We start from the raw sequence: 60,948 nt of genomic DNA, 5'->3' as shown, positions 1-60,948 counted from the left end.
TGCAGCATTCAAGGTGTGGTCTCATGAAAGCAGAGACACAAAATCACCTTACTGGGATATGATGTTCTGGGCTGTGAGTGCCATGGCCAGGTCAGGTCCAGCCTCTCATCTACCAGCACCCCAACTCCTTCTTGGCAGGGCTGCTCTTGGTTAGCTCACACCTATGAAAAGGACATATCAGGGCAGCAAAACCAAGGTAGTTTTAGTAGCTACTGAAGAATTAGAAAGTAATGCAGTGGTTCAAAAAGCCTGGAGCAGAGCAGTAAACCAAACATTCTGTTCTGAGCATACCCCAATTTCTCTCTTTGAGTCTCCTAACTGAGAATGAAAGCAAAAGGCTTTTCCTGTGTACTAGAGGAACACCTGAGACAGACAGATCTTTCTGATCGCTATACCAGTCCAGACCTGACAGCATCAGCCTTTGCCCAGCACCTCCTAACAGTGAAACCTCGACAGTTCCTTAGGCAATTTTTCTACAAATAAAGACATTCAATACTCAACCCTTGCAGATTTTGTTCAAAGGAAAGGCACCACCAATCACACACAGTGAACAAAGCGTGTATCAAGGTAGGTAAAATAAGGGTATGCTGCTTTCACTGGGTGAATGAGGTGAAAAACAACCAACACAAATCACAGAATCACCGAGGCTGGAAAAGGTCCCCAAAACCCATCATGTCCAACCTGTGACTGATCCCCATTTCCTCACCCAGACTAGAGCACCTGAGCACTGCAAGTTAGTTCTTGAAGACCTCCAAGGGATGGTGACTCCACCACATCCCTGGACAGCCCCTTCCCATGCTTAACAACCTTTTCTATGAGGAAACATCCTCCACTAAAGAAATTCTTCCTGGGATCCAACCTGAACTTCTCCGGGCACAATCTGAGGCCGCTCCCTCTCCTCCTGTCCCTGTTCCCTGGAGCACAGCCCGACCCCCCGGCTGTCCCCTCCTGTCAGGAGCTGTGCAGAGCCACAAGGGCCCCCCTGAGCCTCCTTTGCTCCAGGCTCAGCCCCTTCCCAGCTCCCTCAGCTGCTCCTCACAGGACTTCCAAATGTGCATCAGGGGCTAACTGCACCTTGGTTTTTCTTGTTCTGTAAAAGTATCAGACTTCTACCTCCTCTTCTCAGCTGACAACATTTTACTCATCTGCACTTCAAACTGATTTACTTATCTGTACCTTTTATTGCTGTTTAATATAACTTCTGATTTTAGCCTGGGAAAATTCTCTATTGTTACATGCCTTTTTGTGATTCACATCTACTTTCTTGTCCACATATATCCATGGCAGCATACAGCTCTGAGGGATTTATCTCAAGAAAATGCAGTCCCCAGATCAACATTACAACCCTGGAGAAGAGCAAAAATAATAATTCATAACCAAAGTCATGAAGTTAGTATCTGCTCTTGATATTGTTAAGCTGTATCCCATGATACCGAAAGGAAAATTGAGGCTAGAATACTGTTTATTTGCCCCACAAATCAGTGTACAGAGTCACTTCAGATGCAGGCTTGCAGAGGTTTCCCTCTTCAAGTATGAGCTTTCATTCACACAATCCTAAAGGCTATTTCATTGAGAGGGTATTATGGAGATGCAATCAATATGGCAAGTGATACTGTGAAATACTTGTTTCCATAAAAACAGTTGTGTTTTCTGAGCCATGTAGAATATTTACAGCATCTGTCAGAGAAAATTCATGGTTATCCCTGAGGTTGTCTGCAAGACTAAATTAAATATCACAGTCACCATACGGCACCCTTAGCTGGTTAGAAAAAAGAGCTGTAACAGCCATGATATTGTTTTGCAATGATACTTTTTCACCCACAATTTCTAAAGAAAACAGTTTTAATGTGTATCATTGTGCATTTTGGATTTTGCCTCTTAGATTTTGTGCTTCTTTTTCTTGGGTTTTTTTTGGTTTGTTTTTTTTTTTTTTTTTAGAACTAGAGCCTTTCATAACACAATATTTCTTACATGGAAGAAAGACAGGGACCTCTTTGCAACATTAACTTATATTGCAAGCAATCTGTTCTAGTTTAAGCCACAATCCAAAATGCTATGACTCAGAACTCCTGCACATGACTGCTACCTCAGCCCTGTGTGTGAGCTCTGCCCCAGTGAAGCTGTTTTCAGTAGCACAGCACTTACCTGTCACCCAGTGGGATCCAACATTCCTGCACGTTTCACTTAAACCCAAATTCCACGCCTCAACATCCACTTACAAAAATGCAAAACCACCTCTTCTTAGAGCTCAGTCACCTATAAAAATCCTTCTTGAGAGACTGTCCAAAGAGGGAGAAAGAGATTCAGTAATGAGTGAAATTTCCTTGGTCAGAATGAGAGGAGGCTGAGCATTTTCCAGTCAGACCGAACCTGTTCTTTACTGACCTAAGAGCATGTTGCTGTCAGAAAGATTCACAGCAAGAAATCCCACAGGATCTCCAGGGTGAATGACATGCTGCTTTTTTAAAGAGAAGCAGTTACACAGTTACAAAAACTCTAAAATATGTGGGAGTTACATGGCTGGGGCTGCTGCAGCTTCAGGAGGAGTGAATAGTGAGGGTGGGCACTGGCACATGCCAGAAACTGGTGAGATTTTCAGTGTCCAGGGATGGACACAGGAGACAGCCTGGGTCTGGAGCAGCAGGGTGTTCATAGAGAAGAAAAGGAGGGTGGGAGATGCTGGAGACACCATCCTCATGGGAAGGGATGCCCAATCTGCCAACCTGCCCTGGTGATATCTTGAGAAGTCTGGTCCTTGCAATGAGACTCAGGTTGTAGCCAAAGTTTTTCCAGCCCTTGGAGTATTGCAGCTCTTCCATCTGGGTGTGAACAGTACTGCCAGGGTTTATCCAGAGCATGTCAAGGGTGACTGCAGAGCACTGGGGGTAGGGTGAGGTGTGAGGGCCTGGGTGCTGCAGCTGAGACTGAAGGGCTCAAGCAGAATTCAACAGACCTTTCAGGACAACACCTGATTCTGTTGCTGGTGGTGCAACCAGAGGATTCACACTTGTGACTGAAGGATGGTCTCTGGTTGTATAAGGAAGAATACAATGGCAAAACTGGTGTAACAATGCAGGCATAGTAAAGCATTTAACTTCTTTCATTTCCCTTTTTACTGACTTTGGTCCTTTGGTTCTATCTAACTATGATATTCTTCCATGCTGCAACTGTAAACAGCACTACAGTGCTGCTTCCAGACCAAAGTTGTGTTGCAGCAATTGTTCAGTTGTGGAGGGTTAAAAATATGGAAAAAGCCTGTGAGAACTGGGTAGGACTTTCTGAATTAAGGTAATTGCTCAGGAGTCACCATCAGCAAAGCAAATAAGTGTCAGTGCCAGTTACAGCAGCTGCAATAGTGCTGTGAGTTGTTCAGCTCCTCCATGAGACATCATGAATATAGCAGCTTACACAGACCCTATTTGAATCTTGTTTTAGGAATAAAAAAAAGTGTTGTGTATGGCCATCTGTGGTTATGTATTTTTACCATGTGTTAAGTATGTTTTTGTCCATGATGCCATAAAATACAATGGGCTTCCAGAATAGTGTTAGACCCTGGGGATTTGTCCTGTAAAGAGCACATCTGCAAGGGCTCTCTCAGTGGTCTGTTGCAGCAATTTGAGCTACAAATAGCAATCAGAACATTAGCTGTGAGACTCCCCTCGAGGCTCATCTGCATTGTATTTGATCAAAAAATAAAGGCATTCTTGATCTCTATCCTGAAGAAGTGGGGCTGGAATGTGAACCATGTGAATCACCATTGTCTTAGGAGAACAGTACAATGTAAGGAAGAGAAAAGAACTGCCTGCATGGGATGGGGTAGAGCAGCCTTACACTTGATACCTATCTCCTGGGGACAGGAGATTTGTCAGAGAGAATATACTAGCTTATAACTGCAGAAGATGTTGTATTTTATGCATCTGGCTAGTGAATCCTGCAATTGATTTCTGCTACAAGTATCAGAGAATCATTCCAGGTGACTCACAATGGGAGTCATTAAATGGCACCATGTATCCCAGCTGCAGCTCTCTTCTTCTTTCTGGGTTTCTGTTTCTGTGCCAGTAAATACTTTGATAATCTTAGAGAGCACTACAGCAAAGTTTGTATTTGGGTATAGCACTTAAATGAATGTTTTCTCTGCCTCAACTTCCAAACTCACCTGATAAGCTGGAGCCTGACATGACTTCCTTGTCTACGAGGAAGTAGTACAGCCTAAATGGCCGGGGTAAATAACAACTAGAATGACAGTAGGATAATTTGACTTCAAGATTTCTCCTTCTACCTAATATATTAGAATTCATTCTTGTTTGCTTCTGTAAATCTGTCCCTACAAGACTCACATCTTCCGTCATGGGCCGTGTTTCTGGCTCTAGACTGAGTGCAGAGTACAATTCAGGACTCATATTCAGCAAGCATCTGGGAATGAAGAACATGTGATGTGCCTGGGAAGTATTTGTCAGAACAAATCTAATCCACCTCTTTGAGACGAGGAAGATTTTGTAAATAAAATGCTTTCTGATAGAAGCATGAAAGAGTAGACCATGAACACAAACAATAGCAGAAATCTTTGGGGGAAAAAAAGGATACATAGGTGGGATAATAGGTGGGATGGGATGAACAAAAGCAGCAGTTTATTCTTGTCTTACACACATGGCACAACATACAGAACCAGCACAAATAACTTACAAAGTCTCATACACCATGCTTTCTCTTGAATAGCTTCTATTAAGTTACAACACCATAACGAATCAGGAATTTAGTTACGACAGATCTCCAGACATGGATAGTCTCCCATTCAAGGAGTTATTATTTTTGTAAGCTACTTAGACAAACATCATTTTTTTTACATGTTTAATACAGTACAGTATCCTTAACAGAGTTCAAGATATTCACAATGAGAATTGAACACTTTATAAAACAGCAGAATCACCTCAGTACAGGCCTACATTCGCTCTCCTGCCTCTTCCTGGTTTAAAATGTGTTACAAGTCGTCTTTACTCAACTTTTCAAACTGAGAATTCCTTTAAATGAAAAAAAAAAAATCTATTTACAGGGTTTCTTTAGATTTAATAAAAATGTCTTTGCTTCCCTTTCCAATTCCAACTCCCCTACCCCCGCAAAAATTGCCATTTAGCAATTTTAGAAATATTGACCCTCAAGCTGCTATAAAAACTAAAAAAAACCAAAAAAACAAAAACAAAACCCCAAAAAAATTAGTGACGACTTGTTGGATGCAAAATGAAAGATGATCATCACAGCCCAGCATTAATTCAAAAAGATGAATTGTTATCCCCTAATGTCATACATTGTGTTCATTGGAGACAGATGATGCCTGTCATCTGATTTTTAGAGATAAGGAACTACTTATGGGCCAGCGTACAAAACCTCCATCTTTTTTATTTGCAAGATGCCCCACTCATTTTGATGCAATCATTTCCAGCTCAGTTCTTTCCTTTTCAGAAATTGTAACAACTCTGTGTCATACTGACCTAAACTCTCCCAGTCTCCATTGGATAAAAAAAATGTTTCCCCATATCCATGGTCCCAGTGACATTTCTGGGTTGACTCAGGAGAGTTTTGCTATCTGACTGCACTTCCCACTCAAGCCTGTGGGCATCTTGCATTTGGTGGCTTTGGATTAGCTCTGCTTGAATGTGGCTGGTAAACTCTAGCCCTTAAGCAGTTAATCAGCTTTCTAAAGAAATAATCAAAAAAGATTCCTCTCCTTTATACATACAATACGGAATATTTTTACATTTAGCATTATCATAAAAAGCATGTTTATGTTATTTTGAAAATGTATTTTTACAGAAATCTATAAACACTGTTGTATCAAACACATTCTCAAAAACTGGAGAAAATACTGACACAAAACCTGGAAGAGCCTCAATGGAATTCTTCCAGTACTATTTGTCTACTTGCATATTTCATATTTCAGTGTCCTTTCCTGCAAACATAATTTGGCCATATGAGAACAGGTAAAGTAGACAACAAATCCCCAACAGTTTTAAGTAGGACCAAGGTCTGTTGTTTAATGAAAGTAGATTGACATTCAATGTATGTTTGGTTTGTTCTAACTGGCATGCCCATTTTGCTACCTTTACTCACAATGAGCAGTGCCTTAATTCCCAAGTAGTCTTGTTCACTTAAATGGGATTACACGTGACAAATGACGTATGCAAAAATACTGAAAATGGTTTTCCACGTTTTTTAACCCTTCTTATGTCAACAACGAACATCACTATCTTCTTCTTTATATATATTGTACTTGAAAATGAAGTAGGACTAATACTTGCAAACAATTCCGTATCAGAAGTTAGTGCACAAACTTTAGGAAATAATCTGATATAGTTGTGCTATAGTTCTGACAGCCTAAAAACCTATCTGGCTTGACCAAGACTAAATTTCACAGGTCTAAATGCTTTATTTGTACACTTGCTATTGTTACACTTGATATTTCCTCAGCCTGACACAATTTAATTTTAAATAGACATGTGTCACGCTGACATTAAATCAGGATGCTATTTTCCTTTACCACCACCATTTTCAGTACAGTCAGTAATGTACATTAATTCATATAACCAAAGTACTTTCCAAGTACTTTGTCTATAGAATATTGGAGAAAATATGAAGTGAATTTGGTTTCTTCTCCTGCAAAATTTAAAAAATGCGCTGGAGTTTGTATATTGGTACTGACTGTAATGGCTTCTGTTACAGTCCAGGAGGTTAAACACAGAAAGTTAAACAGCAGAATAAGGTTTTCTTCTTTGTCTCACTATTTGTTTATTCTTTAATGAAACAAAAAAAAAAAATTAAAAAAAGCGTCAGCTTCTTTTTAGTACTAATGAAACATTGAAATATAATTGGTGAAAATTAATTGATTGTAATATCCTGTATGTTACCTCATCTCAACAGAAATTCTTTTGTATGGCTTGAAATGTTTTACATGTAATCCTACCTAGAGGAAAAAAAATGCAAGCCATATCTAACCCCAAATTCTAGCTATACTGTAACGTGTACAGTCACCCGTAAAGGAGCCCTTTTAACAAAAAAAAGTATGCCAACTTTCATTAGTTTGAAGTACGGATCTATTTTGGTCACTGTAATAAATTATATGTATAAACTTACTAAAAAAGTCCAAGTGCAATTAATTATATAATATTTTGCTACTTAAAAAAAATAGTTTTACACAATGTGATATGTAAAGCAAAATACTGAAAACATGTTAATTCTTTGGGATGATCAAAGTATAAGTAACCAAAACTTACAAATAATGACTAATTTTTCATAAAAGAAGGTTTTTGGTGGAGGCGCAGAAGGAATTTCCCCCCTTACTCACCCTCAATCCCCATGGCTTTTATAGATCCATCCCCTTCCCTAATAAGCCACAGGTGGGGTTTTTTTGGATGTATTGTAGTAAGGTTATTGTCTTCTATATATGAGTCACTAATAAGTGACTCTTTCAAAACATAGTTTGTTCTTCTTGAGGTTTACAGTGCTTCAGAATTTACAGGCCACTTAAACTCTTAAAGAATATTAATCTGAACTAATTATGTTAAAGTTTAATGAAATAGAAATTCCATTATTTACTGTGAAAATTAAGTTACCTTCTGTTCTGATAATTCAATTCAAGCTTAGTTCAAACCCCCCACCCTCCTTGAAAAAAAAAAAAAAAGGAAAAATTTTTGTAGCTAAAAGCTTGTAATTATACATAGCAAAGAAAAAAAACCTGCTCCTTGCCTATGGAAATATATATAGTTTTTTAAGATCCAACCCCTCTCTAACCTGCTAACCATCACACAACATATGCCATTTGGCAATTTGTCTCCTAGGATATTCACAAATTTCTTTCCAGTGCTCTCCACCTGTTCCTTCTGCTGAAGATCCCAAGGTCAACCGGCCAATGACCTCATTCCTTGACCCCCTATCTGAATCTAAAACCAGAAATTCAATGCTGATGTCATCAAGGCCCTCACAAGGAATGTCAAAGACAAACAATTCATTGAACACTGCATTGGGGGTGCACTTCTTCACATGGGTTTTCTTTTTAGAAATTCTCTTCTTGGCATGGTACAGGTTCACTTTGACATAAGGGTCTGCAATGAAAAGAAAGAGCACAGATCAGCAATTGAACAGTGTTTAAAAATTCCTTGATGTAATTTATGGTAAATTCTGCAATTATCCAGTATATTTACATCACAATGAGTAGTTGCATCAAGTTATTAATGTTGATTCCTCTCATCCAATCTTTAATTTTTTTTCTATACATCTGAATTAGCCCCTTTAATTTCCCTTTGTGGTCACCAAAATTGTGTTAAAGGCAGGCAGTGAAGTTTAGACTGCGACCAAATACAGGTGTTTCTTTCATGAGATAAATCCTGTCCTGCAGCCCATGAAACCATCAACACCTCTACCACATTCAAAGATAGTCTGGAAGTGCACAAAATTCTAAAGGTCTCTGAGAAATATGTAATGTTACGCATTTAAGTGTAACAGAAATTTACTTTTCACACATTCTGCTGGGGTATAATCATCAGCACCAATCAAACCCATGGAAAGAAAATTTTCAGAAAGGAGTGAATAAACTTTGGCTGAGAGAACGCACGTGATATTTCTGTCTTGTAGAAGTCAATTCACCTGACTAAATTGAGGCCACCAATTGTTACTGAACAAATTCGACACTAAACTCTAGATGTAAGAGTATGTTTGCTGTTGGAATGTGTATCTGTCATTACACTGGGGCTGTGCTACTTTTGAATATGGGAAGGGAAAATGTCCATATTTTTAGTTGCCAACCAACTTTGAATGTTTGCATTCATCACAATTATTTAATTGTCGTGAGGTTCCCTTGCTATTGCCTTCAATAATGGCCATATTTATTCTTTCAGAGAGGAGACATTTTAAAAGTCAACCCTTTCAATTACCTTGGCATTTATTCAGTGAAATTGTGGGCCTGTTTCCAGGTTCTCATGGTGCAGTGATGTAGTACAAAGTCTCCTCTACTGAACCAAGTCAAACATGATAGTTTATGTAAACAATTAACCAAGTTAATCATCAAGAACTCCTGGATACTTTTTTAAAAGAAGTAATACTAAAACTGAACAATATTAACCCATTTTATGTCACAGCTATCAGTCTGCAAGGGTTGCATGAGTAAAAGTTATGTTTTCCCTTGAACTGACAATAGCCTACCATAAGTGGGGTGTAATGGGGCATCTCTTCACTTTCCTATTCTATTACCATAATGAACATCTCAAAACCAGGGCTTAATAAAAACACTCACTGGCTTTGAAATTATTGTATGCCATGCAACCATTAGAAATATCAAAATCAATATCAATCAGCGGTTTCCATTTCTTTTAAGAGGAAGTTTTCTGTTACTTTTGAGCAGATACTAGATAAGGCTAGAGAGTTCCACTTGAATTTATTAGGCTAACAAAGGTCACAGCGCCAGCGACCAAGGAAATCAAGGAGATTTGGAAAACAGAAGAGTTTATGAGTATAAAAATTTCTCTCTTCTCAAGGAGGTTGAATTGTGGAATTGTTTATTTTATCCCAAAGAAACACCAACACCACTTCACCCTCCTCCTTTTCCAAGATTAATGTTGGGATGAGGGGAAAGTCACAGAGGAAATTTTGACTGTCCTGAGTGCAGTATGCTACTGACATCCAAATATCTGTTGCACCTGGCCTTATTGACAAACAGAAAATAATGGAAAACTGTTTAAATGGAGTAGGAGTCCGGGTGCAACATGGCTGCCAGCAGAAATACTGCATTCCCATTATAGTCAGCAAGGCTCTCCCAGGGGATGCAGGAAATGCAAACAAATTTTAAAGCTTTACTTGTAAGAGCTGCAGTAAAAAAAAGGGTTTTCTATAGGGTCCAGGTAGATGCTGTGACTAGAAGGGCTTTTTTTACCATGTTATTTCCCATCTGCAAGTCTGTTGAGATCAGCTGGTTGCCATGCTGTCTTCATGAAGCCACCACTATCTCCTGTGACTTGGGGGTTGATTTTTAAAAGTACATATCCTCTCTTTTAGTCAAGTAAATTGTTGGGCTCAAGATATATCTTTTCTCCTTCTGATATGTGAACAAAATTTAGATCAAAAGGAAGATTTAAATGGAACTTGATGAGAGTTGCCCATAGGTTTGTTGCATTGGATTCAGGATAGGCTAACTTTCCAGGTGAGTTGCAGTATGAAAAATAGAAAAATTGTATTATTGGCTGCAGTGATAATTATTCAATGTTTTCCAAAACTACTTCATCTATTTCTTCTTTCATAATATTGAGTGAAATGAAAGACTAAAAGTTCTATAAAGAAGCAGCAGCAGATGTGGTACTATAGCCCTTTTTTGTGTACTGTTGTTTTTGTGTGGCATTCTTATATACAAGACATTAAATTTTATACTGTTATTATGTTATATGGCCTAAATGTGTCTTCTCTGTGCAATTCAAGAATTGGCTTCAGAGGAGGTTTCACTGAATGAGAAATGGCAGCAGACAAGGAGAAGAGAGGATAAAACCTGGTCCCTCTTAATGCACCCCAAGTCTGGCTCACGATAAAGCACGTGTGTCATGCTGCATCATCCTCCCAGCACTGGCACAGCTCATCTTCTCACCTTGCCAAAAAAATGTTAGAGCTCAAATTCAACACAGAGGTAAGATGCTGCTTTTCTTCTGAGAGAAATTATATGATGATCTCACTCAATACCAGTCTTCTACAAATAAACTCATTTTTTGTGATAAATAAAAGCTTTTGGTATCTGCAAACAACATCCCACGCTTATGGCAGATGGGTTCTGTTCAAGACAATCATAAAACTCATTGGTTTCCACTGCTAACAGATGTCACCTTTTTTTGATGTGATTGAAGAACAAATTTGTAAAATACATACCCTGGAAATAAAGCACTGACCTAGATATGAATGAAATGAATAGGCTGTAAATAATAGAAACACCATTTCTGCATGTATGGAATATTTTCAGTCTTTGAAATGCCGCGTTTCAGCTGTCTTTTGTCATTCTGTTTTATATTCTTAGGGCATATTCATTATTAAAACCATTACCTGATAATCCTGACACATCAGATTTAGGTAGATGCCTGGCTTTTAGAACAACGACAGTGAGTGTGTTTGTTGTAGATTGATAACAGAGAGAGACCAGTAATTCTCCACGACCAGATGATTTCTGAGGAAATTAAAGGAAAAAAAAAAGTAATAAAACTGTTTATAAGCATTTATATTGACCAAGCTTTAAACCAGAGTTAAAAAGGTTTATGAAATGTCACAGAAGTGTATGAAGCTGTCTAAAAGGACATACCATATATAGCTATTCTGATTTACATAGTGATTATAATTTCCCTCTATATAAGTTATATAACTTTTCCTATGATTATCAGACTGAATAAAATTAAAAAATAAATGGGCAGTATAAGTTGACATGACATCACGATCTTTGGAGAGTAGGAATGAAATCCTCAGGAGAAAAAATCTCAGCTAAAAAAAGAAACTTATCTTAAGCAAAGCAAAATTCCATGAAGATATAAAGGGGAGAAAAAATCTAGTGCAAGAAAAAACATTTGGTAAAGTATTTTAAACAGGAAGGATTCAAACTGTCAGTGAAATCTTATCCTTTGACACTCTCTAAAGCAGTATAACATACATGAAATAAAGGTGAGATGAAAGATTTTCTCTATCATTATTTGATTTGAATTTGCAGGAGTAGTTTATTTCAAATGGAGAAGGAAGGCAAGGGAGACAAGAGATGATAGTAACTTATATACCAGAAAATCCAATAAATTATCAACAAAAGATCAGTGATATATGAATATTTGTTGCCATATAGTGATAGAATTGCGAAATAACAATGTTAGCTATAGGTGTGGTGCCTAGTAGACATTTATTTTATTTGCCAGTATTCTTGCCATTTGAAACCAATCACGGTGAACGTCAATACACATTCCACTTCCTTAGCAGAGATTTATAAGTGTGTGTGTGTGTGTGTGATGCCTGTGCATTTCTGTGGTTCAGCTGGGATGGTTGTAAAGGACCCTTGCATTCTGAACTGAGACAACACAGCATTAAATATTTTTGTCCCAGAAAAGTCAGGAAGTTTTGCTGGTAACTCCAGCCTACGGCTTCACCCTTACTACCTTTAGTAAAGATGCAGCCTCTCTCAATTCATGAGGGACAAGGTGTTGACAGCAACAACATGCAGGAACATGCTACAACATCAATAATATGGTCTCTAGCAGGTCCCACTTCCCTAACTAAAGACCATGTATATTCATTAAAAATGTGCTGTGCAATCCATGCAGTTGATATTTCCATTGACTTCAGTAAGATTTAAGAAAGAATGATGTCAAATATAAAAGGGGAAATAGGAGAAAGGGAATAATACATAAATCAGTGGGGTTTGAGTCAGCTTGAGCTAACTGGAATTGGTCCACTCAAACCTGCTGAACCAGATGAATAAGAAATTAGAGCTTAGGGCATTAGCAATTTCTTTCAACATGCTTCTTGTAATTTTTTTTTTCTATTGCATTTGTGTAATGGCTTCCTCACACTGCCATTAGGAAAGCATCTCAGGAATTGCATGGTGAGCTTTTTGGCTTTTCTGTCCAAGATGGCAGCAGCATTACACAAGAATCATAGCTAACCATATCACAACATTTTCAAACTTTGAATAAAAAAGATGTTACCCTAACATTTCTTTTGATGATCTCTCTGTCCATTAGCAGCCTTCCTTCTGAGAGTTCAATTCCAGCGAGGGGGATGAGGACTTCTCCAATGACATCATCTCTGGAAAATCTGTCAAAGCTCAAGATCATGAAATGAAGTGTTAAGTCTTGAATTTGGCTGTAGGGGATCCCATAAAATGTGAAAGTCTCATCAAAAGCTGGATCTAAGGTTTTTCTCAGCACTCTGGTTTTCACCTTGTGCTTTTTCTCAGGCAGGATTGTCATTTTGATGTAGGGATCAGAAGTCATTGACTGTTCATCCATTGCTGGCAGCCCACGAGCTTCTTTGATGTTCACTACAAATGCTTTTTTCTCAAAGTTGTACTCTAAGGAGAAAAAGAGAGTTCCTAGCTTGTCTTGTTTATCTTCAGATGACAGAGAAGTGATGGATTTTAAGCTATCAGGAGATACTGAATCTTTCTTCCTTTCTGCAAAATGCTTAGGAGATGAATTTTCAAGATCTGGAGAGCCCTGATTTTTTGTGGTTGTTTTGGGGAAATTGCCATTTAGATCTCTCTTCTCCAGGTCAAGATGGAGAGAGTTCTTTGGCATTGCTGATTTGTTCTTTGCTTCACTTTTATCATCTGCTCCAAACTTCTTCTTGCTGTTGAGATTCTCAGGGTAGATATCGACCCCCTTCAGAACATGGACAAACTTGTATGGAGGGGTCTTATTGGACTTGGAAGATTTGCGTTGGCAGCAGATCCAAGCAAAGAGGGAGACAGAGAAGACAAGGCCAAATGCACTAAAGATCCCAACCACTGCAGGAATTTCATCTGCAAATTAAATAAATAGCAACAAGCACATAAGCAGCAGTACCTTGAATTCTGCATGATATTTAATAAAGCAATAATTTTGGTAAAACAAGCTGATAGGAGACGGTGATATCAGCAGGACTGACAGACTGGAAGTGTTCTGCATTGTACACATTGCCCGCCACCTGCAGGCACCAGTGTGCAGTCCCACTCCAAGGCACGCTTGTTATGCTAGTATTTTTCCATACACGCAGAGTTAGGGAGGAAAATACTATTTCCATCCTAATAATAATCACTGTTCGTAATTTCTATACTGCCTCAACCCTCTGTGTGTAGTTTCTGAGCTTATATGTCTGTGAATACTACCAGCTCTCAGCTGTTATCAGCTTTGAGTTTATGGAGGTTTGTTGGTTAGCTCTGAAATATTTATTACTTATAGATACATCATCTGCTTTCCATAGTGTTTCCTAGAATACTTTGTGCACTCAATTAGCTATTTTTTATGGTCTGTTCCCATAATTGCCTGTAGGTATCTCTTGAAAGAAGTGAGTTTAATTGGAGGTTATAGCACTCAACAGTTTCACAGGGATTTTCAATACTTTGCAGGAGGAAGTCTATCAAGAAAATTTAGAATAATTATGTAGCAAGTGTCTTTTCCAGATGGATGTGATATTAGGTAGCACATGTGAGTTCAAAGCTGAAAAAATCATGTTAAGTTTATCAATGTTAACCACCAAGCTTTACATTTAAGACACTGAAGCAAAGCTTGTGGGGAGTTTACAGAAAGGGTCAGTACTTAGGCGTATATAAGAAAAGACACTAAAACATAATTTTCTACAGTTTAATTTTTATTCTATACTTAAACTGAATAAAGAGAAACCTGGGTAAGTGTTACAACCTCCTTTGCCAAGTGGATATATTATTTACATATGGAGTATCATTAGCCCTTCAAAGCACACATCGAAGGGTAAATGAGCACAACTAATTAGAAATCCAATTTTGCCCATAAGTAACATTACTAAGAGAGTTTAAACCTCCCACAATGTAACAATCAGAGCTTAACCTTTATTCCCTGCAACAGTGGACATACAATGGAATATTAATGTTGTGACATTGTTTATGCATAAAGGCAATTATATAACAGTTCTGTTTCTCTCTGGTCATTCTCAGGGAGTCAAGAGGAACTATCCCCCTGTATTACTAAATCAGCTTCATGTGGTCAAAAGCTGAGCAGATAAATGTGCTGCCAATACACCTTTGCTTTTTAGTGTCACGATTCAGAAAAAAAAATCCACAACAATACTATCAGAGCAAAGTAGGACATAATGTTCCAGCTCAGAAAGGATCAGCCCTGGCCATTAATTTTTTATGACAACTTTCCTGATGCCTACAAGCTGTACTAGTCTATACACTTAATTGCAGGAACTTAATGAAATTACTGACAACCATACATGTAACCAAAAAGTATTTTTCCTAACTTAAGCACATGGTTTTGAGTTTCAAGAATTCCCTTGGCTGCAGAAATTTAAATACACAGGATATAAATATAAAGCTAAAAGTATTTGAAAACTAATCAGAATACTTAAATATCTTTTCAGAATGGTTTGTACATTTACAATACTTTTTAATGAGATAATATACTTTTAATAGTAATGGATATTGTAATATACTTTAATTCTACAACTACTGAAAGTAGTGATAGAATCAATTTGATGTTTAAAATATTAATTATCTTTCTTAAATAAGTAATTAGACAAGCATGATGTCACAAGTGTGGTTAGAAACCTCAAGTGGGTGGAATAGGAAAGAAGATGAAATGGTAACTAAAATGGCTTTATATTTACAACTAATTGTGTCACAAAATAAATTTCTTGCTTTTGTCATAATCAATTGGTTAACATTCAAGGCAGTGTATTAATAGAAAACATCACCTACCGATTCTGGGAGAAGCTATTATTTCAGTTATGTGATATAAATCTGGAGTCTCTTCACTAAGTCAGTGGAATGATGCTTGAATCAAACCACTGCTAAAGCAAGCCTAATGTAGTTTAGAGTCAATATTAGTAAAGCAGAGTTCAGAAATGTTCCCTCTTACTGCTTTTCTCACTAAAGAAACTTATGTATGCGTTTTATAAGCGCACATACAAGACTGCTTCTGAAACTTCTGATACCTCACTACATCCAGGGCATAGAAATGACAAAACTGAAAAGTTCATTGTCATCTTTGTTATTCTCATTGAAACGGGGTTGGTTAAGATGCAGCTGTTCAGCTAAAAACACTGAAATCCTGTATTTTCATCTTTCTAGCAATGTCCTTTCACTTTAACTAACGGTTGACCTACAATAAGAATAAAAGGAATTTCAATAATGACTTGAACAAATATTTTCTCTGTGGCATTTACATCATGTAACTCTTGATGCACATTACTTTAACAGAGACGCAGAAAACAGCACCAAACCTCTCTCATCCAAAACCGCACCTACAAAAATCTCTTTATCTCTTCTGGTACTTTACCAGGGAGGAGGAACGGGGAGGGAGGAAGGAAGAGAGATTAGGGGAAGAAAGCAAATTCACACAACTTCTGAGACCTGAAGAGAGCTGGGGGGAAAACCAGGTCCCTCCCAACAAGCTGCGCGCTGGGAGGCACCGGGAGGCTCAGCAGAGGCTGCTCTTCTCCCGGGGAGGGGAGCATCGCCCGGCCCCGAGTGCGGGGAGCCGGGACGCGCTTACCGAACTGCTGGCGGCTGTCCGCTATCGGAGCCATGTTGGTGGCGAGCGATGTCCGCGGGGCAGGAGCCTCTGACCGGCGCTGGAGCCGCTGTCCGCGGTGCTGGAGCCGCTGTCCGCGGTGCTGGAGCCGCTGTCCGCGGTGCTGGAGCCGCTGTCCGGGATGCGGGGGCCGCTTCCCCGGATGCCGAGCAACCCGCCCGGGGCACTGAGCTGACTGCACTGCTGTCCCCCCCGGCTCTCCGCTCTCACGGCGCCTGGGTAACAGTCTTTGCCAGCGCAGTTAAAAAAAAAAAAAAATTACAAAGGTAGGAAAAAAAGAAACAACAACAAAAACCACCCAAAACCCGGAGACACGAGCAGTGGGGACAGTGGAGGAGGAGGCTGCGACGGGACTGGAGGAAAGGGGGGAGGGGAACCTTCGGTCCTCCCCTTTGCACACTGATTTGCAACCCCCTTCCTGTTTTGGCTCTTCTGAGTAGCTCCGCTCTGAGACTGAGTACGTGGTTGAAACCCAAATTGACGCAATCCTGACGCTACAGGGCTGAAATCAGCACCTTTCCCGCCTCCCTCCCCCCCTTCCTAGCCACCACACCCTCCCTCCTTTCCTCTCTGTCTCTCTCTCTTCCTACACCCTCCTCCTCCCCCTCTCCCCGTCCCTGTCTTGGGATTGAACACGCACTCATCGATTATTTTAACTGCCTTGCTGCAGGTTATGAGCTCCCCCACACACCCCTCAACTGGACACAGACAGTGAAATGGCAATGTCTGTGATTCAGTGCACCCTCTGAAAGACATGGGTGTGCCTCTTTTGCCAGGGTAAGATGTATTCATTTGCTTAATTAACTATCAGCTGTGCATGGTACAACAACAACGTGAAAGAGTTGCCAGCCTGAGGGAGTCCAGACACCTCGGCTCCAGCTGCAGGGCACACGATTTTCCTATGACTGACGTGATACATTTACTGAATTTGAGTCACGAAAACTCCGGATGTGACTTGTCCCTGTGCCTCCTCCCTGCTTCCTCCCAGCATCCACCCCCACATAAACATTCAGCCCCCAGTTTGGAAATCCTCTTGATCTTCCTGCAGGTCTGGGAAAGAGATGACTTTACTTCTAGATTTTACTGGTTTAGATGCCTTGTCTCCCAGTGTGAACTGAGAATGTGGTGGGGAGACAGGGAAAGTGTGGCAGGGAGGAGGAATGTGGGAGGAACAGGGCAAGAAAGCAGGGCTGCCTGTAACTAGAATGTCTTCAGTGTATAATAAACCAAGCTAACTCCTTGTCAAACAGAGCTGCAAAAGCCAGCACCTGGCATCTGACTCCTCCTGGATTCAAATGGAAGTATAGCAGCCAGGTTTGGAGCTAATTCTTCTGCATAAATGGGAAACAGGTGTTGTTGCTTCTCTAAATAACAAAATCCAGATGCAGACATTGTCTGGCATGACCTTACTCCATGGTCAGCCACTTGGAAGCTAGTATGTCTTGCCCCATTTAAAAGCACATTCTTCCTTCTCACTGAAGCTCCTGAGATTTTAGAAGAAGTAAAGTGGGAAGATAATGGAATCTTAGAATATCTTAAGTTTGAAGGGACCTGTAAAGATCATCAAAGTCTGACTCCTGGCCCTGAGCAGAACACCCCAAGAATGCCACTATGCGCCTGAAAGCATTGTCAAAATGCTTCTTGAACTCTGCCAGGTTTGGTTCTGTGACTACTGCCCTAAGGAGCCTGTTGCAGTGCCTAACCACTATTTGGGGGAAGAGCCTTTTCCAAACATCCAGTGCAAACTTCCATGACTGAGCTTCAGGCCATTCTGTCCTGTCCTGCTCACCACAGAGAAGAAATCAGTGCCAGCCCCTCTGCTGCTTCTCATGAGAAACATACATAATATATTTACAGTTGTGTACAGTGATGATGTTCCCCCTCAGCCTCGCCTTTTCCAGCTGAACAGACCAAGGGTTCTCAACCACTTCTCATACTGATTCATCTCTGGATCTTCCACCATCCTCACAGCTCTCCTTGGACACCCTATAACACCTTTGTCTCTTCCCTATATTGTGGCCAAAACCGCTCACAGCATTCAAGGTGAGGCAGCCCCAGCCCCGAGCAGAGTGGGACAATCCCCTCCCCTACCCAGCTGGGGATGCTGGGCCTGATGTCCCCAGGACAGGGATGTCCCTCCTGGCTGCCAGGGCACTTCTGACTCAAGTTCCACTTGCCACTGACCAGGGCCCCCAGGTCCCTCTCCATGGCACTGCCTTCCAGGATCTCATCCCCACCCTCTCCATACACCCAGGGCTGCCCTATCACGGGTGCAAGTCTGGCACTTTCCCTTGTTGAACTTCATACAGTTGGTGATTTTCCATCTCTGTCATTTGTCAAGGTCTCTCTTCAGGGCCTCTCTGCCCTTGAGGGAGCCAACAGCTCCTCCCAGCTTAGTATCACTGGCAAACTTAGCCTCCCTTCAAGTCAACATGGCAAGCTGATGTAAAAACACAGCCGAATTAAGTGCCTGGCATATCCTGGGTCTTGAGAATCCATTGGTAGTATTTTTATTGTTTATCTGCTTCTGCTATACCTTCGGCAACTGGGCCTCACTATACAGATTCAAAACTCTTTCAGGAACAACTGGACCCACTACACTAATCATCAGAAGATCCCAATCCTTTTAATAAAGTGCAGAGTATAGCTTGCCACCACTGTTCCTCCTACAAACACCTGGAGTACAATGAATTTGGGTATAAGAAGACTGAAGAAACTGTTGAAAAGCTCTTTTTTTGGTTTGCTTTGGCAGCACAATTTGATTTGGAATCTTTGGATTCACGTGTTGGCACAAATCCAAGCAAACCTGGCTCAGTTTCTTTATGCTTTCTGGCAATCCTCATTCCCCTATCCCTGCTATCCACTTCTCTTTCCCTGTCCAAAATCTAGACTTGCTCAATATGTGCCGACACTGAAAGCAATCACATTTGATTTTAGACTACATTCCAAGTATATGAAACTCCAGACCTGACTGAAATAAACAGAATCCTAAAAAAAATTTGGAGTTAAACATATATAACTGAATTTTTGGATTATTGTAAATTACTATGTCTGGACTTTAAAAACAAAGGACTGACAATCAATATATAGTATACCTGGGTAGTGCATTTATCCTACTTGAGCTGGGATAGGCTGATCATAAATACTATGTTGGCACTTGAATTATTGTCAGTAATTATTGAATCTTTTTATTTTTCCTTTTTTTTTCTTTAACAAACCCCAAGACTTCCTTTGTTGAAATATGCATCATTTAGAGACCACACGGAATTATAAAAATGATTGATTCTGGTTTTCTTCTGTTTAGTTTCTCATACGTCCTAGGGATATATAAAAAGCTTTTACACAATATGTACTTTATTTTAATAATTCACAGGGATAATTCCCTTTAGCATTCAGTGTTTTATTTTTTTATTTTCTTTTTCTTTTCTGGGACAATGCTGATGAAATGGGTAAGATACATGTCCATTTTTTTTTCCTTCTTTTCAGAAATTTGTGACAACTTGTGGTAGGTTTTAGATACCGGTTAAGACACAAGTGGTGTTATGTGCTGTATAAACATAGCCTTTCCTTTCATCTCAGTTTTATGCATGTGTATAACTTTAATAAAGGTAACATTAAAAAGCTTTCACGACAGCAAGCCTCTTCTTTAGAAAGTTGGAGCTGCTGACTGTGTGTATACAGAAGCACATGTAAACATATCTATAGGTATGAAAAAAAGGTAAATTTATCTCTTTATTGATTTGGTCAGTGAAATAGCAAATAAATATTTTTTTTACATCACACATTAACCTTCTGTATTTAATACCAGACTCCACTTAATGGAACTGAGTGTTCAACACGGAAAATACTTGAGGGGGAGATGGAGCACTGAGCTGCTGACACATCTCGAGACAGACACACGTTTGCTGCCTGCGTTGTGCAAGCACCATCTAGTGTACGTCTCAGAGCCATCAGCAATGGATGACAAACCTGCAGCCCTGTAGGTACTACAAGCACAAGGATACGTAACCAGCCCACTGCTGATTCATTGCACTTCTGACAAGTGTCCAGAGGGAAAATCACGTGAGCCCTGTGTGTCTCTTAATCAATTAATTGCTGGCCTTTCTGTCCTGCAGAACAGTAATGACTCCTCATTTCTGCAGCTGTAAGTTCTTCACATTTCCCTCTGTTCTAAGGCAGTGTTGTGTATATTCCCTGCACACAATTTGCAACAGGCTCTTCAGTACAAACTCTGGCTAGGAACTCACTGCCCAGGTAATATTCCCTTCCTTTTCCCTGCAAACAGTGATCTCAAACATTTCAAGCTCAGAGACAGAACATTAAAAGGAGCTGAATGGGATTTTGCCTGCACTGAATCAAAATGGATTGATCATCTGGAAAATATCACAGTATGTGATCTGGCTGGCTGTATCACAACAGGACCTTCTGTGGTCTGAAAACCAGATTACTGGTGCACATGCATGCGCAGAGCATCCTCCTGCTACTCCAAGAAGAGGGAGTGTGGTTGCTAAGTGACAGAGAATGTACACTTCCCAAAGCAGAGAGTCCCCAAACACACACATAGGGCTGGAAAAGGTGCCCCCCCCCACCCCACACCTGCAAATTAATTGTCACTGTTTTTCAGATCCCCACACCTATGTGTGAAGAAAACATAGTAATTTCAATTTAAGAAAAAAAAAACCCAGCAAGTTATTTTAAACAAGTGTCCCCCCCAATCCTTCTCACTCCCCCCAAAGTCAGCAAACACCTAAAAATAAAACTCAGAGATTTATGTGTATGAGGTGAAGCTGGGAAATAGCCCTTTTCCATCTCTGTAGAATGTTTCCCTGGAGCTTAAAGACGGTTTCTCATTTTCAAAAATAGAACTCAAATAATTTTGAGTTCTGCAGTTGCCAGGTGCCAAATTACAGACATTAATTAATACTGTTCAGCACCTATGAAAATCAAGCACTCTAGCCATGCTTACAAAATAAAACTCCAGCAAGAATACGAGTATCAGTCCCTGGTTTTGGGAAGTGAAGAACATTCAACACTCTGAAAGTCAAACAACTTCAAAGGGACCTACAAAGGATTTAGATAGTCATACTCTGCTTAATTTCTACTTCAGTTAGCTCCACAATTAGACAGTAGAAAGGGGCCAGAACCCCTCCCTGTGTCATGTCTCAGCCTTTGACGCTTCTTAATTGCCTAAAGGCAACTTTTTGAGCGCCACACACACAACCCTGCACTTATCACCTGAAGACTCACCTTGCTGCCTATTTGGCCTTATGACATATTTCCCTAGGTTGTAACTGAATTCATTTTCATGCATTTTTATGTTCAGTGCTGCAGTGAAATACTTGTGCATGGTTCCAGTCTCTGCTGCAGAATGGTGTACTTTTCCTGGGTTGTATTTACCAGTCCCATATGCCTACACCAGACACCACAGAGCTTCTGAAATGGCACAAGAGGTATGGCTTGTGATAACTGAATCATCCTCTAGCATGTCCACTGAATTTCAGACCTACAAATATAGATATAAACTTCCCTATAAAGTCCCTCTCTGTGACTTGGTTGAATTGCTTCTGAACATGTATCGAGAGTCAACTAAAAGCCCTAAGATTTCACAGAGCACCAGTGAATACAAGGATAAGAAGGACACCTCTACAGGCCTGGAGAAGCAGCAGAGGGTGGGGTAGAAGTGCCTGCTACAATGGTTGGTCTAGACAACCTGCCTCAAATTTCATTAAACTGTGTCCTTTAAGCAGCTGAGGCAATCCTCTAGCTCATCTACAGATGTGTAGAAGGGTACATTAACGCTTTCAACATCAGATTCAGTCATGCCTCTGGGATCACTGGAGCAGATAGCCCGGAGAAGTCGTGGATACCCCAAACCTGGAAGTCTTCAATGCCTGTTGTATGGAGTTTGATATGATAGTTTTAGGTCTGACCTCCATTCCTAAGGCTATGTGAGGAGTCTACAGTGGCATTTTCTCATTAGAAAGAAAACAAACCAATTTTCTTCCCTGTAATGGCACTCTGTAGACCAGTGTTTTGATAGAATTGTAAGACTGAGTGAAGGATATAATTTCCATCATTTAGCAGTGATTTTTATACTGAGGAAGTAACATTGTTTATTTGATTGGTGACAAGGTTCTTCCATGGAAAAGCAGTATTTCCAAGCCTTCAGAATTGGGATAGCTTGCACAATGTTTTGCTGAGCATACAATAAAATTTATTTTGTTTTCCTTTTTTTCATTTTAAGATATCTCTACACTTCTACATGGTGGATGAATAAAGGGAAAAAGAAAAGCACTTACTGGTGCCATTAGGTTTTTTTCACGTTGATTTCAATCCATACATACTGGAACTCACAGTCTTTCCAATGTGCCTCAAAATCAGGCACTCTGGGGGTTAGTGGCACATTTGTGCTACAAGGTGTCAAGAGGCAGACCTTGGTTTTGGAGGCAGCAGCTACTAATAATTCCTATGACATTTCTTACTGTTTTTTTTTACTATTTTTAAGATACATTTCTCCAGGAAATATGTCAATTGACAGTTTCACTTTGTTAACAGCTAGATTCTGCTGGTTTTAATGTGTTAAGGTTCATGTGTGAGCTGGTAAAACTACTGTGCCTGTATCTATTTTATAGGCTCTGCAGTCTAGGTGAGTCAGAAAAACTCTCACACTTTCAGCCAGGTCTATAAATACCTCAGCAGATAGAAAACTCTTTCATATTAGTAACCTCTGCCTGTAGAGGAAAAGAAAATTTCATTTCCTCTTCAAGTAAAGGTTTTGATAACAACAGTGCTGAAAATAGGAGGCAGAATCAGAATCTTATTTTTGTCATGGATCCCTTTTGCCTGTTACTTAATAGTTGAAGTATAACTCAAATAAAGAAAAAAGGTTTTATTAGAGAAGGACAGGCTGAGATTTTAGAGAAGTATTATGGTATTAGAGGCCTCAAATTAATTTTAAATTCTTACTTAATTCATTCAGATTTCTTTAGAAAATTCATCCTTCAGGACTTTAATGGTTTTTATCTAATTAATAAATATAAGGACTGAAAACTATGCAAACACAAGTGTATAAGGCTTAAATCTCACCTAACTCCTGTTTTATGAACTTTAAGATGAAATTCAAACCTTCAGGTCTCTGATGGACTTATGTTTTAGACTGTGAGCCTCTTGAAAAACCTTAGAATAATAATAAGGACTTCCTGTAAGATGTTTTCTTTTGTGGCTATGCTCAAAAATGCTTGCCCTGCTAAGTGAAGAAGTGAGGCAATTCGTACCTTTCTTAGCACTTGTTTTGTATCCATCCCTCCAACATGACTGATGGAGCTGGTACCAGAAAAAAAGCATCTAGAGAGCCCCATTTCCTTCTAGGACATCAGAGATTGGAGCATTCCGCCATGACCAGGTTCAAATCTTTCATCTGCTCCTATTTCTTCTGTAAATATCCTGAACAACACTCTTTAAAGTTAGAAATGTACCTTATGATATTTTCCAATGTAATAATATTCTGGGTCAGAAAATAAATATTCAGCATGAACACAGGGCTTAGATCAATCCTCTAAGGATGGAGATGCATTTTCTCATCTTCATTCCAAGCAGTTCTCTGTCATAGCACCAATGGCAGCTGAATATTGCATGTGCAAATGCTTCTCTCTGGCAGAAGGTTCAATTTTTAAAAGCTCAAACATTGGAGAAATTCTCTGAAACTCAGACTAAAGGCTCTGCACTACAGAGGGGATTTAGCAAGGACAACTAATGCAATTTATACCACTTTTACTCCTAAGACTGCTCTTTGTCTCGGCTTCAAGGATTACATGGTACAGTTCAGCAAAGGTATTGCTGTAAACATTTACAGAGTTTAATTGTGGAAATGCTGCAACACTTGCTATTCTGCACAGATGAAACACTCACAAGACACAGGAAACTGGAGTCATGGCAAAAAAAAAAAAAAAAGAGAGGAAGGGAAGAAGAAAGAAGGGTTTTATCTTTAAAAAAACCTGTAAAAATCCGTATCTACAAGTAAATATTTGATCCCAAATATTCTGCACCTAGTGTGTGTCTTCATCAGGTGTGAAAGCTCTGGCTGAAGTTCTTAAAGCTAACATACCTCCATTTAAGAAAACAAATTAATATTACAATGTGTGGAGCTTAGTTTTTAAAGATCAAGTACTCCCCAAATTCATTGAAAATCTGATACTATACTGTTACATATTGCTCTCTATTCCAAATGATGTTCCTCTGACACAGTGTGTGCTCTTTGGGGAAGAGAAACACGTCAAGTAAAAAATTGAAAAACAGTGTCAGTAAAATCTAAATTTTTTAAGGTGGGGTGGGGTTTCTGAAACCACTACAGAAATAAATGGAAATTGTCGATGAAAACAAAGTGCACCATCCAGATGAAAGCATTTATGAGAAGTACTTTTATTTAACTAAATATAGCATTAGGATTTCTGAGCCAAATTATTTCTACATCGGCGCTGTGAAGATTGAAGTATATGAGCTCGAGTGATCATCTTGGAGCTCTTTGTTTTTAATCCATATGAATCTGCCAAATGACTAGAGGTTCAATTCTTCATTGCTGGAAGAAAGTGAAAGAGAAAGAAAGAAAGAAAAAGAGAAAGAGAGAAAGAGAGAAAGAAAGAGAGAAAGAGAGAAAGAAAGAGAGAAAGAAAGAGAGAAAGAGAGAAAGAGAGAAAGAGAGAGAGAGAGAGAGAGAGAAAGAAAGAAAGAAAGAAAGAAAGAAAGAAAGAAAGAAAGAAAGAAAGAAAGAAAGAAAGAAAGAAAGAAAGAAAGAAAGAAAGAAAGAAAGAAAGAAAGAAAGAAAGAAAGAAAAAGAAAGAAAGAAAGAAAAGAAACCTCCCTCCCTTATGTCTATGTTTCTTCCCACTATACATCCTGTAGACTGATGGGTCCAAATCATTCACATATTAGCCAGTAACAGATAGAAATGAGGATTTTCTCTTCAATACATCTGTAGAATTCTCTGAAATGTGACTATGATAAAATCTGAAGCCTGCAATTGGACAAATTTCAGTGCAAACTAATTCAAAAGCAGAACACAAGGAGGAGGGAGGGAGAAGGAGAGAAAGGAGGAAAAGAGGTTGTTCAGCTCTGTAGCACAGCAAGGATGAAAAAATTAATAATGTAGTGATGCAAGCAACTGACAATCCAAGAGAGGAATCTACGACTACAATTCTGCTCCGCTGAGTTTCTGCTTAATATGGTATGCATCACATCTTAAGAGCTGCTTTTGTTAGGGATTCTTGAGAACATGAAGAGTGCTTGATACATCTTTCACATCAGGAGGATAAGTTTAAAGGAGCCAACTGCTGTAATATTAAAAAAAGAAAAAAAGAAAAGATGAAGACAGATAAAATAGGAAAGCAACACTCCGCAGATTTTATGCTACAATCTAGACAGAGTTTGAATTGCTGAAAATTATAATCAAAGTTATTTTCTAATATTTTCTCACAAGATTTTGGGTTAAGAAAGTAATTATCTCAAATACAAAGACATATTGTTAGAAAAAAGAACAATATATTTCATTTAATTAAATAAGAAGTAGCAGAAATAAGTATACATTTTTTGTATACAAAAGTATGCATTTTTTGGTTGTTTTATATTTTCATAGGTAGCAGATTAAAAATATCTTCTACTGTTATGCTTTCAAATGATGCCCAGTGTTTCAGTGGGCCATCTACTTTATGATTCTGACAGTTACTAACATCCTGATTAGACAGTTTTAAACTCTCCTAAATTTTTCAGTATTAAAGATAACAGTTCAAATAATATTTTTGAATTTTCTCATTAGAATTGGAAATTCTAATGAGAAAATCATAAGAATTGAAAATATACATAGGCTCACCCAGGTTCCCCGAATTCTTTCCAAGGATTAATACAAGGAGATCCTATATTGATGGAATTTAGTGAGGAAAAATTTTAATACTCCTCTTGGACTTTAACTAGTATGTACACAAAAATCTCGTAGAAAATCTTGCTCATTACTGTACCCAATATTCAGACATGTTGGACTCTAGATTATCTATGTGGTGGATTTGCTTGTTTTGTGCATGTTTATACCAAAATACTTTATGAAATTACATCAACCTACAGGAACTTCAGCTCATTCTAGGTGATGCAAGATGTCCCACAAATTGAAAACTTTAGGAAAAGACCAAGATTTCAATGGAATGAACTAGCTGAAAAAACACAATGGACATTTTGATTACAGGCACAAAATATGATGATACAAACCACAATGATCAAAAGCTGTAATTAAGTATATGACACATATTGAGGATTACACATCAGTACAGATCAACTTTGGCCATCCAGCCTCATCTTACTTGCTTGGCTCTTTCATGGAAAGCTTCACTTTCCAATTAAAGTAATGGAAGCTTGTTCTCTGCCTAATTGGCCATCTGTATATGAATTCAGCTTGGCATGGTTTCCCTAAGGAAATTCAATAGAAACTGGGTTGTCTCTATTTTTCTGGAAAGCATTGTGACACAAAAAATGTACTTCCTGTTGCTCATAATGGAAGTCTTTCCCTCAGTGATATCCTCTTTCCAATGGCAATCCAGTTAAACAAATGAAAAATGACAGCACAATTGTCTAATGTAAAATCTGTTTACAGAGATGGATATGACAGCAGCATGCACTATTTGAACACCCACAGGAAACTTGAAACAAAAAGTATTCTTAGAATAAACTAAATGCAAGCATGTGACCATGGGTTGTTACTCCTGGATGATATAAATACTAACAGGACAGAATTAACTTTACAGAGGTCACAGGAGTGAAAATCATGACAAGGAACATGAGGAAGACAGAGGAGTGAAACTGTGCTTAGAATTTGGCTGTATGATGTGGTAAGAACAGAAAGGATGTAGTTGTGAGTTTTACACCAGCAGATAGTCACAATCTGCAGCTGGTACCATTGTGGCTGACTGTGATACTGCTGACACCATTTCCATCCCACCACCAAACTATGGAATGGTTTTCTTTGAGGACTAGTTAAGTACTTTTTTTTGAGAAATCACTGGAGCCTAAAAAGCAAAGCACATGTTCAGAACCTGCTAATTCCTAATGTCTTACTAAGGATGGCCACTTCACCAAGGTAGCAAGTAGTTAAAAGTAAACATGTTTTTTCAGAACTGTCTTCCTACACCTCTGCTTTGAAATTTCACCCAAATGCCACTTCAAGAACCCAAATGTTGTCTTAAATGCTTGCAAGAAAAATTCAGGCCATGAGTCTGCCTTTGTTCAGTGTCCCCCAGCAGTCCCAGAGGGCTCATGTTTTCAGAGTTCTTAGTACTATATTGTAGTTTATGTGTTTTTAAAGCACATGCACTAGTTACTTCAGCCTGACTCAGCCAGAGCTCAGCTCCACTGCATTTTGTGTTTGAAATCATACTTAGATGATTGAAGTGATGTGCCCACCATCAGATAAGAAAACTGTGGCAGATTCAGCGAGGAAATTCTCTGGGGCAGCAATCAAATTTCTTAATACTAAAAGTGTCCAGCATTTTAGTCTGATTTCCTAGGGGGGCAAACCCGATGTCATGGCATCACTTCTGTCTCTGTGACTGATTCTTTCTGTCGGTCCTCTTTCTCACAATAACTCTGGATCCCTCTGGCTAATATCCGCCAAACTGGAGAGAGGAGAAGAAATCTTAAATATTTTAAAGTCTGCACAGCTGAGATGTACAAAAATACAGCCTAAGGATTACATATGCCTGCTGAACAATTCACATTCTGCCTAACCAACTCGGTTGAGAGGCAAATAAGCAATCACCCCATTCACTGCACTCCCTGTAGAGCCTCTTGTCCAACAGACAGGCCAAAAAGAAACAGGAACTTGGAGAATTCTAGGGAAGGGTTTGCGAAAGGAGGTAGATGAGCTCTGGCAAGAAGGATGCACAGGGAAGAAATGACAAAGGTTTTGTGACCGAGGAGACAAAAGTTCTGCCTTGCATTCTGAAGGAGAAATCTTTATTAGCTTGTCATATCTTTTCACTCATAAGAATGGAGCTCCAGAATGAGCTGCCACAGAGAGGTAGTAGGGCAGGCAGAAGATCTCTGTGAGGAAAAAACTGGATAATAAACTTACCCATTTTCAGAAATCACAAAATTCACCTGTATGCTCTCACTAGAGATGTCCTAAGCAGAGGCAGAGTAGTGGAACAGATTTTGTGCTTCATTGCACATTAGGAAAAGGATTTGCCCCCAAGTGGACTTTTTCTCACTGAGAGTATGTCCAATATGCATGAAATCTGTTTATCAAAGCTTTCATGGTATCTATTCCTCCTGTTTTTCTACAAACATGTGAGTTCACTTTACAACTTTCAATAATTCTGTTTAGAAGATCACTAGTCATCAGTCTATCCATCCATTGCAAACAGGACTTCATTTAAGTTATCAGATTGTATTTTTTCCTTCCCAATCTACTACTTTGTTTGCTATTTATTCCCCTTTCAGCTTTTGAGGTGGAATCCTACAAACAGCAGTCTGCATTATTCCATGACACTGATCCCTAGGATACATCAGCTTCTTGGGACAGATAGGGAACCCATGTACATAATTCCACCATTAAGTAATGCCCAGGGAGGGACTGAATTTAAGTGGCTCAGTTGGTTTGCTGAGGCCACATCCCTGCCAAATGCACAGCCTGTATTATAACACACAGATGTGAAAAGAAAATGATTGCATTATTATGGTTTTAACTGTGAGTTTTCTGGGGAAAAACCAGAATATTATTTCTCTAAGTTGCTTATAATAGGAGGTATGTGAGCTGTTTTGGCTCACAAACATCAACAATATTTTGAGTGGTCTAGTTATGTGTTCAGTCTGTGCACAAAGCACCATATGTACATAAAGTTTTTTTGTCCTCAGAATTACAGGCTTGTAAAGTTGTGAGCAGCTGTAAACAAGGTCTTAAAATAAGTAATGTCAACTGAACTTTTTAGCAGATTGCTAAGCTGTTCTGGACAATAATATCAGTTTATTAGAAAATGTAGCAATTAATTTGGCAAATTTTTTCTGGTAATATTTTGTTTGTTTTTTTGCATAGTAGAGCTATTGCAAAGCAATACAAAAATTCAAGCTAACAGCAAACAACATCTGATTGAAGATTTCTAGTTTGATTAACTTTGTGATGACACATGCTACACTTTGGGCACTTTCCTTTTCCAAGTACTTTGTGAACATTAAGCTTGGACTCTACCAGCAATACATAAAGATGTGTCAATGAGTCAGCTTTCTTCAACATAAATGCCATTTTCAACATCCTAGAAATCTGAGATGTGCATGACACAGCACTTAGGAGTGACCTCAGCTTTTTTGCAGTGAAGCTGGGGGTATAGGTACATAAACCTCCAGTATATCTAGAATAACAAATGACAATTTGACAATTACGGTTAAGTACCTACATTGTGTCAAGCAATAAAGTTAAATTATCTCGTTTCCTGAGCAACAGCAGCTCCTTTCAGAAATGCATTTGACTGTAGAAACAACTGCTGATTTGCACTGGTCATCTTAGGAGCTGAAATGATTTTTTTTTAAAAAAAGACAGTTTCTGTTCTGATTAAAAAAAACTGTGGAAGACAGCCTAAGTGATTGGAAGTGTCAGTTGAGTAAAAGAACTTTAAGTGATGTATTTTTTGTAATGTTTTTTTGCCAATGTCTCAGACTGAAAGTCACCTTCTGATTTCCACAGTGTACAGTGGTGAAGCGTCTATAAAATGTCATGACTCACACTATACTTCAGGCACACTATTTTTCCAAATACTTCCCTAGAGCTTACACTTCTGGGACTCTATTAGCAACAGATAAACTAGTTTTAAGAGCTGTTCTCAAAACAGAATGGGGCCTTTCAAAGCCTAATGAAACTCATTCTCTTTCAGTAACCTCTGTCTAGCAAGACTCTCTTCCCGATTTGTGCCTACTCAGAACTGTTCAGTGGCAGCTTATCAAAGCAAAAAAAAAAAAAAAAGCTAGTATGAATTTGAAAGTAACTCACTTCTAGATGCAGATTTCAAAAAAACCAACAAAGCTTATACTTGCAAATGAAATAAATAGCCAAGGAATATTTGAGTGGTTTGAAATCTTCTCATGCTGCCCAGTAGTCACAGAAAAAAAGCTCATGGGATTCTGGAAACACAGTAAAACAGTCCCAAAGGCCTGGAACAAACAGATGAATAATGCCTGAACAGGGGCATCAGAGGATCTGCACTTTGAAAACATGATATTTTTGGTCATACTACAATGACCTCAGGGCTGGAAAGAGTGAATCACCAGAGATGGCTCACCACCATCATCATCATCATCATCATCATCATCATCATCATCATCATCATCATCATCATCATCATCATCATACCTCTGTTTGAGAGTGTGCCAAACCTTTGTGCAGGACAGCAGCATGACTAATAGCAATCATCATAAGAAAATATGTCATCACCTTGTACAGCCTGCCAAAGGGTAAACACAGCTTCAAAGAGCACTTTTTCCCCCCTCTACTCTTCCTGAAGATTGTATTCTATTTAAAGAGAGTGAGAATGACCTTGGGGACACAGTTTTGGAAAACATTGTGCCTACCACAGACTGATTAACAAGTATAAGCTCCACTTGAATTCAAACTTGAGTTTTCAAGTGGCTCTCACACAAACTTTGGTGTACCCCACTGTTTTCATTTGATGTTTTCCAACTGGATGGAAATTATTTTGTGTTCTGTTCAGGTCAGTTGGGAAATGTCATCTTTTTGCTCAATGTGCAACATAATATATCATATATAAATGAACATAAGCTACTTTCTGTTAGTCATCTGAAATGAAAATGTTCCTTCTATTTACTAGGAATCTTATTTGTTCTGGGTATCCGTTGATATTTATGGAATCAATATGTAATTTGGTATCAGTGTATTTAATCATAATCAGCCTGAGTGCACTGTTTAGCTGAACATATAAAATGTACTATAATGACTTTAAAATGTTTAATTTAAGAATCTCTGCCTCTGTGCATATGAATCAGAGACCTGTGTTTAATTATTGATAGCAATTAGAGCACAGAAGCAGACAAACAGCATCTGGTGACAGGAATAATTTCACAGCCTAGCCCGTATCCAGAGTCTCGTTTGGAACCAATGTAAATGCATCACAGATTGATTCCTTGCAATCTATGAATTCATACTGTGGTTTCTAAACAACCCTTTGGAACCTGTCTCTCGTTTTAGAAGTCCTAATAGGTTTATACATCTATGTGTGGAACAGATGTGGCACAGGGGTACGGTTGGTCAGGTTTCTTAATGTAATCAGAATCAGAAAATTATACCTAACTACTTCTCTATTTTCACTCATGCTGTCTTGTGAATGCTAAAACTTTAATTATGTATAAGAATTTGAGTCTCAGATTTAGGGAATTAAAGCACAAAACCATTCTGGTAAATGCTAAATGTGAGTTTTTTAAGACAAAATTGCCAAATACTGCAAACTAAGTTACAAATTATTTTAAGAGAAAAGATTTTGATTCTGTAAGTACTGAAAACTTAAGAAATCTCTTAAATAAAGAACTTACATCATAGCTAAAGTGCCTATGATTCACAGGGTCACATTGCCTGTCAACCATGAATAACCCAAAAAAAGTCACCCTTTTTAAAAGATGTCATGAAACTGAAAATTTCAGATCATTAAGTACAGATATAATTCACCTACATTGGCTAGAATGTAATAAATGAAAGAAGTGGCCATCAAATTTTTATGACTGTTTGTCAATCCTCAAATATTCTCAGGGAGGCCCAGACCCCTTGAAAGTGAACAAAAAGTTATCTGCTCTTTCCATCTGTTGAGCAGCTCTTAGAAAGGTGCCTTGAGTTTTCATGGCCAACAGGCCAAGAAACCCCACTAGAACCAAGAAAATAGATCATGTATTTTTCCACTAGTGCTAAGGAGCTTCTTTTGGTCAGTCTGAAATGGAGGTAATTTCCCCCATATCAGCCCTCCCAGTGCTGTGCATTGGTAACTGGAAAGGTCTTGATGACATGGAATTGCTTTGGCCGCTCTGAGGAGTGCTGGCACAGCCCCAGTGATGTCTCTCCAACATTCTCCCTCTACCACTAGGCTGGAGGTGGGTAAGGTCCTGGGAGAAGATACAGCCAGGAATGCTGACCCAACAGACCCCTTGGTTTCAGCTCTGCAATAGAAGTTTATTCTCTTAAAAGAGGATAAGGATGCATCCCTTATTACAGCATTTGTTGTCTGGAGCACCTGCCAGGCACGCTGAATCCTGGGAAGCTGCTGGACATTCCCTGCTGAAGACAAGCAGAGAATAAATCTTTTGTCTTCCTTTGCTTTCACATGTAGCTTCTGTTTTATTAAACTGCCTTTAACTTGGCTCATATATTTTTTTCCAGTGTATTTTCTCTCTCTGGACAGATGAGGAAGGGAGTGATGGAGTGGCTGGTTGGGTACTCCATCCAGGGCCAAGCCACCAGAGAAATAACCAGGTAAAAATCTACTGTGTCTTTCAAGGAGAGTCTAGGTCCCCACATAATGGGTCTGCATTATACAGAAATACTTATCACATAAGAATTTTCATCACACAGAAGTTGTCTTGAGAGTCTTGGCAAGGTTTTGAAGTGGTTGTTAAAATTCATCAAAACCATTAGGGCTTACACCAAAGTGTTTCTTCTCCCTCAAACATGCTGAGACACACTGTCACCTGTGCTGGTTTTACTAATCATCTTGCTTAATCTCCCTGAACATTGGTTCAGAGGTCAGGCTTGAGAAGCTGTCATTCTATATCACTCTACTTTGTAGGCAAGCAAGTAGAAAGGAAAAACAGGAACTTATTATTTTAAGTAAAACTGCACAGAAAGCAAGAACAGCACAGAATTTTTTTCCATTAAACAAGATGGAAAGAGATAAAGAATCGTGACTCATGGACTGGCACTGCCTTCCAGTCAGAGCTAAGAAAAATTATTAGTCTGATTCAAAAAATATAAATATTAATGTGACGTCAAAGGGGTGATCAAAAGGCTGGATCAGCTCTCTTATTAAGAAAGGCTGAGAAGGTTTGGGTTGTTGAGCCAGGAGAAAAGGATGCACCAGGGAAATCTTCTGGTGGTCTTCCAGTACCTCGAGGGGCTAGAGAAAAGATGGGGAGGGATTTTTCATAAGGGTATGTAGCGATAGAATAAGGGGTGATGGGTTTAAACTGGCAGAGACTGTGTTGAGATTAAATACTAAGAAGAAATTCTTCCTTGTGAGGGTAGTGAGGCCCTGGCAGAGGTTGCTCAGAGCAGTTGTGGCTGCCCCATCTCTGGAAGTGTCCCAGGCTGGGCTTGGAACAACCTGGGATAGTGGAAGGTGTCCCTGCCCCAGGCAGGGGGTGGAACTGGAGGATCCATAGAGTCCCTTTTAACCCCAACAGTTTTATGATTTTACAAAATATGTATTTTTCCTGTTGAAACCATGGTTGTCCTACTTTACCAGAAGAAATATAAATGAAATTACTCTGGTTTTGAAAGCACTGGTTTTCACTCTTATGGGGAGGTGAATGGAGAGAGAAGATGAAGTTATCCTTGCAACATCTTTAGAAGAAATATCACACGTTCTAAAGGACCCATTTATGTGGTGGCAAACACAGCAGTGGGGTTCTTCTCTCTGTAGAAGGGAGACAATTCTTAGTGTCACTGTGCATTGAGTCACCACCAAAAAACTGAGGTGTCCTGATTCTCTGTGGAGGGTTTAAACAAAAATTAAATTTGTCTAATATTTTAATGACTTAGAGGAGGAGGAGAGAAAGGACAGGAATATTCTTCTCTCAAGATAAAGGAGATGCAACTTTGTTGATTTGCGTGGTAAGCAGTGTTGTGTCAGATAAAGATGTAGTTCACATAAATGGATAAATGGGTTTATTTGGAAAGAAATAAAAGAAATGGTGGACAGGTGATTTGAGGAAACACCCTTTTTTTTCAATATTTGGTAGCAAAAACCTTCTTGCCCTAAACTTACACCTACCAAACAATATTGCCCTAAAATGTAAGGCAATGCCCTCACTGAGCAATCTGTACTTCATATTGCTTTCTCTCTCTGTGATGGCTGAATAATATAATAATGCTTATTTCACATTACAATAGCTTACATAAGATAGATATAGTGAAAATAATGCTGGTATTTCTGTGCTGAGACGAGAAAAGTAAAAAAAGTTGCAGTGACCACATATGAAAGGTTGAGAAATGCACCCTGGGAAATCAGCATGTGGGACAAGTGATTTCCAGTATTCTGCACATTTTAGACATGCTGTTTTAAAAGATATGTGTCAAAGACTGGCAAACACCTTAATTTAAAAAAAAAAACAAAACCAAGCAAAACCTAACAGAACCATCTTCATTAACATACTAGTAGAATTTCAAGTTTTTTCTTGCAGTATATGATTCTCATACTGTGCTATTTCCTGCAGTGGCATTAATGTGCTATAGGGTATTTTTTGTCTTTTATGTACATTCCATGAAAAACACTTATTATTTTTTGAACAATTAAATAAAAATGGAATCCATACTTGTGCTGCTTCCACATATAAAGATTTTCCTTGAATTCTTTTATCTAAAATAGATATTTTCTGAATGCTGCTAAATGACATAATTTGGAAAATTCACCTTTCAGAAATAGCCCACAATAAAATGATTTGTATACTTACTACAAGAGACTTTTTTTGAATTGTTACTTTATTTAATATTCTTTCTTGTTTTGGTTAAATTTACACTGTGGTAAATTTACACTTCTCTAACTAATCATAACCAGCTCCTTCTGCTGTTAGATTATAAGCAAATAATGTATCTTCAGCTAAAAAACATCCTGGCCAACCAGCACCTATATCTTCAGACCTGGCTTTTTACCTCAAGCTGTGACACAGAGTATAGTCAGCTGGTTCACCAAAAGATTTTTGTTTTGCTTTTTGAATTCATGAAGAAGATATTTGCTCTACCTACCTACTCAACAGCTGCATTTCTTGGGATCTTCAACCCCACTTGAAAGTCACCCTTGGCCCAAGCTCTGGGTTTCCGCTGGCAGGAGATATAAGGACCTGTGAAGCACACTTGAACTTCTGGAACTTCCCTCTGAACTTCTAGACACTCTCCCCACCTCACTGTCCTTCCTCCTTACATTGCTGGAGATCCTAAAAAGTGAAAGAGAAATGCTGCTGGGAAGCTTCCCTCACATTCTGTGACCCATAACAGGTAATCTGTAATCTCTCTTCCATTACTTACCTATCCAAGTAACTTTTTCCCACTTGGCACCTTTGCATATTCTTTTCCTTCACAACCATTCCTACTTAGTGTAATTACTATAAACAGCAAGTACATTAGGATAACCTTGCTTCCTTCCTCCTCTTCCACCTTGTCAAATCAATCTTTTCCACAATCTTTCTACACAATATTTCACGTTTTTCTTTCTTTCCTACATTTCTACTTTCTTGTATTTTTCAGGAGTAAAATTCAGGGTCGATTTTAGCAATGCACCAACAGTTGTTCTCTGATGATGCTTTTTCTCTTTCCTTGAAGATGTGTGAAATGTGCAGGATTGGCACATGTGCTGCCTGCCTGTAGTAAACACAAACCACGTGTGTTACTACACTACCTGGAAAACAGTAAAACTCACTAATTAGACCTTCATCCCACTCAAAGTAATAATAGTCAATATCTTTGACTTTTGGCAGGACTTTGTTTCAGAAACCTTTACCTTAAAATATTTTGTTGGATCTCTACCAAAGGAAACAAGTTTTAAACAATCCTGCCATTCACCCAGATTGTAAAATACTTCCAAAGTTCCTAGAAGACAGAAATTCTTCAGCCTAACTTTAGGAAGTCTATTAACCACTGCCCCACGATATAAAATTAATCACAAAACACTGCTTTTTCCATACTGACATTGCCAGCATTGAAAAAGGGACTTTTAAAAAGAAGGATGAAAGCGCAGGGCTCTCCACATCCATCTGCAGTTTAGGAGGTTCACAGAAGTGTGAAGTGACCAATTTGTCTCCATGAAATGTTCCCAGCTGAATGAGAAAACAGCATGGAGATGAATCTAGTGTGAAGCAGCAGCTTTTAAATGCTTGAACCATTTCAGTCACTGGAGCAGGTTCTATTATTGCTGCCTCAGAAGAATCAATGCCCCTGCTCCAAGGATGTGCATCTTGCATTTGCCCTCCTCATTCTGCCCCACTTAGAGTTTGAGATCCTTCATGGAGTACATTTCAGTCCAGAGAAGTGAGTTTTCTCCTCTGCCTCTGGGAGAGAACGGGGAGAAGCAGATTCCTTTCAGAGGGGAAAGCTTCCCCAGAACCATTTGGAAATTGGTACTGTGGGGCAGTGCAGAAAATAGGGAAATTTGACATCTTCAGAAACAGAAAAATTCCCTAACTCATGCTTCACGTAAGAGTTAAAACTTAAAGAATTGTGCATGCAGTGACTGGTTCATATTGATGCCTAATATGCCTAATTTAAACCTCACCATCAAAGTCTTTCTCCCTTTCCTTTTCCTATCCCTTCTCCTTCCTCCAATCTGACTGTAAATTCTTTATTTTCTCCCCAAATACTTTATTCTTTCATATTCCTACTTGCCCAGCACACTTCTATAGCTACATGGGGAATTTCTGAAGAACAACCTGTAATACTCCTAATATATTCTCATCACAAACACAAGCTATACAGAATCAGTCACAAATAAGTTATTCTTCTAACATTTATGCTGGAAGTAGACATTGAAATCATCACCCATGACCCTACAGGAATAATACTTGTCTCGTCATTCCAGAAATCTCAAATTTGAACAGACTATTAGCCATAAATTCTACTTTAGGGAACTTAAGTCTATACAGTATATTGAATATCTGAGACAAATACATCAAAAAGCCACCAGTTTTTCTTCTGAACAGTATTTTCAAGGTTCCCTCCAGAAATGAATAATTGTTTCTTCACTTTGGCTTGGTTAAATATTGAGTCTGGAAAAAAATCAGATCATTATTTTAACCTCCAAGGGAATTAGAGAAAAATCTTACAATTTTCTAAAATTATAATAAAATGGTATATTAATTAAAAAAAAACCAAAACACAACAGCAAAAAAGATACCTCAGGGACTTCTTGCAAAAGTAAGAGAAAATCTGAAGCAGAAGCCATCCTTTACCAATGCAAAAGGAAAACAACTTTTAGAAGTGTACAGGTAGTCTTTTTTATTCTAAAGATAAGAGGAGAGACAACCTTTAGAAACGGCTCTTCAGCTTCACCCCAAACAGGGTTAGTTCACTTCAGCATCATCTCTTTTGTGGAGATATCCAAGACTGCGAACAAACCAGGGAACTTAAGAAGAGAAGGCAAGCACATCCTTTTGAGCCCCTGAATTTCTAATGAAATATTGAACAGCTGAAAGGAGTCAAGAGGAAAGCAAGCAGAATTTCAGAAAACATTTGCTAGGAGATTGAACAGCTTGCAAATGCTTTGCTGGGGGAGTAACAGCAGAGTGAGCTGGTAGCAATTTTCAACTACAGAGACTCCTGCAAAATGAAAGAAATTACTTATTCACAGTGTCAGAGTTCATTTAAGGCAATATTTTTGAAATCTAGGCAAAGATTAGTTTGGAGTGAGAGATACCTTCCTGACTAGAGACCTCTGGAAATAGATTACACAGAAAGAAACATGACATATAATCTTGCTTGTGTAAAATTGCTGAACTTGATAATAAATTAAGATTTGTTCCTTCTCTTATTTAAGTTCATACAGTGAGGATGAAAAAGCAAACATTACAATAAAGTGAAGGGCTTCATAAAAGCAGAAAGGAAATGGATTCTCAAAATGTGTCTGGTTTATACATTTCATAATTTAAAGCTACAAGGTGGGAGAAAGAATAGAGCAATCACTCAAAAATGTGGTAAGAGAGGAAATTTGGAAATTTCTGCTGCACACATTACTGCTGATGTCCTGGAAAAAGTGAAAAAAGAGTGTTCTACAGGCAGCTACCAGAAATGTGAAGGAATGATTGCTGCACCATGATGTTGGTAGATCCAGACATTCTCCACATGCTCCGTGTACAGAAGAAAGGCATCAGTTACTCAGAAACTTCCACGTGCTCCACGGGACCAACATCCCATTTCCCTCCATGTGATTTGTGTTGCTAGCCTCAGTTCCCTGTCAAGCAGCAATATTAGAATGGCAAAATGCAGGAGACGTTGAGCTATCCCAAAAGTCCATTTTTATATTTTTTTGCTTCGTGCACTTAGAGTGACATTCCTGTACCTCAGCATACCCTACTACTGCTGAGTTTTTCCATTTGGTCCAGACAGAACCAGAATATCCTCAAAAGCTCAGAGAATGAACAAGTATTTGTGCCCCTTTTTAGCATTCAAACAGAGTAGAACATGCTTCATGGAGATCGACCTCTAGAGAGGAAGCTGAATGTAGGAGTGGACTTAGCTTGAAAACAAGGCTAATGAGCAGCAGCTACAATAAACAATAAACTGTGGTGGTTCCAGTCACCTTGTGATTAGATGGTGGATTCAGTCACCTTGTCTCTGCTTGAGCCAGCCATAGCTTTGACATTGGTTTGGAAATACAAAGTTGAAACAGTCTCAATGTATTCAGTGACAAATTTACTGAATGTCAGGAGAAAAAGGGCAATTGCAAAGGAATGAAGCAGTAACTAAACTAAGAACCAGCACTATCCCAAAATGGAAGATATGCAGATATAGTCTATCCATAATCAAAAATGTATTCTAGGATAGGTGGAGCTGTCTCTCAGTACAGTAGAAATTTTATTGTGGATTTGAGAACCATTCTTCTTCTGATGATAGCATTCTTTCCTGTGCCCCTTGTGAAAAATCTTTGGCTTGAAAATATTTGGTTGTGAGTTCTGACTGCAAGCTCCATATTGCACCTTATACATACAGAGAACAGGCTCAAAACATTATTAAATTAATATTGAACTATGCAGCTGACTAGTATGGAAGTGTGGGAAGAAGCAGTAAAAGGCCAGAAGACAAACTAGTAACTAGATAAAATGAAAAAGTTTTTTACCAAGAAGAATGAGAGTCACTTACTACATATTTTGAGTTTGAAAACTCTGAGTCCTATGCCACAGATATAAATAAAAGTGAAATTACTGAAGTCATCTTCTCTGAAAGGAAGGAAACAAAACACCAGGCATCTCCTAAATTATAAAAGACCCCCTCCCTGCTTGCACACCCTGGTGGAAGCACACCTTTAATATATGAACGTCTTAAAATATACAGACATTTAAAAAAATCTCAGTCAGTCCAAATCACTAGGTGGTAAATCAGTCAGCTTTGCAAGCAGTCTATGCAGGGGCAGTAGAAATAAATCCTATACAAAGGACACAGACTACCACATTTTGCAATACTGGCATTACCATTTAAATGGTCTTTGACAAGGATCTAATTTTGTTCCATTTTACATTCATGCTTTGCAAACAAATGCTGAACATTCATTAAGCAAACCTGCTATAACAAACGAAAAAGTGACTTCAGAAATGTTATCACACTCTGTGTTCTGAGTGTGATAAATAATTAAAAACCTGTTGGCACACTGGTGTGTGTTTTTATGTTTTATGTATGTATAAGACTCCATATCTGCAGCAGGCTGGGAAACTGTCTTTTCCTATAAATAACTATCACTCTTAGATTTGGAAACCAGAGGCTGGAACCTTTATAACAGTTTAATCAGAATTGTTCTACTAAAACCAATGGAAACTCCTCTGATTTCAATAGTACAATGTTGATTTACACATCTAAAATAAATGTTCAAAACAATTTAATTCCAAAATAATTTATGTCTGATTTTTAATTTAACTAAATAATTTTTTTTATAATTGAGCCCTAGGAGAAAATAAAAAGTGCAGTAAGATTCAAAAAGGAAAATTGCATCACCTTTTGCATTAGATAATATTAAAATGGCACTTATGTTAATGTTTAAGGTTCATAGGAGTAGGGTGAAGAAGAAATAAAAGACACAGAAAAAAACTTTTACAATCAAAAGCCAATTTCTCCCTGTTCCACAATCAGAAAGAGAATGTAAATGTTCAAAGCCAAGTATACACCATAAGAAAGTTATTGGAAAAACTAACCTGAAAATATGTGAGATTTTTTTTTTATTTTGAGTTACTTCAGTAATTATAAAGAATTTTGAGCTAAAAAAGCATTACTGTTTCCATTTAGAAGCAGCAGTTGAGAAATATTCTTTCTTTTCTTCTTTTATGATTCAGGCAATTAACTGAAATTGTCTTGAATTTACAAACTGCTTAAGTTAATCTGAATGTACAGGTTAGGACATGTTTCAACAGATAAACAAGACACGACTTTAGTTAGAAATTAAATCTCATTTATTGAGATTTATTGAAGCTCTATAGGAGCTTCAACTCCTCAGTTGTTTGTGTTCTTCTGAAACTTGTTTCCTGTCAAGCTAATAATGTAGTTTTATTTTTATTATGGACTGAAGATAAGATTTCTCCAACACTGTTAACCACTTTCAAGGACTGTGGGGTGCACAGGTTTTGGCAAAGGCTTTCTCTACCTTTCAGTTGAAGAAGAAATGACAAATGACAAATTATACAGAAAGTAATTGTTAGAAGAACTATTAGAAACTGAAGGGGGAGTTGTTCACAATGGAACAGACCAGGGAGCACGTGAGTAAGTTTGATTTGTTTTCCACTTTGCTTTTGCTCTCCTCTTATTCAATACAGGAAACACATTGAGGGTCTGGAGTGTGTTCAGAGGTGGGAACAGAGCTGTGGAAGGGGCTGGAGCACAAGTCTGATGAGGAGAGGCTGAGGGAGCTGGGAAGGGGCTGAGCCTGGAGCAAAGGAGGCTCAGGAGGGCCCTTGTGGCTCTGCACAGCTCCTGACAGGAGGGGACAGCCGGGGGGTCGGGCTGTGCTCCAGGGAACAGGGACAGGAGCAGAGGGAATGGCCTCAGGCTGGGCATGGGGAGGTATAAGTTGGATATTACAGAAAATGTCTTCATGGAAAGGGTTGTAAAGCATTGGAACGGGGAAGTGGTGCAGGTACCAACTCTGGAAGTGTTCAAAACACACTTGAATATGACATGTGGGGACAGGATTTAGTGATGAACATGGTGACTGGTTAAAGGTTGGACTTAACTTACTTCCAACTGTTATAATTTTTTGATTTCATGATTCTGTGATTCAGTAAAGGGTTGTATGGCAATTCTCTTTTGTCTGTCTAAATTGTTAGCTTTTGCTTTTAAATCATTTAATGACGGAGATAAGTTTCTCTTTTATCTAAAATTATAAGGTAAATTCTCTTGCATTTAAAGAGCACCATGTATAAAATCCATTTGTATTATTCAAGTGTGTGCACAGTTTATACAGCTATATGTATCTTTGAACAAGGTACTTCTTTGTTTGCTTTTTCACTTAAATAATTGGGAAATGTAGATCTGGCCTGGAGGCACTTAACTTTAAACTGGACTAACTAAATTCACTTCTCTGTATGAAGGAAAAGAGATCAGTCTGTTTTCAAGAGCTGAGTCTTAACACCCCTGCTCACCCAGCTGCCTACTGTGTTGTGGGGGGAAAACATGAGGAGACTGTGTCCCTTTTCCAGTTTAAATAAAGTTGGCCAGTCCAGCTGTATCAAAATCACTAAGTTACAAGAGAGGTTGTTTTAGATGTATGGTTAATTCATGCTATAAGTAAATATGTGTATGTATAAAATATTACATGAATCCACCACATGCCCTTGACCACTCCGGCTGGGAGCATAGTCCCATTTCTATTCAATCAGTTCCCAGAACATGCTAAAGATAACATCAAGTCTTTAGCCTAAGAATGAAACCTTGCTGGGCCATGAAGTCCTCTTCCTTGAGATGATTCAGCCTTTCAGGAGAGACAGGCGCCAGGAACAGATTACATCAGTCATCCCGAAGCCTTTTGCATCCCTATGGACTCGGTTATTCATGTGAAAAGAACGTCCAGGAAGGACCTAGATGGTTGTACCAGTACCGGGTCTGACTTTTGCATCCCTATGTTCCAATTCTACATATGAAGAAACACAAGGGACATCCTGTGTTATTCAAGCCTCAGGGAAAATATTTGGGATATAAGTGGAGATACAAGATGGTTGCGGTAAATCTCCGGGGAAACGCTGGCACTCTGTCAGTCGGATCCAGGTTCACCCAGCGCCAAATTCCGGAATTGTTGCTGTCTTGGCTGTGGCGGATTTTTGATAATTTGTAATTAATATAATAAATCTTTGTCAATTTTTTTTATTTTGGCTGCAGATTCAATAATTTATAACAAGGTGATTCATTCTGACAATGCCACTCAAAGCCAATCCAGACTTTGCACAACTACGCCCAGACTCATTGGCAAAACAACATCTTATAGAGGCAGGGGGACTGCTTAGCTCTTACCATCACTGACAGAACAGACTCTGCTTGGGGAAAAGGTATTGATATTTTTTGGGTCCTAAGAAAGGCCCTATTTCTTCATGCTTTGTTGCCAATTAAAAGAGATTTACAGAGAGAGAAACCTTAACTTCTCCTAACAGAGGTCAATCCTGCAACCCCTCACTTCCAAAGCCTGAATGTAGATACACTTCTTACAGACACTTAAAAAAAATAGTCAAGAAACACTGAGAAGGCACAGAATGTTGTATTATTCAGCCACCAGAAGGTACCATTACAGTTAATCTGACAGTCTGCTGAACTGTATGAATAGGCAGTTAGATATGGAATAAATGTCTGTTTGCTGTGTAATTCTTTTTTAGATGAAATGGATATTACCAGAAAACTCTTTTTTTCTCTAAGTCTCTCTTTGACAGAATCATTTTTTACATGCAAAGTTGCTGCCTGAAGGTTAATATGCATGCAAAACAAATAAAATAATTGCCTATTGTAAAATCATGGCAATATGAAAGGATATGGAAATGTAAAAGCAGACTAAGACAAATGGATAAGTAACCAAAACTTAACTACAACTGGGATTTGATGGAGTTTGGGTGCTTAAGAAAACAGGAAAACATGAACTCTCCCCAACCCTGAAGGTATTTAAGAAATTTCTCAAATTATATTTCAAGGATGCTCGAATTAAGCAGGTAGAGACAAAAGTACTCTCTACATAAGATAAAGGGAATTTAAATGTGTAAATCTCAGGATTAACACTGTTAAGAGTGGGGAAAAGGGGGATGAGGGGCTCACCCATGTCTAATTAACGTCACTTGAAAATGCAAAACAACTTCAGAAACCATGGAGCCCACTGATATCAAGTAAGGTCAATGACCCTGACTGGGACTTGACTGACAGATGAAATAACTGCTAATGTTTCCAGCAAAATCACATTAATGCCATTTTTTCCAAATTAATGGTTCTTTACCCATAGACCTACATGTGAAAATCCTTATGTTTATGCTGCAGGGATGTAGGCTAAAAATTTCCACCACAACAGCACTGTTTTGATCTGTGCCTGTTTGTACTTTTACCACCAGTGCTCAAGCAGTTTACAAAATAGAAAGGTACATGGATTTTTCCCTGGATGATTACTTCTTTTTGGGGATAGACAACTGTATAAGGAGTTTAGCCACATAAATGGCTAACAGCGTCCCTCCATAAAATTCTTTGCTCTTTTTTTTTCTTCCCCTAGTATTGACAAAGGTAATGTGCAAGGACACCAAAACAAGGGCCAATACCAGCAGAAAGGATTGTGGGGAAGAATCTTACCCCTTTCTCAACTCAGCCTTATCCTTAAACAGAACTCACAACTGGCACAGCTGAGAAACCTTGCATATTTATATGTAAGATACTAGAATTCCAGTAAGAGTTGAACAATTAATCATTTATAGCAGCCTGAAATCAGTGATTAAGGGGCAAACACTCTACAGCATTAGAATACCATGTGAGATTTGGTTTTTGATCTAATCCATATTATAGCAACTTCAGAATTTTTAAAAATAACAGGCAATTTTCCTCTTTTTGCTCTGTGCTGAAATAATTCCTGCCCTAAATATTTGTGGTTGCAACATGACTAGTGATCTTAGGTAAATATAGCTTCCACCTATAACTGCAGTGGAAACTCAGAGCAATTTTGTATCAAAAACATCAAAATCAAAATGCTTGTTTGAGTTTGGGTAGAAAGGGGAAATGAAAATGCAAAGCAACTTCAAAACAACTACAATAGTATGGACAATACTCCAAATCCCAAGATTTTATCCTCCCCTTGAAAGAGTGTTTAAAAAACTTTACAAACTACTTCTCCTTGCCCAGATCTGATTCACAATTCAAATCCTTATACTGCCCATGATTTATACTTCAAGGAGTTATCCTCATTATTACTGTTGACTGTTACTGTTAGGTGTATATTTCATAGCCTTTGGGGGAAGTGAAACTAAAAATAGGGATTTGGTTTGCAAACAAAGAGTATGTTGGCAAAGACTTTCTGAGGATGTGAGTTTCAAGCCAGACAGGAGAAGGTCTTGTGTGTTACCTCTCTGCTGTCAGTGCATGGCTGAAGCCAGGTCGCCACTGGCTCTTGTAAGGCTGTGTCACCTGCTTGTGACATGCTACAATTCACCTCTGTCAGAGGAAGGGGATTCCTGGTTTTGGGGAACTGTACTCTCAGCATGCCAGGAAATCAGCACAGCTGGAGTGTTAAAACAGAGAAATAGATGTGTATAATTTCTGAGAGAGGGGTGGGAGACTGAACAGCAGAAAATGAGAGGGTGGACTGTGAAGTGACAAACTGTGTCAGAGGGGAAGGAGCATCATAGTGTGGGGGGGGAGGATAAATACAGGGAAGTGAGAAACAAGGTTGGGCCCTGGGAATGGCATTTGGGTGTTCATGACAGATTGAGTGAAAACAGAATTTGGCAGAGGTTTCTGGACCACATTTTTTCTCTGCTTGACATACTTGGATCAATAGTGAACAGCACTGCATCTCAGTTACTATTACTCTGCTGACCCAAGATCCTTTTGAAATAATGACTAAACTTTTCCCTCCCATACTCATATAACTCAGCAGCTTAACTTGACTCTTCAAAAATAAGGGCTTCCAAAAATATCTGGGTAGAGAAGATGAAATCATGTTGAAATACATGAAATAAGTGTTCCCAGGCTTACCTCTCATCCCCCCCTTATGTTGCCTCACAAGAAGCTTTGTCTCAAGGCCTTGGCTCCCCTGCCTGTGGACCCACTCTATGTACCAGATGCAGATGCTGAGCCTGGTCTGCCATCCCACAAAGCTGGGATGCATCTAGGACAGGGTGACAGGAAGAGAAAGACCAGAGTTTGTCCTCCTTAAAATGCAAGTGCCTGAGGTAGGATCATTTGTGGTGAATATGACAACCTCTTCTGTTTAAAGCCTTCTCCTTGCCAGGAGAACTCCGGAGCAGACCGCATTTCTTTCTCTTGCATAGACTGCCAAGACTCAGGGTGATGGAAAAAAACAAGTCCAGGAGAAAGCGAGACTGAGGGGAAAATGGAGATAGCAGCAACATGGAAACAGCAGACTGTGAAGTACAAGGGTGTGGTCAGAATGGTCTGGGACAAACAAAGCCCGGCAGCCCAGCTGTGCAGGTGAGGACGAAGCACAGGGATGTTGTGAGTGGTCCATGCAGGAAAATAAAGCAAATGGTATTTGTGTGTGACAAACCAGCCATCAAACACGTGTGTGGTGAGCACAATTTTGTCAATGGATTCTGACATGGCATGGATTCATGGTATGGAAAGGGGGAGATGGTGAGGCAGGAAGATCTCTTGCAGGAAGCACTGAGGGAGAGTGGAGAAAAAGTCTCAGCCTTACTTCCTTTCAGATGCAAGAACAGTGTCCCTGCATGGTCTGGTAATACACACATTCTGGGCATCTGAAAATTCAGTCATAATCTACAATCTGCTGTAACAAAAGATGGCTATTAAGCACCTTGCTAGGGTAAATCAGGGTATGAATTTATGATGCAGTTGTTATAGTAACTGCATACTTATGCAGTGTTTCCATTTAACAAACATGAGATAAATTATTCTTTCAAGAAAAGGAGACAATTATGAGAGCTTTCAGAGATGAACTGTGCATTTGCACTGAGTTTAGATGAGATCTAACGTGTAGAAGTTTTACATCTGTATTTCCTCATCGCAATTTAAACAAGTTCCCTGAATAAAATTACACAGAAATGGGCAGCACAGTTGCAAGTCATTTGGCATTCCCTTGCTCTGCCTAATTTCATCAGGATGTTTACTACTATTTCCTGATTCATCCTATGAAAAGTTTTTCTCCCCTTGAAGACCAATGATGAAATTAAAAATAGTGACCCCAAGATGATCACAAAAATATCAGTTTCCAGTTTTGTATCACTTGGCAAGAATATCCAGAATTCAGAATGTTCCACCTAACAACCAAAATTTTGTCATTATTATTGTATTTAGCATTGAATGGGCATACCTACAAACATAAATGGCAGGGTTGCATGAACATAAATGGCAGGGTTGCGTATGAAATTGATGACAAGAAAGGGCATAGAAAGAAAAATATTACTTAAAATTATATTTAGAATATGTGAACTTCCTAATAAAAGAGATCTTAATTATTATTTACAGAGCCATCCTGTTTTAGTGATGGTGAATACAGAACTCAAAGCAATGGAATAAAAATAAAAAATAAAAATGAATTACCAATATTTTTTCTTAGCACCATCACTGAAGAGAATTACATTTCTGTGTCATGAAAGGCTGATTACCAGGTTCATAATCTATCCAAAATAAAAACATATAAACTCTGCATAGTAAGATGAATTGCATCTAGGACCATTTGAATGGACCACAAAAATAAAATTAAAAAAAAAAAACAGTCAGTCTTCAGAAAAAAAATACCTTTAGGTAAACCTAGATTTCTGAAGATGTGTTGCTCTGGTACTGATGGATGAGCTAAAAAGGATGAGCTAAAAAGTCCTAGCAATTATAGGCCAGTTGCCCAGACATCAAACTCAGACTATATAATGAAAAAGTCAATATGATTTTCCATTAATAGAGAATCAGAGAGAAGGACTCTAATTCATGCCAGTCAATGTGGTTTTATGGAAAATAGGTTTTGTCAAATAGTTTAGATTTCATTATTTGATAAGACTACAAATTTGGTTGATAAAGGTAGCTCCTTGTATGTAATACATGCACATTTTAGTGTGGCATATGTCTTGCATCAGATGAGGAGGTGATTTTAAAAAAAATTACAAATACCTATAGGATTCATATTAAATGCATTCTGAAGTTGCTGATGAAACACTTTTAAGTGTTTGCTAATGAAAAATAATCTCTGTATAGACTAATAATCAATACAACTATTTCAAGTTCACTGTTTGAAAAAGGAATTGCTATAGAAAAAAACACAAAAAAACTCCTGGAAAAGATGGAAGGCACATGAAGCGGGAAGTCCTTCTCGCTCTCCACAAACTCCTTGCTAGGAGGTAGCAGTGAGGTGGGCATGGATTCCTTCTTCCAGATATCAAAGGATAGAAGGAGGGGAAATGAGGGAGGGGGTAGATTGGATATTAGAGAAAATTTCTTTACCTCTGGGGTGTCCAGGAATTGAAACTGGCTGCCCAGAGCAGTGGTGGAATCACCATGCATGATAAAAATATTTAAAAGACATGTAAAGCTGATACCTAGGGGTGTGGTTTAGAGGTGGAGTTATCAGTGCTGGTTTAATGGTTTGACTATATGACCTTAAATTTCTCCTCTAACCTAAAAATTCTATAATTCTATGACTCTGTGATTCTATGATAAGGACCCAGTTATCTACCAAATACTCACTTGCATCATGTGCTAAGAGGAACAGACAAAAGGAAAATTCTGTTTCTCATTTTAATTGCCAGCTTCTGGCAAAAAATTTCTGATGATAGTGAAGGTAAGCAGTATGTATATAAGTGGAATTTTTTGGACCGGGTGTGGCAGTATTGGAACAGGAAATGGAATATTGCATGGAGCTCATGTGTGCCTTACAGAGGAACTGGTGAAGAAACAAATAAGGAACAAACTGCTTTGGCATCTACCAAATACACCTTAGAGAAGAAATTGTAAAAGTCTAGGTGAATTGCTTTATTAAAATAAGGTTGATTGTGACATTTACAATTTGTAAGTCTGTCCAGAGATGCATTTTTTTCTGCTTTGTCAGAGCCATAACAAGAAATACTGACTAAGGAAAAAAAGGAGTGAATTTAACTCTAAAACTGAGACAAATTTCCATCTTGAAGGGCAACAATGATCAGTGATCATTAGCAATCAATGATGAAGGACAACATGGCTGACATAGAATGAATAGATCAGAAATAAACAGGAAGTCAGGTGAAATGATCCGTAGTTAAACATTGAGGGGTTTACTTGATTTCAACTAGAATTTGTCATAGCATTCCATTATTTAAGCATCACAAAGTAGCATGCTATAAGAAGTTCAATAAACATCTTACAATCATCTTCCTGCCTGCAGCTGCATTTTATTTGAAATTTTATTTTCTGACTCATACAGCAAGAAATTTGGCTTCCTGTTGTACTTTGCATAGTTGTTTGTCTCTAGTTAAATAATATTCATAAATCCCCTTGCAAGTTTTATCAAATATGACATAAAAGGAAAAATGTAGAATCAAAGGTTAATTTAATGTAACAGAGATTTTTCATGGTGATTTAGTATTAATGATGGCAGTTTATGAACCATGTTTAATTAAATGAATGTGGGAGATAAAAATCACCCTTGTGTTTAGCTTTAGTTAAAATTATAGCCTTTGAAGCTCAAATGAGGTTGTAAATAAACTTTCTGATCTCCAGTGAGGTATGTACTTAGATAACAATGAGGGTACATTCTATAGAGTCTATAATCAGATTAAACTTCAGCTTAAAAGAGGTGTGACTTTTCTGAAATGTCTTTTATTGAAAGAGCTACAGAGAATGGTGTTAGCTGCATATCTGGTCTATTTGTCTCTGTGTGGGTTTTGGCAGACAGGTAACCTTTATTGACCTGTGACACACGTTGCACACAAAGATGATGCTCAGGCCCTTGGAACAGCAAGGCCCCCCTGAGAGGAAATGCTAAGAACACTTCTGAAATTGTGTCTCCTGCTGCTTCAGTTAACATTGGAGTGGTTGCTTCCCAGTTGTATTTGGAAATTGGTCTTACCTGGATGGTGAATTAAATAATGGGTTTTAGCACTCCAACTTTGTACAGTTGCATCATTCCAGGATCGCTGTTATACAGAAAACCACTGCAATGAGTATGGAATGGTAAGCAGCCAAATTAAAAAAGGCTGACCTGAAAAGAAAGACTAAAGTTATGCTTTTGTTGTCTTTTACCTACTTGGTCAACCAGGAAGAAGTCACCATTAAAAGATGCATTCTGTGAATATGCCTCACCATTTCATATTTCATAGAATCACAGAATACCCTGAGTTGGAAGACACCCACAGAGATCACCAAGTTCAGCTCCTGGCTCTGCACAGACACCCCAACAATCCTACCTTGCGCATCCCTGGGAGCATTGTCCAAACACACCTGGAGCTGTGGCAGCCTCGATGCTGTGCCCATTTCCTGGGGAGCCTGGGCAGTACCAGAACCCTCTGGGGGAAGTGGAGGAAGAACCTTTCCCTGATATCCAGCCTAAACCTCCCCTGACCTAGCTCCAGGCATTCCCTCACACACATAGCAAAGACATCCATCTGTTACCTCAGAGCTGTGCTGCTGTCTGTCCGCTCCTAACAAATCTGATATCTGTTTTGGTCAATCCTGTTTCAATTATAGCTGTAAGGAATACAAACAGAATGTATAGAAGGAGGTCTGCTTAATGATATCAGAAACCTGCTCTGATCCCCAGACTCCCACATGTTCCTGAGCTCCAGCCTGGACCATCTGGCACCTCTATTTGCAGCTCAGTACATGTGTATTTCCATATGGCTACTTAAAGGCTCTACCCTGTCACCTTCTTTTCAGATCTCGTTTTTAGCATGACAGAACTTTAAAGAGGAAAATGAAGTATCGAAAATTACTTGAATTGTTAGAAACAGGCATTGTGGTGAGAATTAGAAGGTTAACTTGTACAGTAAGATTATTGCTGTTTAGTTCCAAAACAAACAGATTAGAACCTTCACTCCACAGAGATTGTCCAAATTTTTAATTATTATTTAAAATTTTTCATTTTATATCTATAAAAATAAGTAAATATTAAGAATTTAAAAATAAATTATCTATTATATGTGAGTATACCTTCATACATTTATAGGATACTGCAGTCTAGTATAATTACTCCTGGTAATTTAATGAAAAATTTTTACATCCTTGAGGTGGGAGAATTCTACTGGCACCATGATTCTGAACTTCTGCTTCAGAATACTTATGCTTCAGAATAAGAAGTTGCTGTGACAAGGAACAATTATTAATTTAATAAGGGTTTAGTTAATTTGCTAGAAGTCCTTGGACAATTCCTATGAAGGCTTTGCTTTTTTCTTACCTTCTGACAAAATTGATGTGACTTGTACTTCCCTGAACAACAGCGGTGGTGTGATCTTATATTTATGCTTTGAGGCTCTAGTACAGAAAGCTTCAGGTATAATTTAAGTACCTGAGGGGGAAAATCACCAACAAAGAAATAAAAGGAATACTGCAGTACGGAGATTAAAACACACAAATATGTGAACTAATCACAATAGAGTTGCATTAGTTATTTAAATTCAATTATTGTATATTGATGTTTTTTTATTTTTTAATTTTTAACAACTGAAAATTCTCTCTCCATCTCTTCTGCCTGCTATGCTTTCTCCACAGACAAATAAAAAAATGAAGAGGGTCTTTGTTGGTGTCCTACTTAGTGGTGTAAATATGTAATTTGGGAGACAATCTAATACCTTCTGGAAATAAAACTTGTATGTATGCTAAAGAATGCAGGTAATTTGCAGCCCCCCATAACTTATTCCCATCCTGCTTGTCCTGCAGTGCATGTGGCACCAGGGAAAGTTTCTCTTCCAGCAAGACATTCCCAAGAGCTCCATCTTCAAGAGAACATCCATCTGTGCTGTCAGACTGGGGATGCCACTGCTCAAGGAGGGCGAAAGGAGAACAGAAGTCAGTGCTTGCTCAAGGGGAGTAACCACCCTACAATTCCACAGGTCTTGCTAATTTCAGTGGGGGTCTTTCCAGTGAATGTTTGGAGGATGAGAGAGGGGAGGCTTGGTTGTCCAACACGAGAAACACTGATGCTTCCTGGCATTCCACTCCTGAAGAGTCCATGGGCTCCATTTGGCCACATTTCATGCAGTCATAGAACTGATAGAATTGTGTGTGTTGGGAAAAATGTCTGTCTGAGATCACTGAGCCAGGAGACCACCTAGCCAGTTCTGTTTTCCCCTTCAACAGTAATTGAGCTCAATCTTTAATTTTCAAATTTAGATATGTGGAAAATGGACTTGTAGAGAATTCTCAAAGCTTGACAGAAGGCCTGCACAGTGTGCATCTCTATGCAAACCTTGTTGTACAAAATGCTGACTTAGAAATGCCATGGAATAGGAGAGACATTGTTGAGAGAGAAAGGGAGCTAGAAACAAGTTTCAAAGGATGGCCTTGCCAGGAAGACTAGATACCTTGGAGAAATAGAACTATGAAAGATGCATTGTAGTGGGACCCACAAGAAGTAGTTTTAGATGATTGGCTTTAGGGCATCTACAGCATGGTGTGGGAAAAACTGATAGGCCAAGAAAGGTTTACAGTGTATTGTAGTTAAGAAATAGATGACTTCTGATTGTGATGGCATGAATTATAACATCTGTATTTTCTCACCCTTCTCATGAGACTGAATATGGAATAAAAGTTTTTAAAACACAGCTCAATTGCTCCATCTCTAGGTCAGAAAAAAAGCATAATCTGACATATATATATATATATATATATATATATATATATATATATATATACACACATGTATATGTATATGTATATGTATGTATATGTATATGTATATGTACATAGTAGAAACTGATTAGCTTCTCAATTCTGATATGTTTCCATCATAAAAACAGAGAAATGAGAGAAAAACATTGAAGTAATGGATCAAAATTTCACCACAATATATGAGCACAGTCCTTCCTGTATCTGAAGGGACCCTACAAGAAGGATGGAGAGAGTCTATTTACCAAGGCATGCAGAGACAGGAGAAGGGGGAATGGATTCAGACTGAAATAGGAGGGTTTAGACTGGATATTGGGAAAAAAAGGATCTTCTCTGCAAGGGTGGTGAGGTCCTGGCACAGGTTGACCAGAGAAGCCATGGCTGGCTAACTCCTGGAAGTGTCCAAGGCCAGGCTGGATAGGGGTCTGAGTGACCTGGGATAGTGGAAGGTGTCACTGACTACAGCAGGGGAGTTGGAACTGTATGATCCTTGAGGTCAGTTTCACCCAAGGCCATTCCATGATTTTATGAACCCTTAGCTCCCAATACAGTCATTAGCCTAGCTGCTGCTAGCCTCCATGGATGTTTCAGAAATGCAATTTCTATGAAACAAGAAAAGTGTGATTGTTAGTGCAGAGATTTTTAAGATTCTTATTAAAAGAGGAGGTTTCCAACTTATATATCTATGCTGATTTCTTGACACTGTTTCTCATAACCACATTTTACCTTCCAGAGATGATCTATGATCTGGTTATATTATTAGGACAAACTGAACGAACAATCTGAATAAATGGGAAAGGTGGCATTACTTGTATCACCTTTTGGGTTATCAGCCTAATATTAAATGACTGAAGTCTGTACATTCTGACTCAGGCACTTACCAATATCATGAGATATTGAAAGTAAATTTTATTATGAGTCACACTGCTCCTACCTTTTCCAGTATTGGCTATGCTCTGCATAAGAGTTTGTACAAGCTTAAAACCCTTAAATGTCACATCCGAGTTTAGCCTAGAATGATTGTATCCTCAGACAAAGATGGTAATTTCAGATGGTGAGTGAAGAATCAACTGAAAATAGGTTATGAGACTTCTGATGATGAACTTTCTGTTTCCTTTTCTTACTTCACATTTTTCTTCCATGGATGCTTCATAAATACTTCTCTATCTTTGAAACTTTTATGAGGTGAATATAGCTGGAGACAAGTTTTCATGGGAAGGACTCAGTGTCACTATATTTATTTGGTCAGTAGCCTTGGTGTGCTGGGACACCAAGTAGTGCTGTAAACCAGTAGAGTTGATGAAAGGATTCTGGACAATTTTCAGCAAAGATATGCAATTTCATGAATTTTTTAGCTTTGAAAATAGTTAGGGAGAGACCAGAAACTGAGTTTTGAAGAACACAGCTGCTCTTCTCATAGTTGTAAAATCCAATGGAATTCAGTCTGCTGAGGTCACAGAATCAGCAGAGGGGAGGCTGCCCCAGTGCTGAGCTTCTCCCTCCACAGACAAAAATAAGAAACAGAGACATATCCCTCAGGGATCAAAATGTTCTTTCTGCCTCTTCCCTCTCTGCAGCTCTTCTCTGCATTAAACTGAAAGCTTCTGATTTCCAGTACTGTAAATCTGACACATTTCATGAGTGTTAGGTCCACTTACCTGTAATAAAAATCACAGTTGTTAGAAAATATAGAAAAATGGAAACATTCTGAAGCTGTGCTGTACCTCAAAATCAACCAGAGTGCTTCAAGCACTATATTTCTACTTCAGATACTTACCAGCTAAATAATAAATGTGGTCAGTTTGTGTTACACTGTTTGATGGAACTGTGGCTTTTTTTGGTAAGCTTTCTGCTTACTACTAGGCTTGGTGCTGTTGTATGAAAAGAAGTTCCTTCACATTCTCTTGGAAATAAGGGAGGGTGGTGGTGGTGTAGACTAGCAATAATCCCTAGAAACTATTGCAGCCTGCAACACACACTACCACAAACACACAAAAAGAGCTCCTTTGTACAAGAACTCTGCTGCAACGTAATCCAGGTGTAATCCGGGGTGGGGATGGTGGGACACTGGCAGAGGCTACCCAAAGAGGCTGTGGCTGCCCCATCCCTGGAAAAGTTCAGTGCAGGTTGGATGGGGCTCTGAACAGCCAGGGAGAGTGAAAGGTGTTCCTGCCCGTGGCAGATGGGGTTGAAATGAGATGGTCTTTAAGGTCCCTTCCAACCCAAATGAGTTTATCCTTCAATGATTCTAGAAAAAAAGGAAATTGTATTGATTCAAACTCTTCAATTCATTTGGCAGAACTAGGTATTTATTTGTTTCTCTCTTCAAATTAGAAAGAGGTTAGCAAAATAAATTACTTTTAAATTAAATGACAGAACTGAACAGGGGTTGCTCCCAATTTAACAGTATTAATATAAAAATTAACTTGAACTATTTGATTTCTTCATGTCTTTTCTTAATCTCCAGGTCTATTGAGGGTAAATCATTCTCCTCTCCTCCTTTATTTATTTAATGAATTTGTTAAAAAAGCAAGCAAAATCTCATTTATTTAATATTTCTATGTGCAACACTGGAAAACTGATTAAGAATAAACAAAAAAAATATAGTTTAGCATTCCATTTAACATGATAGTTTTATTTCAATAATTACTTCATTGAAACACTTTTAATTAGCTTGCAAATAATAAAAAAAAATTGTCCTCACATTTCCTACTGAGAAAATGATTACTCTATTTTACACATACTTTTGCCTAAACGGTGTTTGGCAGTTCAATTTGCTAAGTGTATTGCAAAGAAATGACTGAGGTAAGAGCCAAACTTGTATTCCTAGGTATTTATTTGGGATTTAGCCACACACCCTGGCTTCCTAAAGAGAGAAAAATGCTTCTGCTGGATCAAACCTGGTGCTCCTCTAAAACCATTAAGTTCTCTGAAGGTGGCCCTTGTAAGCTGGTTGCCATTGCAAATGTACTTCTCTTCTGCACCAGGAAAATCCCTTGGGTTCATCTCCAGTGGAACCAAGTGGTTTGAATATGATAAACATAACCTAAAAAACATTGACAGACCAGTTCTGAATTAGGCTTAAAGATCAGATTTTTGGTAAATTCTTGGGTTTTTAAAGGAAACATTCAGTGCTCTAATGTAGTGTGTAATACTAACTTTTCTAGTATTATTCATAATGGCTCCTTTCCCATTAAAAATGCCCCAATAGCATATACAGACCTTGCAAATGTTTATATTTCATGTAGATGTTGGAATTTAGCTTGTAATTTTCCCCACTGATATGCCATCAGTTTACACAATTACTGTATTTAAATTTCAGGTTGGGTTTGGCATTTTTTAAATCTCATTCCTTATATAGATTACCACTTTAGTTTTTTGGTTTGTTTTGTTTTATCATCTTTAAAAGCAAGAAAAATATCTTCACATTGAAACAGGTGATTTCATGAACCATGCACTGGAGAGACACGAGGTTTAGTGGATGGTATCTCTTAATTTATTTTTCTCAGTGCTTATAGTTGATGCAGAAAATAATAGGCAAATTGTTCTCTTCATTCTGTATTATCTTGCCCAATTGTGTGTGTCTGCATCAATTACTTTATGACTATATCAGCAATATTATCATTGTCTTTGAATTTTGTCCTTGTTAAATTAATAGGAACATGATTTTGTGGAGAAGAGAAAATAAAAGTCTATTTTGTCTGAAATGTTTAGTCATTAGCGTACTTCAGTGATATAAATGCTAACAGAGATTATCATTTTGCCTGTAAAAGGGCTCATTATTTCACCATAAAGGTATGTCTGTTTTACTAATAATTAGACTTTCTGATAATAATGTTGTAAGAGTCCTTGATGTGCACATATAAAATGAACATCACACTGTTACTTTGTGACAATAATTAATGGTGGCTAAGCTGTACTTTTCACAGAATCACAGAATCATTAAGATTGGAAGAGATCTTCAAGATCATTGAGTCCAACCTGTGACTAATCCCTGTCTTGTCACCCACACCAGAGCACTGAGTGGCTCATCCAGACATTCCCTGGAAACTCCCAGGCATGGAGGGACTCCACACCTCCCTGGGCAGCTCCCAGTGTTTATTAACCCTTTCTGTGAAGGAATTTCTCATGGAGCTCAACCTGTGGTGTAATGAGTTTATGTTCTCTTTTCCTGTCCCTTCTTCCCTGGGAGCAGAGCCCATCCTCCCCTGGCTGCACCCTTTTTCAGGGAGTTGTGGAGAGCCAGAAGGTCCTCCCTGAGACTCCTTTTCTCCAGATTGAACAACCCCAGGTCCCTCTGCTGCTCCTCACAGGATTTACTCTCTAGAGATTTCACCAGCTTTATTCATCTGCTCTGGACTCAGTCTCATCTTGCATCCATAAAGAAAAAGGGTGACCACAAATCAGCAATACATACAGCTCAATTATCAATTTTATCACTTAGAGTATATTTAGGAATTTCACAAATCAGCAATACATACAGCTCAATTATCAATTTTATCACTTAGAGTATGTTTAGGAATTTCACTGGAAGATACCTAGCTATTTCTAGTGTGTCTGCCCCGGCAAACTTGGGAAATGTCTTAAATATTTACTGCGTGTGCATCCAAAGGGTAGTAGCAGTTAATGCCTCCAGAGCTTTCTGATGAAACTTTAAGGCTGATTTACTTTAAATGCCAGTAGATTGTTTAGAACACGCCCAGATTACAAAAATATGATTTGTGAGAATTTGGCCTGGCAGCAACTTTTTTTTTCATTCAAGGTGGTTTAATGCATATCAAATTCCCAACCACCTGCATATTCAGCAAAGATGATTCAGAAGGCATTTTTGACTATATGCTAGTAAATAGAATGAATCATAATCTTTAGTCTGCCCTGAAAACAAGGTAAATACCTGTCTTACATTCATGGCTAAACACTCTGTACTGCAGGAAGCAGTACAGAGTGGCCTGGTCCAGACTCTCTTGAGTGACATCAGTAAAGGAATTAAGCGCACTACACAGAGGAAGCTGGTCTAGGAATGCCCCAGTGATAATGTTCCAGCCTTAAGGAGGCAGGAATTTGAGATCAAAATCACAATATTGTCCTGGTTGCCTTTAAGGATTTGGTACCAATGGGAGAGAGAAAAGATATCCACTGCAGAGTCACGTACAGGAACCTGCAGATAGCTGAAAACTTACAGAGAGAGTGGAGACAAACTCTTCTCTTACAGGAAAGACGGCAAAACAACATCAAACAGCATTAAGGTGTGGCTCATTAAGCTCAAGCTGAACATGTGGAAAATTTCCTGACTAGTAGTAGGAAGTGTGTCACTGAAATACGTTTCCCAGAGGATTTGTTGAATGATAGTCCTGATTCAGGTGGGAGGTTGGAATGACATCAGGAGGGATCCCATCAAATCAAAGTTTCTGTGACTGGCTGACAATATTAAAAATGACATTCCACAGCTCAAAAGTGACAATGAATCTCTAAAGGAGTGACTAATAGTATGAAGAGTTAAAATTCTGTTAACACTAAAATCCCAGTCTTGCATCATTGTTCAGCCTTGACATTTGGCATTGTCCTCTTTTGCTAGAAGGACTGTGAATGTTTGTCTTATTCTTCACTGGTGCATCCTGTGGTTGAATAGATCTCTATAAAAGGAGAAAAAAAGTTCTTTCCTACGACCAGCTGAGATTGGGCAGACAGAAACATTTCACATTGGGATCATCTCCTAGAATATGTGGGCTAAAGATGATCTGTGGGTGAGAAGGATCAGTGTCTGCAGAACAAGACATTGTATAGGAAAGCCCAAATTCATAGCAAATCTGCACATCACTGCAAGTAGGTGAATTGAGGATAAAAGTGACGGCAACTTACCTGTCCAGCAAAAAAAAAGGTTGAGGATTTCCTTATTATTTTGTCTTATGCAACAGGAGTTGTCTTATTTTATCTTTCTGATCCGTCACACTAGAACTTAGATCGAAATGTTCACAAACTTTTTGTCATGCTCATCTTTAAGTGAGCAGGCCCTCCAGATCCACTTATTTCCACCATATCATTAAGGGCATTGCTTTATCTATGGGTAGCAGGTGTCTTTTCCGGAGCTTCATCTACAGAGAGTGACAGACTGCTGAAGGTTTATTGTTAGAGACTGAAGGAGAGAGGGAACACAGGTGTCCATTTGCTGAGCACTATTTGATTAGAAAGAGTGAACAATCCATAGTTTCTTTTGCAAGTAAATGGCAAGAACATCCAAATACTTAGTGGTAATGGGAAATTGAAAACATTTGTACCTGAGGTAGAATAGCAAACACAATTAAGAGGAAACTGAATTTTTTTTTTTCCAAGAGGGATTTTGTTAAATTTTGTAAATAAGGTTATGAAGAGGTTGAGAAAATGGGAAAAAGTTGTTAAAGAAAAGTAATTTTCGTAAAGAATAATAAATTTTTACTCAGGTATTACTTAGAAATTTGAGGAATAATTAAAAAATGAAATTATATTTGGCTCATCAATAATCTAAACCATATGAATAAACAAAATATGTAGAAAATGGAAACAAAGTTGAGACAAACATGGAGGTTTTTCATGACTTTGTGGAGATAAATGAAAATATGAAAGCAAAAGAAATTAATTGATTATTGACCTACAAACACTTTTCTAAGAAGTCTTTTAGCAGAGAAGGAAAGAAATTACAAATAAATGAAGACAGCCAGGATGCATTGTGTCATTCTCGAAAAAAAATATTTGACAAAAAGTTTCATATGCATTTAGAAAAAGCAGTTCCTGCCTGAGCAGCCTGGTCCCTGGTCCCGGGTGTCCTGCCTGCTGGGTGAGGGACAGGCTGTGGCTCTGGCTGCCCGCACTCCAGCAAAGCCTGTGGCTCTGTCTCCCACGGCATCTCCTGGAAAAGCTGCAGCTCAGGGCCTGGACAGGTTCATCCTCTCTGGGCTGGGAGCTGGCTGACGGCCTGGCCAGGAGGGTGCTGGGGATGGGGCCACATCCAGCTGGGAGCTGCTGCCCACCGTGCTGTGCCCAGGGATCAGCGCCGGGTCAGCCCTGTTTGAAATCTTTACTGGGATCTGGATGAGGGGATCGAGCCTACCCGTGGTAAATCCATGGAGGAGCCCAGGCCGGGCGGGAGCGTGGATCTGCTGGGGGCAGGAAGGCTCTGCAGAGGGGTCTGGGCAGGCCGATCCATGGCCTGAGGCCCGCGGTGTGAGGGGCACCGAGGAGAAGCGCCGGGTCCTGCTTTGGGTCACCAAGCCCTGCAGCTCCAGGCTGGGCAGAGGGGCTGGAAAGGGCCCCTTGGGAAAGGCCCTGGGGTGCTGGTGCCAGGGAATGGACACGAGCCCAGGGTGCCCAGGGGACAAGAGGCCAATGGCCCTGGGCTGTGCCAGCCAGGCTGTGCCACAGCCCCAGGGCAGTGCCCGTCCCTGTGCCGGCACTGCTGAGGCACCTCCAGGGCTGGGGACAGCTCTGGGCCCTCAGGACAAGAGAGACCCTGAGGGGCTGGAGCGTGTCCAGGGCAGGGAACGGAGCTGGGGAGGGGCTGGAGCCCCAGGAGAGGCTGAGGGAGCTGGGAAGGGGCTGAGCCTGGAGAAAAGGAGGCTCAGGGGGGCCCTTGTGGCTCTGCACAGCTCCTGACAGGAGGGGACAGCAAGTGGAGACTGGGGTCTGCTCACAGGCAACTAGAAATAGGACAAGAGGAAATGGCCTAAAGCTGTCGCAAGGCAAGTTCAAGTAGTCCAGCATGAGAATTTCTTCACAGAAATGGTTGCTAAGTGTCAGAAAGGGACTGCCCAGGGAGCTGATGGAGTCACTATCCCTAGAGGTGTTCAAGAAACCCCTGGATATACCACTTAGTGCCTTGGTTAGGTTGACTGGGTGGTATTCAGTCACAGGTTGGACTCAATGGTCTTGGAGCTCTTTTGCAACACTAATGATTCTGTTTTTCTGTGGTGCTATGAAAAAAATCTCTCAGTTTTTTGATTAAAAGGTAGGAAACTAACATTTCTTGAGCATCAATGGAATAATATTCAAGGGACAGAAAAATTTAAACTTTTCAATCAAAGCAAATATATTTAAGACAGTATGTAAGAAATGTTTCTGTCTTTATAAGAAATCTAATCTGTCATTAAGTCTGAGAATGTATGGAAATATAAATACAAATACCCCTATTTATTTAAGAACGTGTTTTTTCTTAGACATGTAAACTGGGCATTGTCAGTCACTGTAATTTAAGTTCTAAGAAAAATGATGGAGCACATAAGCAGTGACATATAAAACCACAAAGGAATAAGGAGATGATCAGCTTCCATCAAGGATTTATTGAAAACAAGCAAGTCAAAGCAATGTATGTTACTTCTGAGAAATTCTTCAAGGTTCCCTTGGGTGTAGGAAGCCTAAATGCTTGATGCATCTGACAAAGTTTGTATAATAAAAGTTATGATCCCACTGAGTTAAAAAGTTAGTCTGTCAGAAGAGAATAAGACATTCAGCTACCAAACTGATGCAAAACCCCACCATGCTCTTCAATAAAGTCTGTTGGGAAGAAGACACCATATGCACGAGATGGATCATGACTGACTAAAACAGCAGCTCCGTAGATAAAACTCAAGATTTAAGAATATCTTTGGTGGAGAGAAGTAGCTGCCGCCCTTAATTACAACAAAGGTACCTTTGCTTCAGTATTAACTACAATTATTTTCTTTTATTTATTTTTTTTTAATTAACAACATCATTGTAAGTAATAAGAATTACAAATAGATTGCAGGATAAAAA

At 38.9% G+C, this 60,948-nt stretch overlaps 1 protein-coding gene across 1 annotated transcript; it reads right to left on the bottom strand.

Annotated features, from left to right (window-relative positions):
* Positions 1-7,412: 7,412 nt before the first annotated feature.
* Positions 7,413-16,257, bottom strand: SYT4 (synaptotagmin 4; the record flags this gene model as incomplete). Its single annotated transcript, XM_084224599.1, has 4 exons — positions 7,413-8,093; positions 11,065-11,185; positions 12,699-13,513; positions 16,224-16,257. The coding sequence occupies 4 exons, from the start codon at positions 16,255-16,257 to the stop codon at positions 7,786-7,788; spliced, it is 1,278 nt and encodes a 425-aa protein (XP_084080725.1). The 3' UTR covers positions 7,413-7,785.
* Positions 16,258-60,948: the final 44,691 nt, after the last annotated feature.

This window comes from Fringilla coelebs (assembly GCF_963513975.1).
Source record: "Fringilla coelebs genome assembly, chromosome: Z".
NCBI lineage: Eukaryota > Metazoa > Chordata > Aves > Passeriformes > Fringillidae > Fringilla > Fringilla coelebs.
This window is presented reverse-complemented; position numbering and strand designations above follow the sequence as displayed.